General features: G+C 30.9%; 4 protein-coding genes and 1 pseudogene across 5 annotated transcripts in view; 3 read left to right on the top strand and 2 right to left on the bottom strand.

Moving 5' to 3' along the window:
• Positions 1-18,349: 18,349 nt before the first annotated feature.
• On the bottom strand, positions 18,350-19,021 carry LOC123922584 (annotated as a pseudogene).
• Positions 19,022-38,797: 19,776 nt separating this feature from the next.
• Positions 38,798-43,893, top strand: LOC123920715 (glutamine synthetase nodule isozyme-like). The gene is made up of 12 exons (XM_045973020.1): positions 38,798-39,184; positions 39,933-39,972; positions 40,353-40,456; positions 40,550-40,598; positions 40,894-41,000; positions 41,106-41,193; positions 41,684-41,812; positions 42,102-42,176; positions 42,271-42,324; positions 42,461-42,498; positions 42,697-42,856; positions 43,497-43,893. The coding sequence occupies exons 1-12, from the start codon at positions 39,111-39,113 to the stop codon at positions 43,647-43,649; spliced, it is 1,071 nt and encodes a 356-aa protein (XP_045828976.1). The 5' UTR covers positions 38,798-39,110; the 3' UTR covers positions 43,650-43,893.
• A 1,490-nt stretch (positions 43,894-45,383) lies between these two features.
• LOC123922585 lies at positions 45,384-45,992 on the top strand. The gene has a single exon (XM_045975285.1). It carries the CDS (start codon positions 45,384-45,386, stop codon positions 45,990-45,992), a length of 609 nt encoding a protein of 202 aa, XP_045831241.1.
• Positions 45,993-54,534: 8,542 nt separating this feature from the next.
• On the top strand, positions 54,535-55,536 carry LOC123922586. Its single transcript, XM_045975287.1, has one exon. It carries the CDS (start codon positions 54,535-54,537, stop codon positions 55,534-55,536), a length of 1,002 nt encoding a protein of 333 aa, XP_045831243.1.
• A 175-nt stretch (positions 55,537-55,711) lies between these two features.
• LOC123920716 overlaps positions 55,712-60,841 on the bottom strand; it is an 11,666-nt gene continuing 6,536 nt past the window's right edge. Inside the window, exons 1-4 of one of the 2 annotated variants that reach the window (XM_045973022.1) lie at positions 56,629-57,330; positions 56,429-56,513; positions 56,120-56,228; positions 55,712-55,933 (exon numbers count right to left, since the gene is read on the bottom strand). In XM_045973022.1, coding sequence (XP_045828978.1) covers positions 55,799-55,933; positions 56,120-56,228; positions 56,429-56,508 — 324 coding nt within the window. In that variant the 5' untranslated portion in view covers positions 56,509-56,513; positions 56,629-57,330 and the 3' untranslated portion in view covers positions 55,712-55,798. Of the gene's footprint in view, positions 55,934-56,119; positions 56,229-56,428; positions 56,514-56,628; positions 57,331-60,841 lie in introns of those variants that run through there. The other variant, XM_045973021.1, reaches the window with a different exon arrangement.

Here is a 60,841-nt window from a genome sequence, read left to right on the forward strand (position 1 = left end):
CTGTTGTCATACTATGTGCTTGGTGGTGTAGTATAGAGTGGCGATCGGCCACAACAAGAAAAATTCAACTCTGGCTGCCAACGTCCATGAAGATCTTCTTAATAGTCCTTTTGGTAACTTCAAAGTGTGACTATAACACGCATTAAAATGTTAATAAACGTGAGCCCAAACACTTTTTTATTTATACTTTAAAATTAAAAATCAAACATCAAACATCAAACAGAGATTAATTCAGAGGATTTTGACGGTCTGAATACTAGTTCACGTGAGACAAACATATTTAAAACGAAAATATGGATATGGATCACAATCACCTAGACTTTGAGACTAAGATATTTAATTTTGTAAAATAAAAAAAAAAAAAAAATTTATTTTTGGTTATTAAAAAAATAAAAATGTCATATTTTCATATATACAAAATTTGTATGCATACGGTTTTAGTGCTTAATGTTTTTTTCAAAAAATTTCAATATCTTTTTATTATTCTTAAATTTTTTAGTAGTTAAAATGAATTAAATATAAATTTTTTAAATTTTAAAAGATCAAGATAAAAGTAATATTTTAATAATATTTTTTAAATTTTAAAAGATTAAGATAAAAGTAAAATTTAACCTAAAAATCAACTTCAGAGCTCCCTTTTTGCAAGAACTTTTTATAATATTTTAAACGCATATAATTAGTGATTATTCAAAATACACATTAACGTAACAACATATTGACTAATCGGGCATTCATACCAATTTTATAGGACTAAAACATGCAACTTTTTTATGGCTACAAAAATGAAATTTGATCATTTTTAAGGTCTATATTTTTTTTTAAGATAATTTTAGTATAGACATTAATATTACCGCAGTACAAGAATATATTTGTTTATCATAAAATGAAAAGAAAATATTCAGTAATAAAGTCACTCACGAATTAATATAAATAATAAAAAACAAAACTCACTCATTATAAGTGGACCGGGCAATGGGCTAAAGGATAAATTAGTTAGGTCCAATAAGTCCAAAAGTAACAAAGCCCAATCAAAGTGATCCATGAAGACCCAGTATAGGTGAGATGACAAACATACATGACGTGGCGGGATGAAGCGATGTGGCGCCAATTGTCTTTGAACTATGAATCGCGCCCAAAATATCTTCTTCTTCCAAATGGTCAACTGCCTAGCTTCGCGTGGAAGAAACCATCGCCCCCCATCTCCTCCATAGCTTGGGGAAGAAGGAAATTGTAACCTATAAATAGCTCTGTATTTTCATTGTAAAGGATCACCATATTTTTTATTAGTTCATATTTGATAAGTTCATGTAATATCATTCTTATATTATCAATAATATAACCCCCTTTGAGTGTTCACCAGAACATTTTGGCGCCCACCGTGAGGCTGAGGTAAAAACGTTTTTCCCAGCCTACCACATCAATCTAGAAGAAAAAAACAAACATCTTCACATGGCTGGAGATCACAGCAATCATGATAACTCAAACGCCGCAACTCTGCAAGCCACCGTCGTCGAAATTCGACGTTTGCAAACCCAGATGGCGGCCATCGAGGCAGAAAGAGTAGCAAAGCGTGAAAGAGCAAGAAAGGCCTCAGAGGAGGAAGAAGGAGAGGGCGTTGTCGATTCTCAACCTTTGGCACAACATCTGTGGGACACGCAAGTCCCAGAAGGAATCAAGGTCCCTCATCTTCCTTCCTTCGACGGAAAAACAGACCCTTTAGAACACTTAATGGCGGTGGGCACGCAAACCTCCATAATAAATGCTCCAGAGCATTTAAAGTGCAAACTACTATCTGGAACGTTCAAGGATGCAGCATTACGTTGGTATATAAACCTTCCGAAGAATTCCATCGAGAGTTATGCTGACTTTCACAAGAAATTCATCCATCAATTTGCTGGATCAAGACACGTGAAAGTCACATCAACTAGTTTGTTTTCAATTCGCCAAAACCACATAGAATCATTGCGTGATTATTTGGCTCGATTTAGCGAAGCCACTATAAAGGTTTCAAATCCTAATCAAGAAATGTTCGTTGCGGCTTTTCACCACGGGCTAAGGGCGGGACACTTTAACGAATCCTTGGCCCAAAAGCCTGCATTGTCAATGCAAGAAATCAACAAAAGAGCCGAATGTTATATTAAGGGCGAATAGAGTAACGCAGAAAAGAAGCAGAGAGATGCCAAGGAGAAAAAATACGTTAGCCACAGCGGAAAGGCTCCTGACTATCAACGACAGAGATATGGAAGCCAACAAGAGGTGCCCTGGCAAAGACGCTAGGGAAAACCTTATTACCAACCGCCAAGGCGCGAAATCAAGGACTATCCTGCCTTCAGGGAGTATACGCTTTTGAACAAAGCTGATCGCTGTCGTACGCGGTCAAAATAATTCAAAATATAAAATGTAGTAACAAGGTAGTTAAACCCCGGTCGTCTCACAAGGACCTCTAATTTGATAATCAGCAAAAATAAAAACGATAAATAATACAATGAAATTATGGGGGTTTTGGGTTTGTGGTTTTAGGAAAACTTGCACGAAGGTTTCGATTAATAGAAAAAGTAGTCAATCCACTAGTTTAGGAAACTCGTTATAGGTTCATGAAAATATTCATTCAATTGTTCATGCCCTGATTGATCATAAAACTAATTATACAAGCGACAATCAGTTTTATACGAATTCATTTGATTAAGCATCATATGTGTTCAACTAACCATGGGTAGTGAACAAGCGTCATGTAGAACACGGTTAATATCATGACAAATTCAATCAACCCTATTGCTAAGCACAAAAGGTTGTATCAATTTCTATACGAATTAATTTAAACAAGCGATGAATTAATACGAATAATCTCAACGGTATAAATCCGAAACAGAATAATTAAGCATCATTGAGAATCGAAATTCATACAGATTATAGAGAAACAAAATTGACACAAGAAGGCAATAAACATATAAACTAAATTGCTATTAAGAATTGAACCTCAAGAAATCATGAACGATGTTTCCGCATGCCAATGAATCAACTTAGGATTTAGCTCTCCATGAGGCTGAAGCAGCCTTTCTTTTCTGTTTTACGTGAATTCTGAATTCTCAGACCTAGGCTGTGTTTTGTTATTTATATTACATAGGAAAATTGGGCTCTTAAAGAATCGGTCAAAAAAACATAAGTTTGACCCGAAATTACATTATTTTCATAAAGTCTGGAACATAAACGTAACTATTTGACTGCTTTGCGCTCTGAACTGGGTTCTGGCCTTAACATGAAAGTTGTAGAACTTTTTCTTATCTTTCCAACGCATATTCGCACAGCTCAATCCGATACTCGTAGCTCAAGTTATGACCTACGGACTGAGAAGGATCAACATGCAATTAAATCCGAAAATTAATCAAAGAAATACATTAGAGCTCAATTATGACCCAAAGTTTAGAAACATGGTAAAAAGTTAATATTATGCTAGAAAAGCTTCCAATATGTCAAAGTACAAAGCCATAAAATATGTGCCAAAATGCACTGATCAAAAGCCAAAGTGCATATATTGAAAGAAATTCTCACCACTGGTTTAGCCCATCTTCCACCCCCTGCTAGAGAAAAAGGAAATTTAATGGTGCGTGACGCCGAGGCTTGGTGCGCCTATCACCGCTGCAGGGGACACTCCACAGAAAAGTGTTTTCGACTGAGAGATTTGATCGAAGTGTTAATTAAAAGCGGTCACTTAAGGAAGTTTATCGAAGATGCGGCACAAGGGCGAGTCGTGGTGCCAAAGGTTCCTAGACGAGATCAAAGGGATCCGCCTGATAGCATGGAAGAATTGCCCAAAACAAGAGTCTCTGTTAACACTATTTTCGGAGGATTTTCAGGGGGTAGGCTAGTCAAATTCTGCTAGGAAGAGATATGTTCGACGCACCATCTCTGAAACTCTCCTCATCAGGCATCCACCTTTCCCAACCATCCCTGATTTGTCTTTCACAGCAGAAGACGATCATGGAATAGCACCACATGAATTGTCCAGATCCTGAATCGTGATGTGAAAAGGGTCCTAATCGATTCCGAAAGCTCCGCCGATATTATGTATTGGGAAGCTTTTAAAGCCATGCAACTAGCAGATGAACAGTTACAACCATATGTCGGAACTTTGGTTGGTTTCTTTGGAGAACAGGTGGATGTAATGGGGTATGCTTCATTGCTCACCACCTTCGAAGGATAATGCTAAGACCATCAAGGTCTGTTATCTAGTGTTCAAAATCTCATTCACCTCTTACAACATCATTATTGGGAGACCAGCATTCAACGCTTTAGGCGCCGCCATGTCGACATTGTATCTAGCGATAAAGTATCCCCTAGACAATGGGGGAGTGGGAACCGTTAGAGGCGATCAGTTATTAGTCAAACGATATTATGAGTCCAGCCTGAAAATAAGGCACATGGCTTCCAACTCAGCTTCCATGCCAAATCAGGGGCAACCCCCAGGACAAGGGAGCAGTTCCAAAAGCAGTTTGATCCGCTGAAGGAGGAGGTTGAGATGATCCAGTACTAGTGGTGGCGTGACCTTTGCCCTTGGTGGCACCCTAGTAGCTTTTGAAGTGTCTTTGGTACTTTGAGTCCTATGTAGCATCAAATTTCAAGCAATGTGATATGGGTATGATTTTTTATAGGAGTGATTTCCACAACCTTAAGGACCAAGTTGATTTTAAAGGGATGGGTAATGTTATGATCCTTAGAGGTCCAAATTATCGATAAAAAAATCCTAATAAAAAATATTTAATTATAAATAACTAATGGGAGACTTCAGTCATAGATGCTTGCACATTTTAGTTCGTAAAGATGAACTTTAATTAGCTTATCAGTCATCATTCATCAGCCATCAGCTATAAGCTATAAGCTATCAGCCATCAGCTATAAGCTAGTTTATCAGTCGATCGCTATTTTTGCAAAAACAGAGCCTATATCTTCCCTTGACATATGTTTAAGCAAAAATTCATTTTTATTTTTGTAAGCCTTATTTTTTAAAGGGCACACTATAAAAAGTGTTTTAATAAATTTTATTTGTACGTTTGTTTTTCTATCTTACCTCTGTTTGGTTTGAGGTAGATGGAGGGGAGGTGAGGGAGTAATATTGACAAAAAAGTGTTTCTTTTTATTAAAACATTTTTTATTCTTGAAAAAAAGATTTAAAAACAAAATTTTTAAATTGGTAAAGGGAATATTATTTTTGTTTTTAAATTTTTTGTTAAGAATAAAAAACATTTTTTTAAAAAAATATATTTAATAAAAAGAAATTTTTTTTTGTCAAGATTACCACCTCATCTCCTCTCCCCTCCATCTACCTCGAACTGAACAACCCCAAGAGTTATCGGTTATTGGGTTCTGGTGGAATGTACTTTTAGTATCTCTTTATTATATTTTTACACTTTCTCTCATAATTTTTTCGTTTTTATATTTATATATATATAATATATTTACCATGAAAAAAATAAAAAAAATATGTTGGATTGATCTTGCCTTGGCTGAGATCAGACTAGCCCCTCCATGGCTGCGCAACCATTTTTGTAAATTGTACTGCTGTAATGATTTTTTTATTTTTGAAATGACAATGTTGTAATGATGATTCTACATGTTAAAAATATAGAGAGTAATATTAATTAAAGTTGATGCCAGAACTGACCCCCAAACTAGATTTAACTTTTTTTGGTTACAAGGCTAATCAAAACAAAACAAAAAACAAAAAGAAAAAAAAGAAAAGGGAACTATTCTCTAAGGTAGAAAGTTCCAGTCGCGTCGCTTCGAAGAATGTCAAATGGTGGTGAAAGAAAAAAAATAAAAAATTGATTAAAATTACGGTAAATAACTTAATAGACGGTAATTAAACATTAATAGATAAAAAAAATACTAAATAAAATACTCTCGTGGATTAATAGGCACAACGAAGATCCAGACCAGAAACAAAATCATTATTTTTATGAACACTCTCTTTCATGAGCATTTTGTAAAATAAAATTAAAATTGCACCAGTCATAAAAATAAACCATTTATGCATTTGACACGTTGACTGTTGTCCCAAAAAATTGATTTTTTTATTATTTTAGTTTGTATTTAAAAATATCGAATTTGAATATGAATCATCTGGTGTGATGCAATCAGGGGCGGATCTATTAAGACTTGAGGGTGGGCAAGTGCACACCCTGGATTATAGCAATTTACATCTATTATCCTTGATTGTTTACGTTTTGCAACCCCTCATATTTTAATCTTGCACTACTCTCTTTTGTAACTAATGAGAGTCCGTAACTTGTTTTTGTTTTGCATTTTATCTTTTGGAGGATGTGAACTAACTAGTAGTAGTAGTATAAGTCTAACTAGACTTTAATTAGAGGTATTCCACTTTCTTATTATTTATATTTATTAGTACTAGTAATTAATTGAACGAATTTTTCTCTATACTATATGAATTAATGGGAATTTTCCTATAGGCCAAAACTACAAGAGAAATCGATCCTATGTCCTGACTCACAACTTCGCTACTGAACTAAATTTTTTGGGTTATAATGGAGCTGAAGATCAAACTCATGATCTCTACCATATATACTACCTAAATTTGTTACCATTAGATCAAATATAATGACTTGTCACTGACTAAGTTGGTAGGGATGAAAATGCTAATATGTGTTTAAGGGCACATGTCAAATATGTAAATGTAAAAATATTATCTTGAAATTTGGGCATTTAATTTATATAATTAAATTCTTAATATTATTAAATACAATTAAATATTTTAACATGTATTTTAAGAGCACATATTATAACATACATATATATGCATGCAAAGTAAAAAAGTTTGCACCCCCTGACCCAGGGTCTTGGATCCGCCACTGGATGCAATGCAGAAATTAACATGATATTTGCAGGGTCATATTAAAGATTGCAATGTAGAAATCAACTCTAAACGCGAGGATGTATGTTAAAGTTACTTGTATTGTAGTTTCACATTGCTCAGATTTTCTACTCTCTGAACTAGTTTTTAACATGAAATTCAAACTCATTTAACAGAACAAGTAATCCTTCAATGACCTTAATCTTGGTCATTCATGGAAGATTAGAAAACAAATTTATACAACAACTGCTTATTCTTTTTAATGTAAATATTGTTCAATTGAATTTACATATAAAAATTTCTCTTTTATATATACTCAATGGCAAAAAAGGGAAAATTAAAAAAGAAAACTAAAACAGAACTAATGATGATAAAATTGATACTAGTACTTATCTAACAAAGATATAAAACAGGGACATCAAATAAACATAACTGTTCTTCCACCAACAAAATACTATAACAATAAAAACGATGAGACTAACTCAAAGTAACTTGTGCAACAGATCCACACAGGAAGCAGAATCAACTCATTTTGTTTACAATTAGGTGCTGATTAGGATAAAGCAACACACCCAAAAATCCCTTTATCATTTATGAGTAGATTTTGGTGGCCTACCACGGCGGCGGGAAGAACTTCCACCACGAATGTTCTTTTCTGTAATCTTGTGATCAGCTTGTTTCTCTTCATCTACTTTTTTATTTTTGAGGATATTAAAAACTGCAATAAATTACATTATTTAGAAAATAAATTCTAGTAAAATTGAATTAAAATTAACTATCAAAAGACACTTACCTTCAATAAAACTCAAATTTTCATCTGAAAGGGTATGCTTTGGAATCTTCTTATGCAGCATGGTGACATCCGTGAAAGGAACTATTCTTTCTTTTATTAATACTTTCGTGGCCTCATCCATGGGCTCAAATGCAAAATGTGAAACCCATGTGTTTGCGACTTCGTTTATAGACGGAAGTATTAACGTCTCAATATTAAAATAGCTCAATGCCTAATATATACATTTAAATAATCATGTCAATATTGAAATAGCTTAGAGTAAAAAAAATTATACATGCATATATATAAAACATAAATAAATTAATAATTTTAGTTATGAATTTACCGATTCAATAGCGCTAAACAATCTACGACACATTCCTTGCTGTCTATAGTCATTGCGTGTTGCAATGTATGGCATCTCTGCCATTCCATTTTCATGAATCCTATTTCACCAATTAATAAACTTCATAAGTACACACATTTCCCTCTATTCCATCAATAACTCTATATTTTGCATGATTATTTATAAGAGATTATAAAATTTTAAAAGACATTTAGTACCTCATGGTCGCAACGCTAATAATCTCGTCCCCTTTCTCTAGAGTTACGGTGAAAAATCCATCGAAACTAACATATGGAGAATTAGACCTAACAAGATAATTAGAATACAAATTTAAATACCAATAAAAATATCTATAATATGATAATTATATTTTCAAAAATAGGTGAATACTCCGCATCAATAACATAGTTATATAAAAGAAGAAAAAATGACCATACCACCGGCTATATAGAATGCTCGGGATGAAATAAATATTTCGACCTCTGTAAGTTATATAAGGTTGTCCAAAAGACTCCTCCATGAGTGATATTGCAACATCCAACTTTGAAGCACTTGAGCCATTATCATGTGATATATTCAAAAAATTGCAATTAAAACCATCTCCTATTTGACGATTTTTACTTAAAAGCATTTCAAGTCTCTCATATATCTGAAAACACAAATTTTAACTATTAGTTATTACTTCAATGATGAAAAAAAAAATATTAATGATTGAAAAATTATATAAACAAGAATATAGACTTCAATCGTGGTATTAAAAGTAAAGGTCTTCTAGCTAGGCAAAAGGAATTCATCAATATTAATGTACATTATTAACTCAAGCATTGTCTAGGTTAGATATTTATAGTACCCTTTTGTAATCTCTTAATCAATATTTTCTAATCTAAAAAAATGTTTGAATTGTGTATCATGAGGGAGAATGTGTATGACCTAAATTATAGCTTTATTTGCCTTGTGATGTAAAGATTCTTGCATGTCTCAAATTTTTGAACTATAATGGGAATAAATTTAATCTCATATATACAAGACATTTTTTTACATATATAATTTTTTTTTTACATAAAACAAATCTAGATAAACAAAGATTTTACAATTAAAAAAGATCTAGTGCTTTAGCTGTGCATAGAGATAAGAGGTATGATAACGAAGATCCTCTATACTTTGATGCTCTGGATTTGTTTGGCCCTTGATACTAACATTAATTTAAATTTTAAATAAATTTTATCTATACCGTACGGATGTCCAACCAAACTCTAAGCTACTTAAAAGTTTACTTTGAAGTTATCCACATGAAGAAAAAAAAATTAGCATATATAAATACTCAAATTAACAATCTTTGCATCACTCTAACAAAATTTAGAACAATATTCAAGATTTAAAAATATGAATAAATACCATACCTCTTGACATTTTTTTCCACATATAAATTCACGATTGAAATGATTTGTCTCATCACTATTGGCATCAACACAAGCTTTATGATCTACAAAAGATGTAAAGATTAGTTAGTTTATCTTTCGTCCCACTAGAGTAAACATGATACCATCCTTCAAAGGTGAGGAGACAATATATACTTGTCATGTTAAGTTTGATGTTAACATATTATTTATGGATCCGGATTCTCTATGGTGGTTATAAAGGGTGATGTACAATCTCAGTTACTCATCTTGGTCTATTATATATATAGTCAAATAATATTAATTGACGGATAAACAGCTGAATAAGATGAGAAAAATGAGAGATGATAAAGAGGAGGAGGAAATACATTTTCTCCTGCATGAACGACAAGAGACTAATAGACATCCATATTTGAGATTATTTGTAGTTTCCCTTTCTGAAAATGATCCACAAAATTTACAACAGCACCAATGACAGTACCAGTTTGGAGTCGATGGCATCTGCAAAAGGAGAGAAGAAGAAGAAGAAGAAGATAATTTGATACTATTAGAATTTTTATTTTGGATCCAATTGAACCCTAAAAATTTGACTTATATGATGAAAATTGATTATACAGGTATCCATGTATTCAAATTTTATCTCATTCAATATAAAACTTTAAGTACACTATAATTCGATTTTTTACAAAAATGTCAAAACAAACTCACCAAATCCTTCGTTCTCTTTGGTTAAATATATTTGCTATTAATATAAAAAGAATTACCATATCCTATATTTGACTAGAAGACCATATAGATTAATTTTTAAAAAATATATACAATCAGAATTAATAAAAGAAAGAAAGAAATTGATAAAAAGAAAACAAAATGATCTCAAAAAAAAAAAAAACTAAAAAGCATCATAGCTTACAAAGTATATTACTAAGGCACCTACTTGTATACCCAAACATTTTGTGTGAAAGGATGAAGGACAACAATCACAACAAAGTATATCTCCTCCTAGCTTACAAAGAGCACATTCTGGATCATTTAGGTCCTCAAACACTCTCTCAGGTGACTGATCCATTTTGATAATAAGAGTCTTAGCCCCTACAAAAAAAAAACTTGTCAATTTCAAGTATAGCATCAGCCGAAAGAACAAATGCATAACAACATATCAATTTAAATTTCAAGAAAAAGCTTACAAGTTTTTTTTATATCAAATATTATAATAAAATATAGGTCAAAAGACCAAAGTACAAAGTATTAGAGATACTCAGAACAAATAAAAAAAAAAGAAACATATACTAGAAAATAAGGCAATACTACAAATCAAAAATTATAGGCAGGGCTAGAGGGCAACTCATAAAGATGAAAAGAAAAAAAAACTCATAAAGATGATTTTTTTTTTTTTGAAGAAAAAAAAGTTTGATTAAGACATGAATATAATGAGAGAGAGAGAGAGAGAGAGAGAGAGAGAGCAAAAATATCGGTAGAATTGGAGAAAATTTATAACCACTTTACTAATCAAACACCGGAAAAAAAAATTGATTCTATTCGGTACCCTTTTTTTAATAAATCTGCGTACTTTAAAGAATGTAAAATGGGGAAAAAGTAAACAAAATTAAGGTGTGGCTAACTCCTATACAATCACCTAAAAATATAATACAATAAAAAAAATCACATCTCACAAATAGATGAAGATCTGAATCCAAATGTACACACAAAAAAAAAATAATACATGTAGGATCACTGAGTTTTGTGCTCACCTTTCTGCAAATGAAGATTTTAAGTTGAGGCTTGCTAGAAAGAAAGAAAAACGGGTTAATAACCAATCAATGATGAAATTGGAGAAATGTGGATGTTTGATCTTAAGAAGAGTGTAGTTAATCTCGAGATGAGTGAAGTTGGAATTAAATTTTAGGACGTTACTCTTAGTTGAGAGTATTAAAAAGAGAAAAAGGGAGTATAGTGGATAATGCAGACAAACGCATAAATTTCTGAACAATTTTTTATCTAGTACTGTTTGATTAAAAATGTGTGTGAGAGAGAGAGAGAAAGAGAGAGAGAGAGAGAGAGAGAGAGAGAGAGAGAGCAAAAATATCGGGAGAGTTGGAGAAAATTTATAGCCACTTTACTAATCAAACACCGAGAAAAAAAATTGGTTCTATCTGGTACCATTTTTTTATAAATCTGCGCACTTTAAAGAATGTATAATGGGGAAAAAGTAAAAAAATTGAGGGTGTGGCTAATTCCTATCCAATCACTTAAAAATATCACACAATAAAAAAAAATCACATCTCACAAATAGATAAAGATTTGAATCCTATTGTACACACACAAAAATACATGTAGGATCATTGAGTTTTGTGCTCACCTTTCTGCAAATGAATATTTTAAGTTGAGGCTTGCTGAAAAAAAGAGATTAATAACCAATCAATGATGAAATTGGAGAAACGTGGACGTTTGGTCTGAAGAAGAGTGTAGTCAGTCTTGAGATGAGTGAAGCTGAAATTAAGTTTTATGACGTTATTATTAGTTGAAAGTATTAAAAAGAGATAAAAAGGGGTGACATTGTATGGAACCCATGTGGTCCTTTTAAGTTTATATTTCATTTAGTTTTTTCACTTTCTTCTATTCCGTATCTTAATCTTTGTGTTATCATTAATTATTATATAAAAATTTATCTTTTTTTTAATAAAAAATTTCTCATTTTTTAAACTTATGACTATATAGTGTTTATATTTATACTCAAATTGAAAAATATCATAAAATTAAATTGTCTTAATTATATTAAGAGTATAATCGAAAAATAAAGATAAATTCTACAATTTTTTTAAGGAATTTTATATTAAATTATGTATATTAAGAAAATAATTGATAATACTTAATTTATATATACTTAATAAAAAAAATTAAATATATTTCTTAAATTACCCATTTTGACTAATAATTAAATGAATGCATTAATAATTGAAAAGTTTAAATTTAATGAAATGTATTTTAGAGATGCTGTCAATAAAATAATTTTAAAAAGACATTAATAACTTCTCTGTTACACTTTGACTATGATGGTACTAGTCATTCATTTTACTAAAATTAAAATGAAAATTTTTTAAAAAAATTTATTGTTTTCACTATCAGTATCCGGTCCACTAAACCGTCTAATCTGATTTGAGAGTCAGTTCAAACATCAAGTGGTTCCAACCCCCTCTTAATAGCAGTTGCGGGAATTTCATTTCTTGAAAATGAAAAAAATTATTTAATTAATACAATAAGGCAAACTAAAGCACAAAAACATGATGCAGTGAAGCGAAGTCTTCCGTCAAAAATCACCACAATCTACAAGATACACACACACATCATACAACCAACAAACATGATCAATAAGAATGCTTCATTCTTATTGGTTGTCAGTGTAAAATTTATTTACACTGACGGTGCGTAGTCTTTAAACTCTAGGTATAATCCCAAAAAACAGCACCGTCATAAATAGTAGGTTATGATTACAACCATCTCGTAATCGTAGTTGTGGGGGATTTCATTTCTTCAAAATGCAAACATTTATTCAATTAAAACAATAAGACAAATTAAAGCACAAAAACATCAAGTGGTTCCAAACCCTTCCTAATCGCAGTTGTGGGGGATTTCATTTCTTGAAAACGCAAATATTTTTTCAATTAATACAATAAGACAAACAAAAGCACAAATCATGTCGCGGTGACTGTAAAGCCTTTTGTCAAAAATCACAACCTACAAGATAAACACATCATACACGCAACAAACATAACCCATAAGTATAACCCAAAAAACAGCACAGTCATCATAAATTGTATGAGACAAATAATCATCCAATGTATTGCTTCATGTTTTTCCAACCACCTTCTAATCGCAGTTGTGTGGGATTTCATTTCTTGAAAACGCAAATATTTGTTAAATTAATATAATAATACAAACTAAAACACAAAACATGTCGTAGTGAGTGCAAAGCCTTCTGTCAAAAATCACAACCTACAAGATAAACACATCATACACGCAACAAACATGACCCATAAGTATAACCCAAAAAACAGCACAGTCATCATAAATTGTATGAGACAAATAATCATCCAATGTATTGCTTCATGTTTTTCCAACCACCTTCTAATCGCAGTTGTGTGAGATTTCATTTCTTGAAAACACAAATATTTGGTAAATTAATAAATAAGACTAACCAAAGCATAAAAGATGCTGCAATGAGTGGAAAACTTTCTGTCAAATATCACAACCTACAAGATAAACACATCATACAAGCAACAAACATAACCCATAAGTATAAACCCAAAAAACAACACCGTCATAAATTGTATGAGACAAACAATCATCAAACGTATTGCTTCAAGTTGTTCCAACCCCTCCAAATCGCATTTGCGTGGGATTCATTTCTTGAAAACGCAAATATTTATTCAATTAATACAATGAGACAAACTAAAGCACAAAAAGATGCCACAATGAGTGCAAAGTCTTATCTCAAAAATCACAACCTACAAGATAAACACATCATACAAGCAACAAACATAACCCAAAAAACAGCACGGTCATAAATTATACGAGACAAACAATCATCGAACGTATTGCTTCAAGTTGTTCTAACCCCCTTCTAATCGCAGTTGTGGGGGATTTCATTTTTTGAAAACGCAAATATTTATTCAATTAATACAATAAGACAAACTAAAGCACAAAAACATGCCTCATGGAGTGCAAAGTTTTCTGTCAGAAATCACAACCTACAAGATACATACATCATACAAGCAACAAACATAACCCATAAGTATAAACCCAAAAAATAACACCGTCATAAATTGTATGAGACAAATAATCATCCAAAGTATTGCTTCAAGTGGTTTCAACCCCCTCCAAATCAAAGTTGCGGGGGATTCATTTTTTGAAAACGCAAATATTTATTCAATTAATACAATGAGACAAACTAAAGCACAAAAACATGTCGCAATGAGAGCAAAGCCTTCTGTCAAAAAACACAACCTACAAGATACACAAATCATACAAGGAACAAACATAACCCATAAGTATAAACCCAAAAAACAGAACCGTCAGAAATTATATGAGACAAACAATCATCCAACGTATTGCCTCAACTAACTTTTTGACTAAGTATAAACCCAAAAAGCAACACCGTCATAAATTATTTTAAGAAAAACTTGTTTTCAATTCGTTTTATAATTATTCTTTGGGTCATGTTAACATGGGATTTGGATTCTCTCCAATTTTTTTCTCATGTTGGTCATGTTATAGTAATCTTAATCATTCATTCAAAAAAACATCTCTCTTCTTAAATGTTTTTATGCTCTTTGTGATTTATCAACCATTAGATTAAGAAAATGATAGAAAACATGAGAGAAAAAATATGAGAGAATCCAAATTCATTAATGTGTGCTCTAAAGACACATGTTAAAGTATCTTAATATAGAAATTTTGCATTTAATAATGCAAAATATTTAATGTTTGAAAAGTTCAAATTCACAAATTTCAAAAATTAATTTTTACATTCACTTCTTTAACATGTGTATTTGTATGTATTACCTAACTTAATGATCCTTGAGTAAAAAAAATTTCACTTGTGGTAACACATACTAGCTAGGCATAATTTTAAGGAAAAAATTAAAAAGTGTACCCTGGGCAATGGTTAAGGAAGGAAAAATAGCAAGGTTATCAAAACCGAACCGGACCGGCCGGTCGGACCGGTCAGACCATGAACCGGGCATGAAAACGGTTCGGTTTGGAGCAAAAAACGGACAGCAAGCCGACCGGAAAAAAACTGTTCAGACCGGTTACGAATCGGTTCGAACCGGTTCAAACCGGTGAACCGGCCGGGCGGTTTAGCGGTTCTTGAGTTTTTTTTTTTTTTAATCTGAAAACAAAAGGAGAAGGAGGAGAAGGAAATAAAATAATAACGTGTTTCTGAATTTCCTTATAACTTTCATGTGTTTCTGAATTTTTCTACCAATGTTCAAGTTGAAACTCATATTCACAATTTGGACTACCTTGAGAGGAGAAGGAGGTGGAGAAGAAGAAGAAGCAACAAGTAAATATTCATTAATAAAGGAACCATTAAAACATTATGTTTAAAAATGAAACGAGAAAAATAAGAAGAGGAAGAGAACATGTTGTTTGGAGATTGAACTGAGAAGAGAACAAAATAATGTGGCGGCTGCATCTTCTTTCCTTTCTTTAGTCAAATACCAATATTAGGGTTAAGAGATATATAAGTGGGCTTGGGTCAAAAATGTTTTTACTATTCATTGACCCAAATATAAACTACTACTAAAATTTTTAATAAAGGATTACTAGTATTTTTTTTTAATAAAAGATTACTACTAGTAACCTGTTTTTTTTTTTAGGGAGATTACTAGTAACATGTTAGATTGTTAGATAAGAATCGAGTACAACTTTGTAAAAAAAATAAAGAAAGAATTGAATACAAAATATTTAATAATGTGAAATACGAAATATTATGTAATTTTTTGTTTAATATTATTTTATATAATATAAAAAATATTAAAATATATATTTAATTAAAAACGGTTCGACCCGATTGAACCCCGGTCCGATCAATTGAACCTTGAACCGGTAAGCTCACCGGTTTGATGATCGGTCCGGTTCTGACAACCTTGAAAAATAGTAATATAATTTTGAAAGTAGTGCATTCAATGCATTGAAATTTTAAAAACAAATATTTTCTTCTTAAAACTTTTGTTATTATTTTCATTTTTTTTTTAATCATTATCCCCTAAGGACAAATTGGCATGACCCTAATTTTAAACTTCCATTTCTAGAGTATTAGTAACGATGTTTCCATCATAAAATTTTATAAAAGATTGACTATGTGAATATTTTGACAATGTAAATTAATTACACTATTAATAAAAAAAATACACTCCTATTTCTTGAATTAAATTACACTATACTAAATATTCCCTTTTTTGTATAAATAGAAAATTACACTCCTATTACTTAAAGTCTATTCAGCATCTGCAAAATCATCATAAATTTGACATGTCAACAAAAAATCTAGTTTATAGACTATTTTAAAAGTTTTGAGATTTTGCAGGAAGTAAAATAAATAAAAAATTTACAGGAACCAAAATTAAAACGAGGTATATTACATGGACCAAAATCATATTTAAAGGATTAACGTTGGCAATAGCATTCCCTAAACTATGAATTATTAAGTCCCACACACAGAAAAATCCCAATGAATCATTTACATTAAATATTTCAATTCACAATTTTTTTTGGCTACATATTTCAATTCACAATTATAACTAGAGTTCATGCACTTGTAAACATTTTTAGTTCTTACATTTTATTCGATATTTAATAATAATTATATATATATATATATATATATATATATATATATATATATATATATATATATATATATATATATATAGTTGCTAATTTACAACCAACTAAAAAATTAAGGTGTAAATTAGCAATACGCACCTTTTCATTATGGACAAAAAATCTTTGAAATTTAGTTATTTTACACTAGAAATTTAAATTGAGGGTTAGTTAGGTAACTTTTATTAAATGTTGGACACCCGTTTATTAATTTACACCCACATAATTATAAATATGTGCAACCTAAATAAATAGTTTTTTTTCAAGTTATTTTTTTTCAAGTTGGGATAAACATTACACATAAACAATGATAATTGGGAAACATATTATCTAATTGTATAAAACGTTAACAATACGAGTTTGAAGCAATTGAAAAAAAAAATAAAAGCATAAACAATAATAAAATATTGCAATCAGAGTTTAGGGAAAAATAAATTTCATTATGAAGGTAATTCAATTCTACATCAATACGATGCAATTCAAAATAATTTACATAAACCCATCAATACAATGCAACCTAAAAAAAAAAAATTGGATTGTATGTATTTTCTCAAGTTATATTTTTTTTTATTTTTTAGGTTGTCTTGTGTTTATTATGGTTGTATATATTTATAATTGTTTGGGTGTAAATTAGCAAATGGGTGCACATTATTTAATAAATTTTACCTAACTAACCCCAAATTTCCTAGTGTTAAATAAGTAAATATAAGGGTTTTTTTGTCCTATTAAAAAGGTGTGCATTAATTTACACCTTAATGTTGTTAGTTGGTTGTAAATTACCCCCTATATATATAACACAGTGTAGCACTAGAACTGATTCACAGGTTATAACAAAAGCAATGGCGGCCTGCACACATGTGCAAGGTGTGCGACGGCATCGGGCCTCAAAATTTTGAGGGCCTCAACTCAAAATTTTGAGGTCCTGTAATATTACTTATATATTATTTTACCTATAAAATATCAGATATATATTAATAGATTAATTTTTAAGCCCTAAAATAATAGTTATATATTGTTAATGTTCATAAAATATCATATGACTATCAATAGATTAGTTATCTATACTCGTAAATATAGTGCTAATCCAGTTTAATCTTTGCATAAAATTTAATCTTAGATTAGGATGTTCCTTTCTTACGTTATATACAAAGATAATTATTTTGTATTTCTTGTCATTTGATTTAATGCAATTGGTTTAATATTAATAATTTATACGTTTGCAAGAATAAGAATGTTTTTTTTTTTTAAATTATATGCAATTTAAATCGACAATTTTTTTTTAAATTATATTTTTTTATTAAGGGGCCACTTTTATATTTTGCACAGAGTCTCCTAAAACTTGGAGACGCCCCTGAACAAAAGTATACCAAAAATATAACAGACTTTGATAGTGAGCCTGCATTCATACACGTACTAGCTAACTGAAATAATATCAGTGCACCTTATCAGTGTACCACAATATTAAGACAATGTTACAAAATAGAAAGATATGTCTCGAGTGTACTACAATTTTTTGTTCAATACTACAACCCTCATTGTAAATGAGGAGCAATTTTTCTTTATTTGTACCAGTCATATGCATGCATTTAAACAATTGTGCCCATGCTTTTTGAAACTAATGTCCTTTCACTTTCAAATTTAGAACATGCCTCCAAAACATTTCCATCACAATCAAAAACCGGTCTACTTGTTGCCAACTTCGTCCACCTATTTACAATGTAGTGACTTGGAATTTCACTAAAGCCTCTCCCCTTTAATACAAAAAAAAAATATGTCGACATGGTATACCTTCCGAGTCAAACATTTTGCATGAACAATGTGCAATGTTATTAGAAACACAATAAACAACTTCTCTGTGTTTGCTCACTTTGGCGCCATATTAACCACAACATTATCAAGTATAGAAAATAACAAATTCTCACCTTTCTTTTTCGTTCCTTCAATTCCACAATCTACACATGCACTCCACAACTCCTTCTAAAATATGTAAAAATTTTCATGTGTATAAACCTCTCTACCGTGCTTCTCTAAATCCATGTGCATCTTCAATTCTGGATTAGAATGAAGTGTATCATTACCAGCATGAAGTTCTTTGTGTCCATGTGCTTCTAAAACAGAATCAAATCGCATCCAAAATTCCACTAAAGTAAGATTCTTATTCAAATAGTTATCAAAAAATGAGTTTTCACTCTCTGATCTTGAGGTTGTTCTCATAATTCCAGCCATAAATGTATCTTTGAAATAAGCCGGTATCCACATGCTTCTAAGTATTAAATACCTTGTCAATCACAGGTTTGAGTTCATTACCACACGGAGGAATCCACTCCTCCGACGTAATCGAAGTCTTTTGACGATGAGGTTGATTCCATCTCCATAAAAATTGTAACTAAAACTAAACACAACAAATAAATTATTCCTAAATTGACATTGGCCATATAAATTAATTATTCCTAAATTGGTTATGATGTAAATAAAACCTAATATGCCAAAAAAAAAACCTAAAAAATACAAAACTTGTATCAGAATAAACATGTAGAGAAAATGGGGAAAATGGAAACAATATAATCATGTCTATATAAAGTCATATTAAGGCGTTGATACTGTAACAAAAACAAAGTCATGATTTTTAGTAAAAATTAAAATATGAAAAGAAAAGCTAATATTGAGGAACAATCTAACAATTGTTGAGGAAGTAAACAAAGGTCCCTGGCCGCCGGAACTGTGAATATGGTGACGAGAAATTTTGGTAGAAGTCACTGATAGAAGACAAATAGATAGGGAGAAGAAGAATTGGCGCCAAATAGTGGAAGAGAGAGAAAGAGTTCAATGATAATGAAAATGACACATGACAATGTCACATGACTCACTTAAATGATATTCTAATCTTACTTCTTCATTTAAATCTAATGGTTGTAGTTCATTCTCATATTTTCATATAACTTTACCATTCTCATAATATATATCCTCTATATATATATATAATCCTATAGTTTGTTTCTGATATTAATTTTAGTCCTTCCATCAATTTTGGTCCTTCCATCTATTTCTTCATAGTCACCAAACCAATGTTTTAAGAACCGGACGGGACCGGTCGGTTCAACCGGTTCAACCGGGAACCGGACACATTAGCGGTCCGGACTAGTGCTAAGAACCGGTAGTCTACAGAACCGGAAAAAACCGCTTGAAACCGGTACGAACCGTCCTGAACCGCTCAAACCGTCGAACCGGGGGCAGTTTTAAAAAACCGGCCGGTTCGGAATCTAGCTTTAAAAAAAAAAACATTTTTTCCCTATTTTTCAGTATCTTTTCACGCTCTTTTTTTGCCAAGATTTTTTTTTTTTCCTTTTATACATTGATTAAGATTTGTCTTTGTCTTTTACACAATTAATTAACAGAGTTGTAAAAAAATCCAGACATAGAAAAGAAATACAGAGACCAGAAAGATTCAATTTTCTTTTCCTTTGCTTTTATACAAATAAAAGTAATTGATTTGTTTAAAAAAGTAAAAGAAAAGAGAGAGATTTGCTTGAAGAAGATAAAGAAAAGAGAGAAAAAGAACAAGATTGAGCTTGAAGAAGAGATGTAAGAAATGATGTGCCAATAAAAAATAAGAAAGAAAAAGAAAGAAAAAAAAAACTCACGTGAGAAGAGAAAGAAGAAGTGACGGCTGATTACATTTGCATATTGTTTGTATTGTATATATACTAAGACTAGATTAGATATTTATATTTAGGGTTTAGTAAATGGGCTTGGGTCAAGTATGTTCTTTTTTCACTAATAAATTGGGCTTATTGTTGAGCTAAGTATTATTCTTTTTATTTTATTTAATATTTATTTATTTATTACTTTCTTAAGTTGTGTTTTGTTAGTTTGTTATAGAGAAAAAAAAATTTCATTCTATTTTGTTATTATAATAAAATTATATGAACGGTTCAATGTAAACGGTTCAATAACGGTTGAACCAGTCCGACTGGTTGAACCTTGAACTGATGGTCACAACGGTTCGACTTCCGGTCCGGTTATTAAAACATTGCACCAAACAGATGACTAATGATTGTTGATGTGGCACACTGTGGGTCTTTGTTTATAGGTAGCAAATGGCATGGTAACATGTGGCAACACAATGACATTTTTAAATATAAAACAAAAGCTTTAATATTTCATATTTGAGGTTTTTTCTAATCTACCCTTTTTATGATTTGAGGGTATTTACCCATCAACCAATAAGAACATGTTTTATGCAAATCGAAATATGAGAATTCAAAAGTTTGTTACAAGTAAGTTGTGGGTACCACATGCAAATCCACTTAATTATGTGGTTTGTTTTCATTGGTTGGTAGATAAATACCATCAAATTATAAATGGGTAATAGGTGGGAATAGGTCAGGCCGGTCTATAGGGGCCTATGCCCTAGCCTACATAAGCTCAGGTCAGGCCTGCCTATTTATTTAAATAGAGGATACCAAGACTTTTTTATAAGTCTATTTAGTTCTTTTTTTATAAGCATAAGTTTATTTAGTTAAATAGGTCAGACTGTAAGTCATTAGAAAAACATTTTAGCCTACTAGGCCAGCCTTTTTAAGTTAATATGAAAAATATTTTTACTACTATTATTATATATATATATATATATATATATATATATATATCTATTAAAATTTGTACTTTTATTAAATTATAACTTTATTGACTTTTTCAGTAGTTTAAGTTTATAAATCTACATTAGTTTTTCAGATATATAAATGAATTATTATAAACTAGAATTAAAATGTGATGACATATATAGTCAAATTCTTTACAATTCAATGTTAAATAACAAAAGGAACATTGATTATTAGTTTATAAGCATAAGTATATTTAAAATAAATATAATTATTTACATTAGTCTTTGAAAAGGTCAGACTCAAACATAAGATAAGCTTATGATAGGCCACATGCCAGACTCAGGTCTTCAATTTTTTGACAGACCAGACTCAGGCTTGGCAAAGCCTACCTCAACCTAGCCTATTCCTACTCTGGGTACGGTAGGCCTCACCTTTTTTAAATAATAATAATAATAATAATAATAATAATAATAATAATAATAATAATGTTAAAAGAAAAGAAAGAAAGAAAGAAAAAATTAAAAATCTTGTTAGTGAGCCAGCCAGCCATAAAACATGAATATGTAGGCTTAATTTGTTTCCAAAGCTCGTTAAGCCGGACAAAATTTGCAGCATTCCGCAAAGTCACATTATAATTTATAACTTATATATCGATGATTATTTTATCATGATTGAACAGTCTTTATTTAAGTTTAGTTAATGTGTAAAAAAATAACCGTAGTGAATTCGAGTTCCTTAAACCACAGTCAAACCACTTTCACGAAAATATATTCTATATAAATTATGTAGAAGAAGCCACCAGAAATCAGCATATATAATGTTAAATATTTACAAGTATATAAGTTTGGTAAGTTCAATAAGCTAGTTTATAGTTTATTTGAACTAGTTTATAAGTTTATTTGATAAAAATAATTAGACACGTTTGATAACAAACTTCTCCAATTAACTTATAGCATTTATTGAGATGTTATTTCAAGCCCCAAAGCAATGCAAAGGCTTCTGGCAAAAATCACACAACCTGTATCGCATTATATGCACATCATACAACCAATAAATAGCACCGTCTCAAACACTCATCCAATATATTTGCTACAATTAACTTTTCGACTAAGATTATTATTTTATAAAAAAAAAGAATCATAAAAAATGTTTTAAATTTTTTTTTCAATTCATTTTATAATTATTATGTATATCTATTTATTTTTTGAAAATAACGTTTTTCTTTTCTTGGAAAAACAAACATTTTAGGTCATTTTTGAGCTGATAGACATTTTCTGTAAGCATTTTAGGTCATTGGCGTCGATGGGCTTCATGTCCTCCCCTAGTTCTTTTTGTTTCTCCAGCAAGTCAACCAGGAAACGACGCCTTGAGATCAATTTGGTAACATCATCTCGGATTTCGCCTTGAAGGGCTCTCTTTCTCTTCAGAAGCGGCTTCATCTCTTTGTGCAGCAAGTCAAGACGGTCATCTACCCTCTTTTCTCGTTGAAGCATATCCCCATAATTTCCTCCTACACCTCCATGGTCTCCTTTACAATCTCAATTTGATTTTTGACAGCTTCGGATACCTCTGTATGGCACTCCTTGACATTTTCCACAGCAATAACGAAGGAGGCGTCTGTAGTTAATCCCTTCTGTATGCGAAGGACACTGTCCAAGAAGCGCGTTTCTTCCTTGTTCAATCTCCAGGAGTAGTCATTGAGCTCCTTCACAAATTCGGAAAAATCATCAAAGTTTTCCATCAGTTCCCCTGTGTCAGTACAGAGCATGCGGCGTAACCTCTTGATAACAGGCGAGGCAGGAGACTGGCCGCACTCAAAGGAAGAATCCATAGCAGACATGATTTAGGAAGTTTTTGAAGATTGAGTGTTTGGAAAATGATGATTCAAATGCAACTTGAAGTACTGAAGTTATAGGAAGGAAAGTACACATCGTGGACTTCATAAATGGATTAATGGGAAACCCTAATGGCAGATACCTCCTTGAAATGCGCGGTAATGGGCGCACAGGTAGTCTTTCAAAATGGAGCGCGAAAGAACGTGGATGTAGCATGAGAAAAACGTGCTAAAATTATGCCTTTCAGATAAATCATGAGAATGCATAATCAATCCTCTAGTAAGCACTTCAACTCGCCGAGCTTCGTGCTTGGGGGGCTGTGGACCGGGCAATGGGCTAAAGGATAAATTAGTTAGGCTCAATAAGTCCAAAAGTAACAAAGCCCAATCAAAGTGATCAATGAAGACCCAGTAGGCGAGATGGCAAACATACATGACGTGGCGGGATGAAGCGATGTGGCGCCAATTGTCTTTGAACTATGAATCGCGCCCAAAATATCTTTTTCTTCCAAATGGTCAACTGCCTAGCTTCGCGTGGAAGAAACCATCACCCCCATCTCCTCCATAGCTTGAGGACGAAGGACAGAATAAATCCTTGCGCTGGTTCGCCAGATAAGACGGTGGTGACCGAAATTCCAGGAGATCAAACTTGGGGAAGAAGGAAATTGTAACCTATAAATAGCTCTGTATTTTCATTGTAAAGGATCACCATATTTTTTATCCGTCCATATTTGATAAGTTCATGTAATATCATTCTTATATTATCAATAATATAACCCTCTTTGAGTGTTCACCAGAACATTTTGGCGCCCACCGTGGGGCTGAGGTAAAAACGTTTTTCCCAACCTACCACATCAATCTAGACGAAAAAAGCAAACATCTTCACATGGCTGAAGATCACAGCAATCATTATAACTCAAACGCCGCAACTCTGCAAGCCACCGTCGTCGAATATTTCATCTCGTCCTATTTGATGGCAAGCCGACGCGTTGACAGACAACCACACCGATTTGTTAAATAAAGTTTTGTTATTAAAAAATTTACACAAAGATATTGTAAAAATAATTAAATTAAAGAATATTTTATGTAATATATATATATATATATATATATATATATATATATATATATATATATATATATATATATATATATATATATATATATATAGAGTCAGGATCCGTTGACACCAACTAGTTTGACACCAAATGTTACACCTCTCAATAACGTTTTAACCGATATAAATTTTATAAAATTCACCGTTGGATTGAAAGTTTACATCATATAGATCATTTGTGTAAAATTTCAGACAAATCCAAAATCATTTGATATGCTATTGAGACATATACAGATTAACGGCATTTAAAAAAATACAAAAACCGTTAATTTTGATGTATCTCAATAACATATCAAATGATTTTGGATTTATTTGAAATTTTACACAAATGATCTATATGATGTAAACTTTCAATCCAACGGTGGATTTTATAAAATTTATATCGGTTAAAATGTTATTGAGAGGTGTAACATTTGGTGTCAAACTAGTTGGTGTCAACGGATCCTGACTCATATATATATATATCTAAATAAAACCTATTGGGATGCTCTAAGTTGCATGCTCCTTCTTCCACGATAAAATATAGAAAAGTAAACATAATTGAAGCAACTAAGTCATTACCTTACCTGTGAGCAAACTAGTGCCCTTTCCATGCAGTTTTTCCTCCGTTTCCATGCACTTTGCAAAGACATTCCATATCCATATACTCCATGTATGAACTGCCAAACTAGCTAATAAAGATAAATAAAAAATTAGGAAAAAAGGAAATTTTGTTATGAAACTTGTGCATTCATGTATTGAAAGTGTAAAAAATTGTTTTTATCAACATTATTTTATTTCTATTTTTGGTATGCTTAACAAGTGCACCGGATGCCCTGTTTAACATGACCCATAAAATTATTTAGATGTTTTATATTGGCTTAATTAATAAAATAGTCTCTTAAAGACATTTTTGGTTTCACATAGGTCCCTTAAAGAAAAAAATGGTCCGAATAGGTCCCTTAAAGAAAAAAAAAGTCCGAATAGGTCCCTTAAAGACATCTCCGTTAATCAGTTTGGTCCTTTCCGTCCATTTTTTCGAGGACCAAACTAATTAACGGAGATGTCTTTAAGGGACCAAACTGATTAACGGAGATGTCTTTAAGGGACCTATTCGGACTTTTTTTTCTTTAAGGGACCAATTTGATCCTTTTTTTTTAAGGGACCAATGTGAAACTAAAAATATCTTTAAGGGACCATTTTACTAATTAAGTCTTTTATATTTTATGTCCTAAATATATCATAGATTAATTTTAGACTTAACTACAATTTTGATATTTTTACTTTTACTCATTCATAAAATTGGTCCATTTATTTTAAAATTATTCAGTTTTAGTCATTTTAACAAATTTTTGGACCAAAAAATTCAAGTTTTTAGGGGGATTTTCATATAATTTAATCCGTATCGATCATTCCACATCATTAATTATCTGATTTTCTAGGGAAATGAGTTTTACTAATCTGACTATTGGCCGCAAAATAAACAAAACCTGAGTCAAATTTCGTCAAAAAGAAAGTAGTGCATAAAATATCCTTTAAAAAAATTAATGCATAAGATAAAAAATTTACAAAAAAAAAGTGTATAAAATAAAATAAAATAACAAAAACAATGATATTTGATTGTTTCAGGTCCCTTTCACTAAACTTAGGTATAGAATAGAATATCATAAAAATTGTTATTTTTGTTTGGAGAATGTTAACTTGTGCCCTTAAGGCACATGTTAAGGAAGCAAAAATAGAAATTATTAAATGCTAATTTGTGCATTTTAACTTTTAAAGCATTAAATTTCTTGTATCATTAAATGATGAATTTCTATTTTGGTATATCTTAACATATGCCCTAAGGGCACATGTTAACAAGACCCTTTTTGTTTTGATGAGAACGTTTTCCTTTGACTAAGGTTCCTAAATTTTATGTAGTATTAAACTAAGGAGTAGATGACATATATGACACATAGGATTTGACTAATTGAGAAATTGTTATGTGTATTATTACCTTCGTCTCTAAATATAAGATTTGTTTGAGAAAATTACGGAGATCAAGAAAGTTGATTGTAATTTTAAATTTGTTGATAATTGATATTATTTTTATAATTTTATCCTTCAACTTTAGGGACAGATATAATGGTGTCGGTTGGTAAAGAAATCATTAATATTCTTGAAAATCTTATATTTTATTTTAGATTGTAGAAAAATATGTACTATTTAGTGGTAATATGTTGGTAAAGAAATCATTAATGCTCTTGAAAATTTGAAAGGGAACTTATGAAAAGGACAAAGAAAAATCTCAAGAGAGTTTTATATTTAAGGAACACGATCTAGGTGATGGCCGTTGGGGTTAGGGTTGATATTGCGAATGGGGGATGGAAGTTGCATTGGAGCTGCGACTAAGGTGGTTAATTCGGTGCTCGGACAACGCGTTAATGGCAAAAACTATGAGGTTGAACGCGACGTACAGTTAGTCTGATAGAACAAATGAGGTTCAACAAGGTGGTGTTCAAAATGGATTTTAAGAATCACAGCTTTGCTAGAGGTTATTAGGGAAGGTTTAGCTAGGAGACGACTTGGATAAAAATCCTCATGTATTCATTAGCTGGGTTAGGCATGAGGGTCATAGTGTGACACATGAAGTTCATTTCTCTCCCGACCCCCTTCATTTCTTTTTTACTCCCTGAATTTTCATTTTTGCCCTTGGGGGTACTGCGGTTTATACGAACCGAAGGAATTTGACATGCTGATAAACTTCGGTAACCACTTACCGAAATCTAGGACATTTCGGTTCGCAGTTACCGAAACAATTATTTTGGTAAACTTATGCCGAAAATGGCCTAATTACAGTGACCAAATGAAATTTTCGATAACAACGTACCGAAATCTAGGACATTTCGGTTCGCAGGTACCGAACAAGCTGACGTTCGGTTTCTGTGTACCGAAAATGCTAATGTTCGGTTTGCAGTTACCAAAATGGTGTAATATTTGCCTTCGGTGAATATAAACCGAAGTATTTTGGCAAAAATTTTTCAAATCGTAAGGGGCAAAATGAGATTTTTGGGGGGTATAAAAGAAATGTGGGGGGTCGGGAGAGAAATGATCACACATGAATTGGCAAAATGGACCTCTCATGATGAACAACACTATTGGATTACTAATCTCCCACCCCTTATTGTAGCCCATATCCAAAAAGATAGGGCAGGATTGGTTCTTCATTAATATGGTTTTTTTTGTTGTTTTAAAAATAAATAAACAAAATGAATAGATTTAAATTTTGAAGGGATTCAAGTTTGTTGCTCCTTCATTTCACAAAATTATAAAATATTGCAAGTTTAATATATTTATTTTTAAAATATATTGTTTATGTGAATATAGTTCAATTGATAATAAGAACATTATAATATACATTGGTTGAGGTTTAAATTTAAAATTCCTCACTTATTCAATTTAAGTGGGTGAAATTTATGTCACTAAACTAATTGACTAAAAATTTAAAATAAAATATTTTATTTTTCATATATTTCTGCTACTGATAAAAATTATGCTGACCCTCACTACTATAAATTTTCTATTTTCCTGCGGAGTTTCCTGCGAAATTATATCTGCAGGTATTCCTAAGGACTTTCCTGCGAATTTCGCACTTAGAACTCCTTTCTTGCGGATTTAGAATTTTCAGGAAAATCTGTAGGTATTCCCAAGGATTTTCCTGCGGATTTTTGCACCCAGGCAAAATTCCTGTGGATGTTGGTATTTCAGGAAATTCCGCAGGTATTCCCAAGACTTTTTTCTGCGGATTTTGGTACCCTAGTTTTGCGGTCAAATTTACAGAAAATTTCGCAGGTAACTTTTATTTTTATTTTTTTAATTTAAAAAAGATGATTAATTAAGATAAAAATATTCAAATTAAAATATTTTATTAAAAAGTTTTTTTTTTGGTTAGAAATTTTTTTAATTTATTTAAATTCGTAAAACAAAATTTTAAGAAAATAGAAAGTGTATTTTTATTTAAAAAAAAATAGAAAGTGGTTAGTTTTTTTTTTTGAAGGAAGAAAGTGTTTATTTTGTTTGATTAAAAAAATTTAAACTTATTTAAATTTACAAAATTAAATTTATTCATTTTTTATTTAAAATAAAAAATTATAATAACCAGGTACATTACAATGCCCTGAGCTGAGTTAATCAAAATCTAATAAATTCATAGAATTTGTAAAAATCCAAATCCACCTAATAACCGGTATAACCGGTACTAATATTATTTTTTATTTTTTTGTTGTTTGTCAAAGAAAATATATATAATTTGAATGCAAATCCAAATCCAAATTTTTTTGTGTTCCTTGACTTTCTGGATGGCATAATTTGAATCATTTGTAAATGGAAATTTAAGTTACTTGTTTTTTTTTCAATAAAAATAGAGTTGCTTAGACAACTTTTTCAACATAGAAAAGGAGGGTATGTGAAGTAAAACCTAGATTTTTTTTTTTTGTGTGGATGGGTTTTTTTTTGCGGTTTTTTGGATTGAGAAACACATTCTAGTTGGGAATTATTAGGGAAAGAATTTAAACTTTGTCTAGTTAATTCTTGAGTGAAGGGTTGAAAGAGAGGAAATGAGAGAAATTAAATTAGGGATTCTTTTTGTGAAAATCGCTGCTAGCTAATTTCGTAGTTACTTTTGTTACTCGATAAGAGAAATGAAAAGGGTAGAAACATGGGTTTGCTCTTGTTAAGCTATTGAAAAGACTCATTTGTTGTTAGTGAAAATAAGAGTTGTTTTATCTCCTAAAACGTAGAACAATTTAGATCAAATATTAGGCCGACAATATATCTTAGTGTATTGGTTCATCTTTTTCCTTTGTTTTTTCATTTTTTGGATTAATTGTGTGAATTTTTTAATTTTTATTTTGCAAGATTTTGTGGATTTACTATAAACATAAATTTGAAATTTTTTCTAAGTTGAATCTTTATTTAATCAAACATACTTTTTTATTTGTCATTGTTAATTTTTTTTTAACCACACAAATTAAATTCATTTCTTCAATCAATGAATGTATTAAAAAAGGGAATAATCTTAAAATTTGTGGAAATTAGTCCAAAAAATGACGGTCTTAATAAAAGTATAAACAATCATATTCGTTTTCTTTAAATGAATTTAACCTTAAAGTTCATATAATGTTAAGGGTCATGTTAACTTGTGCCCTAATGGCACATGTTAAGCTACCTAAAAATAGAAATATATAGCATTTAATAATACAAAGAATTTAATACTTAGAAAATTGAATACAACACAAGTTCAATAAATATTTTCCATATTTATCTTCTTAACATGTGTCTTAAGGGCACAAGTTAACATTCTCCTAATATTAATAATTATATAATATGAGCAATACTGTATCAACATCGATTAAACAAATTCACAACATGTGGATGATTGAATTCACAATATATATTTTAATGTCATCACGCATGGGAGATTATGCCGCCGGGCATGCCTGGGCTGCCCATCTTAATTTTTTTTTTTTGTAATAATAAGAAACAGGAAAGAAAAAAAAAGAAACACATCTAGTAAAGCTATCATACGAGGTATATTTAGTCTCTTATGTTTATTTTAGGTTTCAATTTGGTCTCTTATCTTTTAAAAGTTTCAAGTTGGTCTCTTATGTTATTGATCACAACATAAGTTGGTCGTTTTCGTTAAATTTTGAGTTAATTTTTTCTAACTTTTTGTTAAATTTTGAGTTAATTTTTTCTAAAACCTTCACATAGTACTCTCCTAAGTGGTCTACGTACGCAAATTCATTAGAAAAGTCGACGATTTAAACTAAAATTTGAGGAAAAGGACCAACTTGAAACTTTTAAAAGATAAGAGACCAAATTAAAACCTAAAATAAACATAATAGACCAAATATGCAATTAATTCTAATTTTTAACAACCTAAAACCTTCTCCATCTAGAATCTTTGTTTGATGACTTGATGTTGTTTTGAATTTTAAAATTTGTTAAGCTCTTTTGAATGATAAGTGATTATATAAATAAGTTGTTTGATTGTATAAATAAGTAGTTTAATATAATTATATACGTCGATGTGGATTAAGATTTGATTGTAGTCTCTTATTTAGTTGAGCCTTAATTATATTGGAAACATGACTATATTTTTGCTTGTTGTTTCTTGTTTAAAAATTTCTTCCAAAATTAAATATTAAAAAACAGGGTTTAAATATTTCTATATTCGAAATTTGAGTTGATAAAATTCTCTCCAAAAATTTGCCCAGACACACTAACAATCCTGGAGTCACCACTGTCATCACGTACCTTTTATCAAAGGTAAAAGATATATATTTCCCTGCCGTTAATGTCATCACGTATCATCATATAAACACACAAGAAGAAAAGAACAAGTTCTTCAGGTGTGGTACACATTTCTCGGTAAATCATAACATGAAAAAAGTTATATCTTTCATAGGAGAATTTTATAATCTACGGTTAATATGAACTTATCTGCACAAAAGCTAAAAATCATTGAATGGTCCAGGATCCGAAGATAGTCACATTAATAGGGAACATTTTTCAGAAGAACATGTTCTTTAACATGTAATATTACAGTACAAATACATTTGAGAATAATAAAGATGCTTAGTTACATATGGTGTGAAACATTTGTCACACAATGCATTTTTTTTCTCCACTCATCACCTCTTGGCATGGATGACAACTTAAAAGTCATTTGTTTCTTTTGATAATTTCTATATACATGATAAGTAGTAGTAAAAAGCTATGATATGCATGCAATGCATTATTGCACTTTTTATGTCTAAAGTTGAATATCAAACTAGGTTTTCTTTTCCATCGTAAAAAAGTTTGGTTATTTATAATTGATGTGAATTTGTGATAAAAGAGATTAGTAGACCAATGGACAATGATAATCGATCCTCCGTGAATTTTATAAAGGATTAAATATATTTTTGATCATTTTAAATATATCTAATTTTATTATTCTTTTTAAAATTTTCTTTTGAATTTTAGCTCCACTAAATTTTTAGTTTTTAATTTTAGGCTTAACTACACATTTGGTCCCTTACATTTATTTTAGGTTTCAATTTAATCCCTTACATTTAAAAAGTATCAATGTGGTCCCTTACAATTATTTAGGTTTCAAGTTAGTCATTTCCGTCAATTTTGTCACTAACACCGTTTGAACAGTACACGTGTCAGTGTGTCACGTGTCAGTCCACATATGCAAATTGATCCGTTAATTCCTGTTTTGTTTCTTTCAAAAGTTCGTGTATCATATTCTAAGGGGGCGTTTGATTTGTAAAAGAGTAAGTATTGGACTTAACAGTATATGACAGAATAAGAAACTACATGACATGACAAAACTGCTTCAGAGAGAGATAAAGAGATAATATTCTTTATACTCGAAAATAAAATGAATATTTTCATATTTTTTATAGTTATACTATTGTCATGATGTGGTTCAGTGAGAGACAAAAATTTATTTTTTTCTCCTCCCTTACTACCTATTTTGTTCAGTCTCCAGTTTTTGAATTAAACAGGGTACAACAAAAGTTGTTCAGTCCTATGTTTTTTAGGAGATCAAATGCACCCTAAATATCATTATTAAGATCTTAAAATGTCGTTTTGATTCAGATGGACTTAGAGTAGGATGAGCGGGGGTGATGATATTTGGTGCATTTTCTTTTGTTTTACTTTTGGGGCGATTTTTAAGGGTTTTTAGGGCTTGTTGTTGGTGTTGTTGGAATTCTTCCTTTGTGAACAATTTTATATGAGTTGGTTTTGCGGGTTGTGCTCGTCTTACGTTCAATTGTGTTATTAATAAAAGTTAGTCGTTTCAAAAAAATTAAAATCTTAAAATATAATTAGTTTAATAATTTAACTATTAGTCTTTAGATTTAATTTGTAATTTGTCAATAACTTTAAATTAAATATTAAATTTTTAAACTAAGATTAAATGTTAAATAGTCAAACTAATGATGTTTTAATGTCTTAATAAAGGTATGATTTTTATATAAAAAAAAATCATTTAAAACATGATATATTGAAGTTTTTGGAAAAAATCAAGGACTAAAACTAAAAATTTAGAGGACCAAAATTCGAAAAAAGTTTTTAGATGAATTAAAAATAAAATTTAATATATTAATTAGAGGGGCGAAAAATATATTTAACTCATTTATTAAAATGCAATGTTAGTGATTAATTCGTTAGGAGGAGAGGTAATTCTTTTTATAAATTAGTAATAAGAAAAAATGTCCCAAAAAAAAAAGTAATAGGACATGTGTGGTTAGGTTTGAATTATAAGTTTCCGTTGATCGAATATACAATTGTAAAAATTTCTTTTAATAAAGTTATAAACAACTTTAAATAAGTACTAGTTTAAAGACCTCGTGGGAATGCACGGGTCCATTTATTTTATTTGATATCTAAGTTTGTCATGATATTAAGGTATAAAATTTATTTAAAATTAAATATTTAAATAATTATTATATAATATAAGTGGAATTATTGTGTTTTTTCTTGTAAATTTATTTATTCAATTTTTTATGTTTCAGTAATAAATAATGGTCCCGTGTATATTTTTTTAAAAAAATTATAAATTTTATTAGGAATATTTAGGGTAATTTAGTAAGTTTGATACTATTTAACTTTATACCTTACAAAAAACTATTTAACTATATTATTATATTATTAGTGGTTAGTAGTAAATTTGATAGTAATATTTCTTTTTTTGATGAAAAATATTGTTTATGTTTTTTTATAAAGTATTGTTTATCGTTAATTATTTATATATTCTTATTTTTATGCGGTTTTTTTTCTATATTCTTTCTATAATTTTTTTTATTAACTAAACTTTCTATAATGTTTTTTTTTATTTCCTTTTTTTAGTAATGTTTTTATTGTTCTATTTTGTTTCTATCTATAATTTGTTTTGTTCCTATTTTTAAGCATATCATTGTTTTTTATATTTATCATATATTTTTTCGATATATTTGTTTTTTTTATTTATCTTATATTTTTTCTATATATATATATATATATATATATATATATATATATATATATATATATATATATATATATATATATTTGTATTTATCTTATATTCTTTTTATATTTTTTTTAGTAAAATTACAATGAATGATATAAAATTTGCAACATGGTTAAAAGCATTAAGGATAATTTAGGAACTTTGGTGGTAATTGATTTTAATATATTAGTAATAGATGAGGCGAGTGAAATCTCACATTGCTTAGAAAAGTAGAGGTTAAACACTTTTAAATGAAATGATCGACCAATAAAACTAATACCTTACTAATATTTTGGATAAAATGTGGTGTCCAACTCATTTATAAGGTTGCATAACTTGCATTTAAACCCATTATGAATGATCCCCGGTTATCTCCTCATGACCTAACAGACCTAAAATCATAGATGATAAAATAGACCGATCCTCGAATATAACTGCTAAAACGCAGGGGTTTGGACAAGAATATTCGAACCCATTTATAGCCTGCTCGATTATTAATCACTATTTTAAAACGATCAATATTAATAATTAATTTCGTTTTGTTTTGTTAGTTTTATAGGAGTGAATACAAAATAAATAAAAACTCTAACTTTAAATGGAGTGCAAGTGCGGTAAGATTGATCTCAAGATTGATCTCTCAAATTAGTTGGTACTAAAAGCATTCATCCAACACAATCATCTTATGACTTCCCCACTCTGTTGATACTAATTTGGCTTTTTGTTTTGTTTACTTCTTTTCAGAAACCGCGTCTGCATGAGAGAACGAAAGCAATACAATACGCGGTTGTTCTATGAATTCTGCCATTAGAATGTGCGCTCAAACCGCGTATTAAATAATGATGATCACTTCCTCGTGACTACAAAATCTTTATACATATATATTCTCTGTATGCTTGCATGCATGTTGTTATTATCATGTTGTGGTCCAAACTAAAAGCCATGGAAGTTTGTAATAATAAGATCAATCAAAAACATATCGTATGCTTTAACGTACGTACGTACGTACGTATCAACAAAAGTACACTTCTTGGTTTTTCTTTTGTTTTTTCTTAGATGTTAAAATAGTAGTACAAATGAAGTATTAATAATGATATATATTAAAAATGGTCAATTTCTCTTCCAAAAGAGTATATACTTTCTTTTTTTAAAAAAAAAACAAAGTTAATAATCAGTTGTTAATATTAGTATTTTTCGTCAAGACCATAAACTTGAACCTAACCGTACCAATTGTTAATATTGCTGATTAATATTCGTGCATAAAAGCCAAATTGATGTAATTCCTCAAAGATTATATAGTTATTAATTGAAAAAGTTATTCGGTTTCAAGTAAATAAGCAATTGAAATTTTTTAGACCACACGTAACCCTTAATGCCTGGACTAGGACAAGGGACTTTTCATATCAGGCGGGCTATGTTATTCAATCTACAATGAGTTGGTCCGTGAAATCTACAATGAGTTGGTCTATCACGGACCAACACATTGTAGATTGGATTGTTGTCTCTACAAAAAATGGAAATCAACCAAACAAATTATATATTTCACAAAATTTATATTTTCATTTTGTAGAAAAATAACATGAGATCTAGGACTATATTTGACAAAAAGTAAATGTTTTTAGCGAATGATTTTATTTGGTGTTAACTCTCCAATTCTTATGAGAAAGATGTCCTATAGTAAATTGAAATTTGTTCTGGAAATAAATAGTTTGACTAAGAATTGTTTATTAATTACCTAATAGGCTGCTTTAATATTTTTCACATATATTAAGAAAAAATTGTATTTTTAGAGCTCAGTAGGGAGTAATCGATTTTAATATTTTTAGGTTTTTGAGAAGAAATGAAACATTGTAGAGCTTTATGGGTTAGACAGTACGTGTATCATAAAATCTTTCATCCGATGATTCACATAATTAACTTGCTTACGGTGGGAGACCACCAGCTAGCATTAAAAAAATAATCAAATTTATGGTGATCGTAGATAGTATCAAATTTATGGGACCTATTTTAGTACATTAAAAAAATAATTTACCTTTTTTTTTTTTTGACAATAACAAAATGATATTCATTCATTTAAATTGATAGATTACATCAAATACAACCACGAAATCAACATCGCTAAAAACATAAAGGATGAATCTGCGAACAAAACTCACAGCATTCGAGTTACCTAAAACAATATACCTTTTGTCAAAAAGAAAAAGTGATTTACCTAAAACATACCAAATACATTTTTTTTTTAATGTACCAAAAAAAGTTAAATTAAATTTACATATATATAATAGTACTACACCGGTGTAAGTAGTAGTTCGTGAATTAATCCATCAGCAAACTATTCTCGTTCTTAATGAAGTCCCTTAAATTTTCGTATGCCTATTGAAGGTCTCAACGATTCTTCATGGCTTAATTAGTAAAATTAATTGTTCTTTAAAAATATTTTTGGTTTTAGATTGGTCCCTTAAAAAAAATTCGAATAGGTCCCTTAAAGAAAGAAAAAAAAGTCCGAATAGGTCTCTTAAAGACATCTCCGTTAATCAGTTTGGTCCCTAAAAAAAGTCCGAATAGGACCAAACTGATTAACGGAGATGTCTTTAAGGGACCTATTCGGACCTTTTTTTTCTTTAAGGGATCTATTCAGACATTTTTTTTAAGGGACCAATGTGAAACCAAAAATATCTTTAAGAAACCATTTTACTGATTAAGTCATTCTTTATACATTTTAACATCAGTGTGATTTGTAAAGGACAATGCATGCAAAAAAAAAGTTGCATATAGTCATGTAATTCATCATCTATATTCAAAAAGAAATATACGTATCTTTCCCTACCAGTCTTACGAATACGAAATTTCCTGAAATTTACTCACGGTCACGGGCATCACAAGACCTTTCCATATATACTCGCGTATTTCACTAAAAATGACGGATTTCAGGAGAATTCGGGTTCGATTCCTGGGCGGAACAATTTTTTGGTCAGACTTTACTTACCTCGCGATCGAACTCTGGACTACTGGGACCCCTTTATCCTAGAAACCAGAGGGTTATAAACCAAAAAATATATATACTCACGTATTTTCTTTAACATTGATCAAATTAAATTTATTGAATGTCTCGTAAGTGTAGCTCAAATGGTAGCTAACAAAGACATTATTGAAGTGGTCGGAATTCGAATCCCGAATTCCACATTTATCTACATTTAAATGTGTAAGTCTAGCCACTAGGTTACTTGACTAAAAAAATTATTGAATTAAAAAAAAAAAAAGTAGAAATTGTTATCAACTAAAGTGACACTAATAATGATATCCAAAAGTGTTTAGATGAGATGATGCGGATTCCTTCTAATTTCTAACTTAATTAAAGTCTTGAGATTGATTTATGATTTAGACATAAAAAGCATTAAATTAAAACTTTTAGAGAGAGTTTGTCACTCATTTAAATCTTACAAGACTCGATAGATTAGTTTCTGCAGTTGCGCCTGATTTTTGCATCAAAAGATAATATATAAATGCAGGTTTAAAGTTAACTATCAATAGTTTTTGTCAAAAAAAGTTAACTATCAATAAGTCCTCATAAGCTTAATTCAGTTGGTAGGGACATCACATTATATACGCAACAATAGAGATTCAAATTCCAAACACTTCATTTACCCTTCTTTTAAGTTAAAATTTCTAACCACTAAATTACTAAACCACTTGACTAATTTCTAAACAAAAATAGGTACTTACCTATTTTTACAATAATAAATAGGAGTATATTTTTTTTTTATAAGCAAAGATTATCATTGATAAAAGGGAGTACAAGGGGTACTCAATCCCTTACAAAACAAAACAAGTAATCAAATGTTTTGAATACAAGCCAAAAGATCTAAGCACCAAAAAGAAAAAGAGATACAAGACTTATGCCCATACAGACCATTCACCCACGCCCATGAAAAAGCTTTGATGTCATCTAAAAGTGAAGAAGCATTCGGAATGGCTCCATGAAAAATCACGTTGTTTCTAAGTTTCCAAATATTCCACGTTGTAGCCAACCAAATCAAATGACTAATTCGTTCACTATTTTTCATCTTAACCATCTCGCCAAACAACTTAAAATGATTTCATCCATCGGCCCCTGCTATAATAATATTTCCTATTTATCACTTTTAGTATAAGAATAAATAGGAGTATATAATACAATAATAAAACCATGAATGAAAAGAGATATCTTACCTTTTTTTACACAAAAGAGATAACTTATTAGCAAAAAGAGAAAGTGGATATATTTTAACTAATTTATTTAATTAAATTAATTTTTATGTATCCGGTCAAACTTGACTATTTATTTTTGACACACAGTCAAACCTGACTATGGTGCTTACCAAAAAAAAAAAAAAAAACTGACTATGGTGCGTGCAACTTGCTTGATTAAATAAAAACGTATTTACTTTACAGTAATTAATTAATTTAATTAAATAAATCCTAACTTCCCTTTGTACCAAAAGAATAAATAAAAATCCTAATTTAAGTGATAGAATGTCAAAAGTGTTAGGTCGGATTTCATGACTGAAGTTCGAACTCTAATTTCTCAACTTTGTGTGTCATTTAATCTAACGGCTAATTTCTCAACTTTGTGTGTCAGTTTATAACTGTGATTTTTACTGAACAGAACAGGTTTGGAGTTAGTATGTGTTTAATGAATTATAACATTATAACGGACAGTTCGTCAAAGCAAATACTAGACTAATGGAAGGTACACTAGCGCCGTTGGAAGCGGAAGCTAAGGGTTTAAGAGAAGCTCTAAATTGGCTAGGTGAGATGGAAGTATATGATGTATCCATAGAATCATATTGTAAATTTGTTGTGGATAGCATCATGGGTACTTCTAACAACCGTAGCAAATTTAAAAAAATTATGTCCGCCTATAAGTTACTACTTCAACAATACTCAAACTTTAAGATAAGTTTAATTCGAAAACAAACAAATTTAGTCGCTCTTACTTTAGCAAAAACGTCAAAATTGCATGCTATTCACCGAGTCTTTGAGATTACACCATCTTGTATTTTGCCTATTATGATTAACGAAAGCATGAGTTTATTACGGTAAAAAAATAATAATTACTTAGGTCAAAAACAAATTAATTACTTTTTATTTTATTTATTTTTATATCGCTTAAATATTTATTATCCTAAAAAAAATTATATTTTATTGGTGTAAACCGAGTATCCTCTGGGTGCAACTGTAGAAACTAATTCCTCGAACCTTGTGGCACCCAAATGGTGGCAAACTCTCTCTAAGAGTTTTAACATTGCTGCATGTCTAAGCCAGGGATCGAACTCAGGACCTTAGTTAAGGTAGAAGAGACTCGCACCATCTCATCTAAGTGTTCTTGAATAAAAAAATTATATTGGTGTTGCATACAAATTAAGTCTTTTCATTTTTTTTTAAATAAACTCTTAAATTAAACGTTTATCCTTAAAAAAATGAAACGTGAATCACATACAACATCGTTTTTTTTTTTTTTTTTTTATAAGCATCACATACAACATCGTAAATGATGGCTAACAATTGACAATTTGTTTAGTCAAAAAAAAATTGAAAAATTGTTATATTTTTTTGAGTAATTTGTTTATCTTTTATTTCTTTTTTTGAAAAATTTAAGGAGAAAAGAAAACACACTATAAATGCCACACAACCTTGTACACCTAAGTCCATAGAACAACCATCAAAGCAAAATATCAATAAAACTAGGAAGAGAAACTCCATCGTTCCAAACATCAAAATATCTGTTTTCTAAGTTTTGATTTTGAAGATGTCGGTACTTTCAGATCTAATCAACCTTAACCTATCCGATACCACCGAGAAAGTGATTGCTGAATACATATGGTTAGTCCCTTTTCTTCTTTGTGCATTCATATACTCTGTTTTCCTCTGTTTTTTTAAACGAAAATTGCACCATGTCATCGTTTTTATATCTCTATTTGATTATGTGTATATGGTTTTATGTTGTTTGAAACGTTTTTCTAAATCAATTTTCATAATGGGTTTGATTTGATTTCGTTCATGTTCTATTTGATCAATCACACATTGATTTATGTGTATCATGTATCTGACTTTAAATGCAATTACGATAAAAGTTAATTTTTTGATAATATAATCATCAAATGTTAGCAACAATCAACTTTTATCATAATCGCGTCTAAAATCACATACATGATACATCTTGATGCTCCGGACCCTCTTAATATTATTATTTTGGTTTGATTGTAAATATATTTTTTCCATTCATAGTTTTTAATATCTTTGTTATGGGGAATTCGCGATACCGAAGTGCAATGTACTCGCAATTTAACTTGTATAGATCACTTTTGACCTAAATTCTTTGCAATATCAAGAATTGCGACCACAATTTAAAACCTTGTTCATCACCATTGATGGTTTTCATTGTTTGTCTAATACAATTGGAGATAAATGAGATTTTTCTCTTGTTGCTTATTTCTTGTGATTGGCTCTCTTTTTTGTTTACATACATTGACATTAAAGTGTTATGTTTATCTTTATACATGTAACTTATTTTTTTTGTACTTTTGTACAATGTAACAACTCTTACCTCTTTTTATTTTCACTATGATAGGATCGGTGGATCTGGCTTGGACTTGAGGAGTAAAGCAAGGGTAATTTTACTTCACCATTCTATAACCAAAAGTTATAAAATAATATAAAAGTTATTTACAAAAAAACTTGATAGTTTATGTATCTGCCCATTTGAATTGACTTATTTTTAAGCTTATGTAAAATAGCTTATACAGTGAAAGAAGTTTTTATGTATTATGTAAGTTTGTCAAGGTAGTTTATAAAGAAAAAAAAAAACAGCTTATGAAGATACAATTTTCGTTAGTGGGAACTTATGAATTAACATAAGTTATTTTTCATAAGCTCAAAAATAAGTCGATCCAAACATGTAGTCTATATAACAACTTCACAATTTATAATTTTTAAGTTATTAGGAACCTTTATAAATCATTTTAACCTATGGTCATGGTTTTGAATATAGACTCTCTCTGGACCTGTTAATGACCCATCAAAGCTTCCAAAGTGGACCTATGATGGTTCAAGCACTGGTCAAGCTGCTGGAAATGACAGTGAAGTGGTCTTGCAGTAAGCTTCTTTTCTTAGTATATACACTATGAAATATTGTTTAATTTTATAAAATTTCTGAGTAATATTGTTTATCTTATCTAAATACAACAGTCCTCAAGCAATTTTCAAGGATCCATTCAGGAGGGGTAACAATATCCTGGTACAATTTTCTTCTTATCTACAATGTTATGTTATGTAATTAGTACGTGATATAATCTTTGAAGCACAGACACTTTTCGGATTAGGCTATCTCGATGTCGAACACAGATCGGTGTCTCACCAATATGACACCGAGTCACCGACACTTATGGTTACGTTGAATTATGTCATTTTCTTAAATTATTACCGATGTCAATATGTCGGTGCCCATGTCGTGTACGGTGTCCGTGCTTCATAGGATATAATACAACTTTGTTAAAGTTAAACTTATGATTTTCTATTGTAATTGAGTTTAGGTTATGTGTGATACCTATGCTCCTTCTGGTGCACCCCTTGTCTCTAACAAAAGACATGCTGCTGCAAAGATATTCAGTCATCCTGATGTTGTTGCTGAAGAACCATGGTTAATACTACTCACTATTGTTGTTTTTATATTAACATTTTTCCATCATTAATTTCTTCTTATCCATTATTTAACATTGTTGTATTGTATGATATCTCCAAATAGGTATGGTATTGAGCAGGAATACACCTTGCTGCAAAAAGATACCAATTGGCCTCTTGGATGGCCCATTGGTGGTTTCCCTGGACCTCAGGTGAAAACTCTTTCATAAATGTTTGGTCACTTCGGGGTAACATAATATTATATCTTTTACCCATGTTTGATATTACTGTCAGTATATTAGAGTCAATAGTGATTTATAGTGATTTTTCAAAAACTATACTTTGTAGTTTCTGCAAAATCATGATGAATTACGGTGATTTGGACATATATTCACCGTGATACCAAACATATAATAATTGATCTGAGTTGTGTGTAGTCACAACACTGAAATCAGTCACATCTTAACTGTCACATAATCACATTGTAGACACAAACTAAACAAGTCAAAATTTATATTGAAATCTAAATCATCTAATTTTAACAGTACGGTACAAAGAATACAATCACACTACACACACCATTCAAATCATATTTTAATGATGTATACAGTTGATAACAACATAATTAGTATTTGTTTTGATTTGTTATTGGCTTATAATATAGCCTGCATGTATTTTATATTTGTTTTATTTGGTGATTAGGGACCATACTATTGTGGAAATGGTGCTGACAAAGCTTTTGGTCGTGATATTGTTGATGCACATTACAAAGCATGTCTTTATGCTGGAATTAACATCAGTGGTGTTAATGCAGAAGTTATGCCTGGCCAGGTAAGTTTCAACATTTTATGTTCCAATTTTCACATTCACTATTCCTTATACACTTTATACGAAGCACACAAATTTCTCGAATTTGACGAGTTTCAGTATTGAACACGCGTCAGTGTTCAATACCGAAATATCAACACATAATTATATTGAATTATATTATACTATTTTTTAAATTATAGTATCAGCATATTAATATCTGTGCTGTGTTTGATCTCCATGTTAGTCTCCATAACTTATATTTCATACATAAATATTTTTTTATGCTAACTTATATTTCATACAAATATAGTGGGAATTCCAAGTGGGTCCAGCTGTTGGCATCTCTGCTGGTGATGAGATTTGGGTTGCTCGTTACATTTTGGAGGTAGGAACCACATGAACACACTTTTTTCTAAACACTTTTTTTTTTTTCTTAACAATTATTGTAACTAAAATCTAATTTTATTATATGATTACAGAGGATTACTGAGATGGCTGGGGCAGTGCTATCACTTGACCCTAAACCAGTTAAGGTGGTTAATTTCATCCTTACAATTTCAATTTTTGTTTTCTCTTAGACTTTTGTTCCTTTACTATTTAATTAACTAGTTTATGTAATATATAATATTTTTATTAAGTTTGTGAGGATACTAACTCTAATAAAAATAGGGTGATTGGAATGGTGCTGGTGCTCACACTAATTACAGGTAATCATGGTTACTTAAATAGCACTTCATCCGTAAATTAATGTATCTAAACTAAATTATGAGTCAGACACATCAATTTTTGTTGACTTAGCTGTCTCTTATAAAAAGAATCAGAGAACCAGAGTAGTATAAATTTATTATGTGATATTCACTTTGGTTTGATTTTTGACAATGGATGCATGATAATTAAAATTTCAGCACAAAATCAATGAGAAATGATGGTGGGTATGAAGTGATTAAAAAAGCAATTGCTAACTTGGAGAAGAAACACAAGGAACATATTGCTGCTTATGGAGAAGGCAATGAACGTCGTTTGACTGGAAGACATGAAACTGCTGACATCAACACCTTCTTATGGGTAACCAATTTTTTTATTAATGATTTTCTATTTCACAAAAAACTTATTAAGCTGTTTTTATAAATTAATTGCTCAAAAACATTAACCATTTGAAAGTTTAAAGATTATGTAGTATAAAAAAAAGTTAAATTAGACTAGTATCACAATATTCTCAACACACTATTTTATCAATTAAACTTGACCCTGCTAAATTTATATGTAGTCTATATGATTTTGTAAGACGCATTTGAATTTCAACCAATTTTATATACGTTAAATTATACTATTTACCAATTAAGATGTAATGATAGTGTATCACGTCTGAAAATATTATAATCAATCTACATGGCACACAATCGTAATATTTTAAAAAAAATTTATTGAATAACTGATAACATAAATTATTTTAGTGAATCTGAAAAGTGAGTCTAGCAAAAGTAACTAGAGTCTCACAATGGCAAATATTTATATATGTTTTTTTTTTTAAGAAGCTAAATCAACCCACCAAAATTGGCACCAGAGTGAATCAAACCTGAGACCTTAAGGTGAACGTGATAACATAAAATCTAACTATTTTAATTAAAATCCAAAAGAATGATGTTTATTTTTGTTATGGTTGAGATGAGTTAGTGTTACTTAATTGGTTAAATTGTGAATGCAGGGTGTTGCAAACCGTGGTGCATCTGTTAGGGTAGGAAGGGACACTGAAAAAGCAGGGAAGGGATACTTTGAGGACAGAAGGCCTGCATCTAACATGGATCCATATGTGGTCACTTCCATGATTGCAGAGACAACTATTCTATGGAAACCATGAACAATCTTGGATTTGGAATCATCATAGCATATGCAAGTTGGATCTAGTTGTTTCATTAGTACTAAGTTATGGTTTGTTTACATTTTTAAGTACTTGTGTGATGTTTAATTAAGGACTTGTTTGGTTGTGGAATTTCGTTTGCTTTGTAATTTAGTTTGCTTCTTTCCCTTATTGTCTTGTTTCAAGTGTCTCGTTTGACAATAATGATTGTGCTTAAAGTAATGATATTCTTCGTTTTTTTTTTTAATCCTCCGGTTCCTAGATGAAAGGATCTTAGTAATCTGAAGTTCGGTCGTGAGATAAGTCAAACTTGGCCAAGAAATTGGTAAACCCATGAATCGAATTCGAGTTTTCTCGAACGATTTGTCATTTGGTCAAGCTCGTTAATATTTTTCTTAGATTTTATATAAAACATAAGTTATGGATTGATCGGGGGTTCAAACCTTGATACTCCACTTATTTACTTTAAAAAGTTAAATTATAATCAATATATTGCTTGACAAAAAAAATAGATTGAGCCTCACAAAACTTTTTGTGAAAATAAGTAAATTACGGGCCCGTTTGAATTAGCTTATTTTTGAGCTTATACAAACAGTTTAGGCAATTTTTTTGTATCATTATAAGTTTGTCAATGTAGTATCCGATAAAATAGCTTATAAAAGCACAATTTTCACTAGTGTGAACTTATAAAATAAACATATAACCTAATTTATATTGCTTAAGTTTGCATAAGCTCAGAAATAATCTATGGAAACTATGTTTCAAAAATTCTTCAAAAAATAAAATTACATTATAGTGTAACTTTTATTTTTGTAATTAGTTTCTAAAATATATTTTTAAACATATGGTGATTTTTTTGTAAAAGTATATGGTGATATGATATTGATTGAATGCATTTATAAAAAATAATTTAGATTTTTTTTATTTCTTTGTCAACAAAAATAGTACTTTTTGTATTCCACTACCAAACTTCAAATTTTTATGCAATATTGAATGAAAATGACTGTGGTAGGATAAAATCCCAAGTTATTATAATCCTCACATAGAAAAGTCCTAAAAATACACTTTTCTTAGCTAGAACAAACTAATTCTCCAAGAAAGGGTCCCCATATAGGGTCCCAAAACTTTATTTTCAAATTGAATAACCCTATTAAATTCTAACAATGCCATTCAACAACTCGGATCCGGATTTGCTACAGTAATAAAATCACACAGTTTCACGCAGTTTCAATCTCAGTCATTATTTCTTGATCGGACGGATCTGATCAAATCAGCTATAAAATCCATCAAAATAATCACAACCATACATAACAGATCGGACGGTCCACAATTAAAACTGCGTGAAAACTTTGTGGAATATTACAGCAGGAAATCTGCTTCCCAACAACTCTACTAGCAGCCAAGTAAACCGCATCTCAACAAAATCACGTATAGACCTCACTTTAACACATGACGTGTTCAACAACGAATTTGGATCAAATGCAGTCAGTATATGTAATTGCATGTAGTTGAAAAGATTATCATCTTTTTATTAAAATCAGACGATTCAAATTTTAAAGTTAGAAAATTTATTTTAAAAAAAATCAAATTTGTATCAAAATTTAAACCGTTTGATTTTGAATAAACAGTTTTGAATAGATTTCGTTCAAATACGTAATATACTACCTAATATAATATAATAATTTCCTAGCTTATATTATAGCGTGGAGCTTAATTTTCCCACACATTCATCTCATGGCTTCCAAGCTCTCTTTTCTAAATTCTCTCATCAATCGAAGAAACAAACCTGCTAATAACAATTCTATTAAAGATGATCACATCAATGAAGATCACTTAGACATAGTGAAAGCAGCTGCATGGGCATGGCATCAACATGGATCCGGATCATGCCATGAAGGTGAGGGTTCTAATGAGTTTTATTTTAGAAGAAGTACTACTCATCGTGCACCGAGACCTTCTCGGTACAAATTAGAATTAGAAGCAATGACATCAACGGAAAAAGAAGCGACACAAAGTTCAACAATTCTTCACAAGGAAAAATCTAGATCTCTACTTGACGCGTATGAAGTTCAAAGCATTTCAAAGCAATTGAATCACCTTTTAGAGTCTAATAATACTCGCAATCGCGATAAACTTGTGAATAGCGCCAATAATATTGCGAGTACAAGTGCGGATGATGGTGTTAAAGAGATAAAGAAAAAGAAGAAGGTAAGGAAAGGGTTTTTTCTTAAGCATAGTGTTATATGTGGAAGAGAGGGAGATGTGGTAGATCCAACTAGTGTTTCAAGAGATCGTCGTCGTCAATTAACAAAGAGTATACCTTCTAATCAAGGCTTTAAATAAAGGTTTATGATCATAATTTGGATTGCAATATAACAATTTTTATGTTGTTAAAACTTTAATGCAATGCGATTGAGGTTACATCGACTGAATATATCTTAATACGATTTTCACAATATATCAAAGAGATTGTAAGGCAATCACAACCATAACTTCTTGAGAGGTGATGACATTGATCTTTCTCCTATATGTATGCTAGCTAGCTAGCTAGGTTTATTTTGATTAGGCATGTTTCAACTTTCAATACTTTGTTGTTAGTTAATATTAGTTTCATCATATCGAATATAATAGTTTCATCATATATTATTTTGGTTACATAATTTCATCATATTTAATATAATGGTAATATAATTATGTGTTCTTTTCAATAAACTTCCGGCCAGGGAATATCGATGCATCCACAACCATTGTTAAGAGTCATTTGTAGAATTTTGCCAAAAAAATTACTTCATGTGTTCTTTTTTAAATGTCGGTTTAGAAGAATTTTTTTGTTCCTATTTAACTGTTGTTTTGATAGTTTAAAGTTACAATTTGTCAATTATACTTTTATTTTCTTAATAACTTCTACTTAACATTTTCCATAAAATTAATTCTTTATTTCTCAATAACTACATTCCTTTTTACAAAATGAGGATAGAATAGGGGAAAAAAACTCCAACAATCCACTGGTTGAAAAGTTATATATTAAAATGATAGTTAAAAAGAAAGAGGAGCAGTAAACAATCTTCAAATATTTCAAAAATAAGTTACTATTTCATTTCATAGACTTAAATGAGAGAATTATATGGCTCATACAGATTCAAAGATCGATGAAAATTTATTTATTTTTGAAAAAATATGACAATTTACTCCTAAATTTTGCAAAAATTTATAGATTTACATCTGTTACCCCACCCGTTGTTCGCGCACCCTATGTGTTTCCCATTTTATCCTTCCGCTACTTAAGTAGCGGACGTTATAAAATGAGAATTTTTTGAAGAAAACCGTCTGTTACTTAAGTAGCGAACGTTATAAAAAACAATTATGGTAGTAAAATCGTAGGACATTGATAATTTAGTAAAATCATGGGACGCATGAGTAAATTAGTAGGATGACAAAAGTAAATCTCTTACGCTATTTAGGCATTATCCTTTTCCACAAATAATAGTACAGTAATGGGCCTTATGAGTCTTACGCTATTCTGCAATTGAGGGGGAAAAGATATAAGCCTCAGAAATAATAAGAAATCGGGGATCAAACAACAACTCATCAAGAAAAATAAATAGCTCATTAAATTCAACTAGCACAACAAATGAGGTGTATCTGGAAGTAAATGATAATAAACAAGTGATATCATCTGAGCATCTAGTGAAAAAAGAAAAGTTATTAATAATAAACAAGCATTGCTATGAGTTAATCATTCATACTTATTTGTGATATTCTTTATCATCAATGTAGTCCTCGTATCTTCACCACTTTTGATCTTATCCAAGTTGAGCTGAAATAGCTTCTTGTTGTCAACTTGGCTACCATTGTTATCGATTTATCTACTCCTAACACGGTCGGATAAACTCTCCATAGCAGTAGGTAGAAGTCCTGGATAAGGACCATTAACCAAAAACACAGGGCTAAGTATACGAGAAGATCTCATTCTGAAGTTTGATGAACCATTATCAGGCATATTTCTTGGAATAGAAACAACGGCATTACCAGTAACGCGGCATTAAGCATGTAATTTCCATCATTGTTCCCTAGACTCATCCAACTATAGCCAACATTATTCATCAATGAAGTTTCAGATGACTTGGGGAAAAAACCGTAGTGCCTCTCAAAAGGCAAACCTGATGGAGCAGAACCAACATGATGATGATGATGTTACCGGGACGAACTGACAAGGGAATTGCTCTGACTTGAGTATCGGAAAGCATGAATCGTTCCATTCGATGTACTAATGTGATGTCCCATGGATGGTCTTTGCCAAGCCGAAGGTTTGGTTTGCGCTGAAGATAGGTTTGGACTTCCCCGTAGAAACTGTGGAGCAGTCAAAGTTTCCACTGAAGACATCCATTTGATGTTGATGCACCAAACGAGGAAAAAGTTCCACGATATTGACTAAATTTTGGCTCTGGAGGTGAATGTGAGTTGAAAGTAGATCCAGAAGATGAACTCATATTGGTAAATATGTGGTCTCCATGACAACTCCTTCCTATATCCATGCCAAGAGTTGTGGCCTTCGCTGTGTTAGATACCTGTGGTAAATTAGAGCGGGTTGTTGGGCACATGATACTGGCAATAAACTCTACTAGGCAGGGCTGCTGGACAGGGAAGAAATCTATTTCAAAGACTAAAATGACTATTTCCTCATTCATTATTTATTCCCGAAAAATAATATCAATAGACCAACAGAGACATTGAGTGAAATGCACGGGGAGAAGATGAATTATAAATACTCATGAAAGCACGCTTTCGATAAGCCCCCCATATTCGTGAAAGCACATGAAAGTTGCATCCTGCATCATAAGAAATAAATTCATTTTTTCCAGCATATTGAGTTTCAAATAGAAGAAAATAACTTAAATGTGTGAAACGGACAACCTTACACTGAACATCTCCATGACCACATCAGATTTCCGATTACAGTCCGATATTTAAAAGAGGATCATACTTAACTGCAGAATGATAAAAAGAAAGATTATGTGAATCAATAATGTTTCTAAGATGATTCAAACAAAGAGAATGAAACAGATAACCTTGCATTAGAGGTAAAGTATCCTCACTAACATGAACAGGGGAAAAAGGGATCGAATTATCTTTTGTCTTTGTGAGACAATTTCGGATCAAACTCTAGTTCTGAAACAAATGCGAATGAAGAAAATTGGAGATTTCAAAAAAGAAACTCAAATAATAAAAGTACAAAATTTGAGCCTACATGTCTCATTTCTTCTCTAGCCCATCTCATGTATTCCTATGCTCTTAATATCAATGTTCTAACATGATTTGCAGAAAACTATACATATTCCTAGGTTTCTTAACTTATTGATTTTTGGCTACACATTAAAATATTTCCCTAAAGGTATATACTAACTAACATTAGACTCTTGAACAATTTACCACTATCTTTTGCTGTTACAATATCAACATGCACTTGGCAATTTAAGCTATCTTTCAATTAATGCATAATATATAATATGCATCAGTACAACATTAGACTCATGAAACTTACAATAGACTGTTATCCAAACATTCTAAATTGTGTTTAGAGTTACTCACAAGTACAACATTTTCTAAGTCCCATGAACTTAGCTCAGTTGGTAGAGACATCGCATTATATATGTTCACATATTCACCAACATATTACAACAAAAAAAAAACACAGTTTTCTACTTCTAAACAACAACTCCAACATATTACAACAAAAAAAAAAACTTAAAATACAACAAAACATCCATATTAAGCCAAACTACAAAATCCAATTAATAATTTTCTGAAGCAAGAAGAGTCCTACTTAATACATCTCATGAAATTTGCATATATGATTTCATATAAAAGCACAAATATTAAACATAAGATAAAAGGGTAAAAAATAAAACCACAGAGCCATCGGTTTTGCTTATTGAGAAATTTCCTCAAACACTTTGTGAGCGTTCACTTTCACAATAAAAAAATTAAATCCGAAATATAAATGACATACAAACCATTCCTTTTTTACTTCAAACACAAAGTCATAACCGATAAAAACACATATCAAAAACAAGGAAATTGCTTAAATACATAAAAGAAATTTCTTCAAGAATTACAAAATGAAAGGATTGAGAATAGAGCAATTTTCATGAAAGTATAAACATTCAAACCTGAGAGATGACAACACAGTCTCCACAATTATTTTTTTCAATTTAGCAACAATGTTGTCTGACTTTGTGTGCAGGGGTTCTGTGTATGAGGAGCTGACTCCATTTTTTTTATTGTGTATGCAGGGGTTCTGGAATGGGTTTAATTGTATTTTGTCTTCATGCATAAACAAATGTGGTGGGAAAATTCAAATATTTGAATTTTTGCTTTGTCATAACATTTTTTTTTTTCCTTTCACCACAAGTTTAATCTTGTTCGGGGGACAATTCTGGCATCAAGTGGTTTCAGCCCCTGCCGATTGCAGTTGCGGAGGATCGAACCGTAGTACTCCCTATAAAGCTCAGCGCCAATCACCACTGAATCAACTAATTGGTTGTCACAACAATTTTTTGATGTTTTCTCTTTATGCCCCCAATGTATCTTTTATACCTAAAAAAATTCAATTTTGTCCTTGATAAAAACTTCGGTTCGCGCAAACCTAAATTTTTTCTAGATCAAATTCTGGAAAAATTCGGTTAACAGAAACTAGATTTTTTTTCAAGGCAAAAAAAATTCAGTTCGTAGAAACTGAAATTTTTATTGAAGAGCAAAAAAGTAAAATCCAGAGGGGCAAAAAACCATGGAGGACGTAAAGAGAAAACATCCAATTTTTTACTTAAGCTAAATGTGAGAGGTGTTAGCTTAATTTGGTAAAAGAGTTTAAGATTGAAGTGTGATTATTTGGCATTAATGGCCTGTTTGGTATAGGTGAATTAGAGGAGAGAGAAATTAAGACGAGGGAGATTGAAGACAAAAGTAAGATTTCTTCTTTTTGGCAAAGCAGAGAAACGAGCGAGATTGACATAAAAATACATGGGTCCCACCTCTGTTTTTTTTCCCTGATTTGCGAAGAAATAGCAGAGAGAAGCATTTTTTGCATGCTTCATAAAATGAATATTTGATGACATCATACAGTATGTCTAGATGGCTTTTATTTCAATTTTTATTTATTTAATCACTTGGATAAATATTACCACATAATATACTACCTAATTAATATTTTGTTAAAAAAAACACATTAAAAATAGGGAAAATGTTATTTAAATACTTTTTTCTAACAAAAATACAAGAAAACTACGTTTTTCCTAAAAAAAAACTAGCATAATACTCGTGCATTCGCACAAGTCGCGGCGTGAAGATAAAGAGGATAAATTGAAAAAGAGGATAAATTGAAAATAGAAAAAGTTAATTTTCAAAATAATTTTTATGATAACTTAATCAAAAATAGAAAAAGTTACGATTCCAGTTGAAGATAAAGAGGATAAATTGATCTGGAAACATACCACGTCTGATGAGCTATCCCTCAAAGATGATAACAACAATTCCTCATGGTCAGTAAGTCAATTGTTCCAAGCATCTATGGAATCCAACAATTCCTCCCTCAAGATCATTCATGGTTTGAAGATTTTTTCATCATAAGATCGATGTCAATTCGGCCCTAAAACCGGATACCAACTGGCGAAAACCTTGCAGCTAGAGGATTGATGTTGCCTTCCATGGCACCTTGTGTAGTAAACAACCTGACACTTCTCTTCATTTATTCCTGCATTGTCCCTTTTCTCTTGCTTAATGGAACCGGCTTGCTTCAATCTTAAATTTGAATATTGATCTTAACTCATACTCCTCAATTATAAATATTTGTAATAGAGGTTGCAATCAGCAATATAAAGTTGTGGTTGCAGCCTGTGTTATCAACATTTTTAATGCCATCTGGCTTTGTAGAAATCAGCAGAGGTTTCAAAACTTAAAATCTAACCTACACTCTATTTTCTCGATGATTATGTCCACCGTCTCTTTAGTTGGAAACTGTACCACTAAAACTCAGGATCCTCCGTATGATTGATTTTAATGCCCTGAATTTTTTTAGAGAAAATATTCATGCATCCAGAGCTCCAAGAATCATTGAAGTAATATGGTACATCTCTTGGGAACCCAGGACAAGATGCTTGTGCAAGTATTTTTAGAAATTTTAAAGGTGAAAATGTTGGTTGTTTTTCTCAAAATATTGGTTTAGCTACTACACTTGATGCTGAACTGATGGGAGTAATTCTTGCTATTGAGTTGGATTGTGGATTTAGTAAACTAGGGTTTTCGGCCGATTTTAGAGTTTATATTTGATTTTTGAGTTTTCGGTCATTTTAGGTTTTTCGGCCGATTTTAGGGTTTATAGTCGATTTTAGGTTTTTTGGCAGATTTTAGGTTTGCGGCCGAGTTTTTTGAGTTTAGGGTCGATTTTAGATTTTTTGGTCGATCTATTGGGTTTTCGGCCAATTTTAGGGTTTATAGTCGATTTTAGGTTTTTTGCCCGATTTTAGGTTTTCGGCCGATTCTTTGGGTTTTCGGTCGATTCTTTGGTGTATAGTCGATTTTAGGTTTTTTGACCGATTTTAGGTTTTCGGTCGAGTTTTTTGGGGTTAGGGTCGATTTTAGATTTTTTTGGCCGATTAATTGGGTTTTCGGCCAATTTTAGAATTTATAGTCGATTTTAGGGTTTTTGGCCGATTTTAGGTTTTTCGGCCAATTTTTTAGGTTTTCGGCCAATTTTAGGGTTTATAGTCGATTTTAGGTTTTTTGGCTAACTTTAGGTTTTCGACCGAGTTTTTTGGGGTTAGGGTCGATTTTTTGAGTTTTCGGCCAATTTTAGGGTTTATAGTCGATTTTATGTTTTTCGGGCAATTTTTTTGGTCTAGGGTCGATTTTAGGTTTTTCGGCTGATTTTAGTGTTTATAGTCAATTTTAGGTTTTCGGCCGATATTTTGGGGTTAGGTTTATTTTAGGTTGTTTGTCCGTTTTTATGGTTCAAGTCAGGTTTAGAGTCGATTTTAGTGTTTCAAGTCGATTTTTAATTTTTTTTACTGATTTTTGGGTTATAGTCAGGTTTAGGGTCGATTTTACGGTTTTCTATCGATTTTAGGGTTTTTTTACCAATTACGGAGCTCCGACGTTGACTCTTTCTAAAATACAATTTTTTTATGTTATTAAATATTTAAAAATTCAAATATTTTTTCAAATATTAATATATTATATTTAAATCAAATTGAAACACAAGAGAATTGTCAATTCTCTCTAATTAGGTGTCATTTTAAAATTTCTCATTTTTGGAAGGAACAAATCCTTTTCAAAATACTTGGAATTTCACAAATCCCTTAAATTATTATCCAAACAATGAATTTTAACTCAAATCATTTTAATTCTCTCAACATTATTTTTCCTCGTTAAAATCATTCATCAAACACACACTTTAATAGTGAAATCTATGTCATTGAGTATAAATAGATGCCTTAATTGTATGCTAATAGTGAAATCTATGTCATTTAGTATTTCCTACAGATTTGAGGCTTATCCTTAACTTGCTTGGTGGGATATTGCTTCCAGTACCATTCAAGAAAAAACATCTCATTTGATAACTCTTAATCAAGCCACCCATGCAATGATATACTTCGTCCGGTCTTTTTTATAATGAACACGAAAAAAATTAGTTATTTTTATAAGAAACTTTGACCAATTTTTAAATGTTTTAAATGTTGAATTTCAATTATGCCCTTATTTATTATGAGAGAGAATATTAACAATAAGTAAATTAGTTGAATTAAGAGTAATTAAATAAAGGTATACATAGAATAAGTTTAAATTTATAAGAGTTTTAAATGAAAATAACTATTTACAATGTGTTTTTTTGGTTTGTGTGATTTTTTTCAAAGTGTTCCATATAAAATTCAGAAAAAAAAATTATGATCAAAGTAAAGTGATATCGTTTAAACCCAAATAACAAGATTTTAAATTTAGTATAGATGTTTTGTTTTGGTAACATGATTTAGTGTAGATATAATAACTGTATTAATTAGTTCAATCAAAGTAAAAAGTAATTTTCTTTTAATAGAAAAAAAAAATAGTAAATTTTTTTGTAGTGCACATGTTAATATTTTCCAATCTTTTAACACAAGTAAAGATATTTTGGGTTGATTGAAATAATAAATGTAAGATCATTTAGGAAAAGATATTTTCGTAATATTTTCCAATCTTTTAACACAAGTAAAGATATTTTCAAATCATTTATTGCCAATCAGCATTTATTAGCAACGGTAAAAAAAAATTGCACATATAGCAGACACTTATAAATACATACTATAACATTGCATTACTACATACGGGTACCTTCCTTTTTGCTTCTTGCACTATTAATACACACCATCATAAAAGGTAATTAGTTTTTGCTTCTTTCTTTGTTTTGTATGAATTTTTGTATTTAATGAAATGCTTTTTTATTTGTTATTAATGGAGGTTGATTGAATGTTTTGTGTGAATCTTTATGTTAAATTAAGTTTGTTTTTGTTTTTTATTTTTGACAAAATTTTCATTTTAAAGTTGAACAACCTTCTTCAAATGTTAATAATGTGACGTTGATATTAGGGTTTATAAATTCATCTCTCTTTCTCTTAATTAGTATGCTATATTTTCTATATATTTTATTAAGATCATGGTTTTATTTATCTGTTTTCAAAAAAGATATATTGTTGTTGTTTATGAAAAATGTGTTAAAGATTTAATTACATAATATCAGACGAAGTTCTTTTTTACGTTATGTATGTAAACTATGTATCGGATGTTATAGGTTTATTTTTAATTTTCCATCAAGAAAATTTTGTTATTGATAATTTTTAATTTTAAATTTTTAGAAATGGGTCGTGGGAGTGGAAAAGTAACCTTGAAACACATTCAAGATGAGAAAGTTCGTAATTTAGCTTTCAATCAGAGAAGTAAAGGATTAACAAAAAAAGTATCTGAGTTTTCTAACAACTTTGAAGTTGAAGCTTTCTTAATTGTGTACGATGGTGATGGTGACGGTAAACCCATGACTTGGCCACAAGACCCCAGAACACTACGATCCATGCTTACAAAATATGAGCAACAAAAGAATGAGACAACTCCAACGAAATTTGAAGCGAAGGACTATTTTGCGAATAAGAAGAACGCGGTTGAAGCTGAGATATTGAGAGTGCGCAAAAAGATCACAAAGAACAAATATCCAACTTGGGGTAGATGTTTTAACAATTTGGAAGGGGAGCAACTCAAAGGTTTCATCAACTTTGTAGATGTCAAGATTCAGTGTTGTAATGAAAGAATTAACATGTTGAAAAATATGGAACAGAGTGATCAAACTAGTTTCAGGGAAAACACTGCTCATATGCCAGATAATGTTACCTCTCCACAAGCAAGCCAACCTGATGATACTCTGAAACAGCTTGTTAGTATTAATGACATGATGGATTTCACGGATGTTATAGAGTGGGATGATCCGATGCCTCAAAATAATGTTTTCTCCTCACATTCAAGTGAACTTAATGTCATGCATAGCATTCCTCAAATGCAACCTATCTCTGCTCCTTTGAAGTCAGTTGATAATATAAGTTTGCCTTCAACTTCATCAACAAATCAACTTGGTGAATTTGTGAAGTTAGATGATCTAATGGATAAATCTGATCAGGACTGGGCTAGTCAACTTGTGGATTTGGATGACTGGGCTGCTAATAAGCTAGATGATGATGATGTTGGTGATGGTATTGTGAATTGGTTAAGGCAACCTGATGTGTTCGAATGGCAAGATAATTCCTTTTCATCTGAAATTGAACAACAATGTGCAGCTTTGGATGTCTTTTCCCAATCAATATATGGATTTTAAATACACTTGTAGCTTGACCATATTTTTCCTTTTTCAGTTGTTGTCTTTAAAGTTATTGACAGTGACATGATATTTTCCTTTTTGTACACTTGTTTTAGTATTCTATGATTAGCCATATGATTATTCTGATGTCTTTATTTTAAATAAGCACTTGTTTTCAAAAGTATTTGTACAAAAGAGGAACATAGAAAGATATCTTCACCAAAACGCTTTATCATATAAAATCTACATCTGTTAGCAAATGTACATCATTCATATAATGTTAATTTGCATTCAAATTCACAGGAAAACCGCGCTTTGTAGGGAATCGGAGTGAATCGCTGAATTGTAACTCACTTGACTTAACTGCCTGAATATTAATGTAGTTGGAAGGGTCATTCTCTTGTATGACTACGACCTAACACAAAGTTTGTATGAAAACAGTTAGCATTGACAGTAAAACATACTCAGAGGTAATAATTTTAACAAATAAAAGTGATTGAATGTAAACTATATGTGTTAGTGTCATATCAGAAACCTGACAAAGGTTCAATCTAATACCGAACAGAGAATGTTTGCCGATCAAAATATAAGCAACATTCACCTTTAACTTGAATTTTGGAAATGGTTCGCAAGGGCATTCTTCCCTTGGATTCAAGCATAAGTCAAACTTTTTCACTATTAAACTTTTCCCACTTTTTCCCATTGAATGTCTGCAAAACAGGACGTATCAGTGAGTTTGACACTTGGGAAAAACTAGCCTTTTACAAGTCACCATTTCCGTAATAAATGCCAGAATATCATCAACTGCTAAACTAATTTTAATAAGATAACAAAAAGGGCAGAAAACAAGACAACAAGACCATTTTCAATGAGCAGCAGAATGATAAAAGAATATGCTAAAAAGCATTACTGAACCAAACCTCGGAAGAACGGAAAAAGAAGTGAGGGTGACAGCATGCTGATAAACTCATAACCGACATTGCATTGCATTTATTCTACAATTAAGGGGTAAATGATATCAGCCTCACAAATTATAAGAACTCCGGGGATCAAACAACAACTCAACAAGAAAAATAAATTGCTCATTAATTCAACAAGCACAACAAATACCTTAAAGTCAATTGGTATATAGAGAAAATCATAGGTGCCCTTGTGATATTCATCAATAGCAGCTAACAACATTTTTGAGGTATAAACAAAGTTATCATCTGGGCATCTAGTGAAAAAAGCAAAGTTATTAATAAACAAGCATTGATATGAGTTAATCGTTTATACTTATTTGCGATCTGTAGTCCTCGTATCTTCACCACTTTTGATTTTATCCAAGTCGAGCTGAAATAGCTTCTTGCTGTCAACTAGGCTGCCATTGTTATCGATCCTTCTACTCCTAACACGGTCAGATAAACTATCCATAGCAGTAGGTAGAAGTCCTGGATAAGGACTATTACTTAAAAACACAGGGCTAAGTATAAGAGAAGATCTCATGCTGAAGTTTGATGAACAATTATCAGGCATATTTCTTCGAATAGAAACACCGACATTACCGGAAATGCGGCATTAAGCATGTAATTTCCTTCATTGTTCCCTACACTCATCCCACTATATCCAACATTATTCATCAATGAAGTTTCAGATGACTTCAGGAAAAAACCGAAGTGCCTCTCAAATGGCAAACCTGATGGAGCAGAACCAACGTGATGATGGTGATGTTGCTGGGACGAACTGACAAAGGAATTGCTGACTTGAGTATGGGAAAGCATGCTCGTTCCATTCGATGTACTAAGGTGATGTCCCATGGATGGTCTTTGCCAAGCCAAAGGTTTCGAAACGCTTCCCATAATCATGAAAGTCGCATCCTGCACCATAATTCATTTTTTTAAGCACATTGACTTTCAAACTCATGAAAATAACTTAAATGTCTGAAACTGACAGCCTTACACTGAACATCTCCATGACCACATCAGATTCCCGATTACAGTCCCATATTTAAAAGAAGATCATATACTTAATTGCAGAAGGATAAAAAGAAAGATTATGTGAATCAATAATGTTACTAAGATGATTCAAACAAAGAGAATGAAACAGTAACCTTGCATTGGATTAAATATAAGATGAGCCAATTAAAGAAGATGAAATATTTAGTGGCAGATTTGGGCATAAGAGGTAAATTATCCTCAATAACATGAACAAGGGAGAAAGGGATCAAATTATCTTCTATCTTTGTGAGACAATTTTGAATCAACTCTAGTTCTGAAACAAATGCGAATGAAGAAAATTTGAGATTTCAAAAAAGAAAGAAACTCAATAAAAGTACAAAATTTGAGCCTACATGTCTCTATATTGATAATAACAAACTCAATAAATAATTTGCATCAGTAACACATTAGACTCATGAAACTTACAATAGACTCGATATGTGATTCAATCGTGTCCCTGGATAGCAAGAAAAGTCCTACTTAATACATCTCATGAAATTTGCATATATGATTTCATATAAGAGCACAAATATTAAAGATAAGATAAAAGGGCAAAAAATAAAACCACAAAGCCATCGGTTTTGCTTATTGAGAAATTTCCTCAAACACTTTGTGAGCGTTCACTTTCACAATAAATAAATTAAATCCAAAATATAAATGACATTCAAACCATTCCTTTTTTACTTCAAACAAAGAAATCGTTTAAATACATAAAAGAAATTTCTTCAAGAATTATCAAATCAAAGGATTGAGAATAAAGCAATTTTCATGAAAGTATAACATTCAAACCTGTGAGATGACAACACAGTCTTCATTCAAACCTGACTTTGTGAGGCAGGGGTATATGGGGATTCTTTGTATGAGGAGCTGACTCCATTTTTTTTTTTGTGAGCGAACTTGATTTATGTTTATTGGGATGGGTTTAATTGTGTTTTGTCTTCATGCATAAACAAATGTGGTGGGAAAATTCAAATATTTGAATTTTTGCTTTGTCATAACAATTTTTTTCCTTTCACCACAAGTTTAATCTTGTTCGGGGGACAATTCTGAAATCAAGTGGTTTCAGCCCCTACCAGTTGCAGTTGCGGAGGATCAAACCGTGGTCCTCCCTACAAAGTTCAGCGCTAATCATCACTGAATCAACTAATGATTGGTTGTCGCAACAATTTTTTTGATGTTTTCTCTTCAGGCCCCCAACGTATCTTTTATACCGAAAAATCCAAATTTTCCCTTGATAAAAACATCGGTTCGCACAAACCTAAATTTTTTCTAATTCAAATTATGGAAAAATTCGGTTAACAGAAATTGAATTTTTTTTCAACCGAAGTTTTTACTAAAGGGCAAAAAAGTGAAATCCGGAGGGAAAAAAACCATTGGAGGCCTAAACAGAAAACATCCCATTTTTTACTTAAGTTAAATGTGAGGTGTTAGCTTAATTTGGTAAAAGAGTTTAAGATTGAACTATTGAAGTGATTATTTGGCAGTATAGGTGAATTAAAGTAGAGAGAAATTAAGACGAGAGAGATTGAAGAAAAAGTAAGATTTCTTCTGCTTGGCATAGCAGAAAAACGGGCGAGATTGGCCTAAAAATACGTGGGCACCACCTATGTTTTTTTTTCTCAGCTGATTTGCGAAGAAATAGCGGAGAGAAGCATTTTTTGCATGCTTCATAAAATGACATATTTGATGACATGATATGTCTTTTATTTCAACTTTTATTTATTTAATCACTTGGATAAATATTACCATATAATATAGGTAATTAATTTTAGGGTTTATAGTCGATTTTAGGTTTTTTTTGGCCGATTTTAGCCTTTCGACCAATTTTTTGGGTTTTTGGCCGATTTTAGGATGTATAGGTTTTTTGGCCGATTTTAGGTTTTCGGCCAATTTTTTTGTGTTTATGGCCGGTTTTTTCGATTTTAGAGTTTTTGGCCGATTTTAGGTTTTTCGGCCAATTTTTTGGGTTTAGGGTCGATTTTAGGTTTTTCGGCCGATTTTTTTGGTTTTCGGTTGATTTTAGTGTTTATAGTCGATTTTAGGTTTTTCGGCCGATTTCAGGGTTTATAGTCGATTTTAGGTTTTTTTTGCCGATTTTAGGTTTGCGGCCGAGTTTTTGGGTTTATGGTTGATTTTAGATTTTTTTGCCGATCTATTGGGTTTTCGGCCAATTTTAGGGTTTATAGTCGATTTTAGGTTTTTTTTTGCCGATTTTAGGTTTTCGGCCTAGTTTTTTGGGTTTAGGGTCGATTTTAGATTTTTTGGCCGATGTTTTGGGTTTTCGGCCAATTTTACGATTATATTCAATTTTATAGTTTTTGGCCGATTTTAGGTTTTTCGGCCAATTTTTTGGGTTTAGTGTCGATTTTAGTGTTTATAGTCAATTTTAGGTTTTTGGCCGATATTTTTGGGTTAGGTTTATTTTATGTTTTTTGTCCGGTTTTAAGGTTCAAGTCAGGTTTAGGGTCGATTTTAAATTGTTCTACTGATTTTTGGGTTATAGTCGGGTTTAGGGTCGGTTTTACGTTTTCGTTCGATTTTATGGTTTTTTACCAATTTCGGAGCTCCGACGTTGACTCATTCTAAAATACAGTTTTTTTTAAGTTATTAAATATTTAAAAATTCAATTTTTTTCAAATATTAATATATTATATTTAATTCAAATTAAACACATGAGAATTGTCATTTCTCTCTAATTAGGTGTATTTTAAAATTCCTCATTTTTGCAAGGAACAAATCCTTTTCAAAATACTTTGAATTTCACAAATGAATAAACTTATGTACAGTTCCATATACACAAATTTTACTGTGCTAGATACATTGGGAAAGTTATTTTTATTTAAAAACATTTTTCGTTTTCTTTTTTTAATTAAAAATATAAATAACTACCTTTTTGTGAGAGGAACAGGAAAAACAGCATCTAAAGAAATGCATATAAGTTTTAACTCAAATCATTTTAATTCCCTCAAATCATTATTTTCCCTCATTAAAATCATTCATCAAAACACCCTTTATAGAGAAGGAAACCATTATGCCGACAACTCTTAATCTATGTCATTGAGTATGAATAGATGCCTTAATTGTATGCTAATAGTGAAATCTATGTCATTTAGTATTTCCTACATTTATAGAGAAGGAAATCATTATGCCGAAAAATTTGAGGTTTACCCTTAACTGATCTTGCTCGGTGGGATATTGCTCTGAGTAGCATTCAAGAAAAAACATCCCATTTGACAACTCTTAATCAAGCCCCTTACTTAATGATATACTCCTTTCGGTCCTTTTTATAATGAACACTTTGAGAAAAAAATTAGTCATTTTTTTTTGGTGATATAATTGGTCATTTT

This window comes from Trifolium pratense, linkage group LG4 (assembly GCF_020283565.1).
Source record: "Trifolium pratense cultivar HEN17-A07 linkage group LG4, ARS_RC_1.1, whole genome shotgun sequence".
NCBI lineage: Eukaryota > Viridiplantae > Streptophyta > Magnoliopsida > Fabales > Fabaceae > Trifolium > Trifolium pratense.

Excerpts from the sequence above, each read along its gene's own strand:
- LOC123920715 (XM_045973020.1), top strand. The coding sequence starts at position 39,111 with ATGTCGGTACTTTCAGATCTAATCAACCTTAACCTATCCGATACCACC. Across the intron at positions 40,599-40,893 it reads GGAGGGGTAACAATATCCTG|GTTATGTGTGATACCTATGC; the intron begins GTACAATTTTCT and ends AATTGAGTTTAG. Across the intron at positions 42,857-43,496 it reads ACATCAACACCTTCTTATGG|GGTGTTGCAAACCGTGGTGC; the intron begins GTAACCAATTTT and ends TTGTGAATGCAG.
- LOC123922585 (XM_045975285.1), top strand. The coding sequence starts at position 45,384 with ATGGCTTCCAAGCTCTCTTTTCTAAATTCTCTCATCAATCGAAGAAAC.
- LOC123922586 (XM_045975287.1), top strand. The coding sequence starts at position 54,535 with ATGGGTCGTGGGAGTGGAAAAGTAACCTTGAAACACATTCAAGATGAG.